Consider the following 72,089-nt stretch of genomic DNA (forward strand, 5'->3'; position numbering starts at 1 on the left):
CGCAATATATGCGTCAAAGTAAACACATCGTAACTTATGGATTTCCCAATGTGATATCCCCCATCTTTCGAACGAAAGCCTTTTATAAACCAAGGCATTCTTGGAACGTTCTTCGAATGTCTTACAAACTGATCTCGCCTTAAATAGTTGTGCCGAGGAATTCTGACCGACTCTAGACAAGATTTCATCAATCATGTCTCCGGGTAGGTCTCTTAAAATATTGGGTTGTCTATCCATTTTGTGTTTTTATACTGTAAAATAGACAAGAGTTAGATTCATAAAAAAAAATACTTATTAATACAAGCAATTTTTACATATATCATAAAGCATAAGCACACTATATTACATATTTTACACCACACGAATACAACTATCTTATTCCGACTCGTTCGTTTCTTCTTGTTCGGTTTTGGTTCGTTTTGTCAAGTTTCTAGGGATATATGATGTTCCCCTAATACGAGCCGTCGTTGTCCACATTGGTTTAGAAAAACCTGGTGGTTTAGAGGTTCCCGGGTCATTGTTACAACTTAAGGACTTCGGGGGTTGACGATACATATAAAGTTCATCGGGGTTGGAATTAGATTTCTCTATTTTTATGCCCTTTCCCTTATTATTTTCTTTTGCCTTTTTAAATTCAGTTGGGGTAATTTCTATAACATCATCGGAATTCTCGTCGGAATCCGATTCATCGGAGAATTGGTAATCCTCCCAATATTTTGCTTCCTTGGCGGAAACACCATTGACCATAATTAACCTTGGTCGGTTGGTTGAGGATTTTCTTTTACTTAACCATTTTATTATTTCCCCCACCGGTTCTATTTCTTCATCCGGTTCCGATTCTTCTTCCGGTTCCGATTCTTCTTCCGGTTCTGACTCTTCTTCCGGTTCCTCTTCGGGAACTTGTGAATCAGTCCACGAATAATTCCAATTTACATTTGACTCTTCATTATTATTAGGTGAGTCAATGGGACTTGTTCTAGAGGTAGACATCTATCACATAATATCAAACGCGTTAAGAGATTAATATATCACATAATATTCACATGTTAAAAATATATAGTTTCCAACAAAATTTGTTAAGCAATCATTTTTTTCAAGTAAACACGGTCGAAGTCCAGACTCACTAATGCATCCTAACAAACTCGATAAGACACACTAATGCAAAATTCTGGTTCTCTAAGACCAACGCTCGGATACCAACTGAAATGTCCCGTTCTTATTGATTAAAAACGTTCCATATTAATTGATTTCGTTGCGAGGTTTTGACCTCTATATGAGACGTTTTTCAAAGACTGCATTCATTTTTAAAACAAACCATAACCTTTATTTCATAGATAAAGGTTTTAAAAAGCTTTACGTAGATTATCAAATAATGATAATCTAAAATATCCTGTTTACACACGACCATTACATAATGGTTTACAATACAAATATGTTACAACAAAATAAGTTTCTTGAATGCAGTTTTTACACAATATCATACAAGCATGGACTCCAAATCTCGTCCTTATTTAAGTATGCGACAACGGAAGCTCTTAATAATCACCTGAGAATAAACATGCTTAAAACGTCAACAAAAATGTTGGTGAGTTATAGGTTTAACCTATATATATATCAAATCATAATAATAGACCACAAGATTTCATATTTCAATACACATCCCATACATAGAGATAAAAATCATTCATATGGTGAACACCTGGTAACCGACATTAACAAGATGCATATATAAGAATATCCCCATCATTCCGGGACACCCTTCGGATATGATATAAATTTCGAAGTACTAAAGCATCCGGTACTTTGGATGGGGCTTGTTGGGCCCGATAGATCTATCTTTAGGATTCGCGTCAATTAGGGTGTCTGTTCCCTAATTCTTAGATTACCAGACTTAATAAAAAGGGGCATATTCGATTTCGATAATTCAACCATAGAATGTAGTTTCACGTACTTGTGTCTATTTTGTAAATCATTTATAAAACCTGCATATATTCTCATCCCAAAAATATTAGATTTTAAAAGTGGGACTATAACTCACTTTCACAGATTTTTACTTCGTCGGGAAGTAAGACTTGGCCACTGGTTGATTCACGAACCTATAACAATATATACATATATATCAAAGTATGTTCAAAATATATTTACAACACTTTTAATATATTTTGATGTTTTAAGTTTATTAAGTCAGCTGTCCTCGTTAGTAACCTACAACTAGTTGTCCACAGTTAGATGTACAGAAATAAATCGATAAATATTATCTTGAATCAATCCACGACCCAGTGTATACGTATCTCAGTATTGATCACAACTCAAACTATATATATTTTGGAATCAACCTCAACCCTGTATAGCTAACTCCAACATTCACATATAGAGTGTCTATGGTTGTTCCGAAATATATATAGATGTGTCGACATGATAGGTCGAAACATTGTATACGTGTCTATGGTATCTCAAGATTACATAATATACAATACAAGTTGATTAAGTTATGGTTGGAATAGATTTGTTACCAATTTTCACGTAGCTAAAATGAGAAAACTTATCCAATCTTGTTTTACCCATAACTTCTTCATTTTAAATCCGTTTTGAGTGAATCAAATTGCTATGGTTTCATATTGAACTCTATTTTATGAATCTAAATAGAAAATGTACAGGTTTATAGTCGGAAAAATAAGTTACAAGTCGTTTTTGTAAAGGTAGTCATTTCAGTCGAAAGAACGACGTCTAGATGACCATTTTAGAAAACATACTTCCACTTTGAGTTTAACCATAATTTTTGGATATAGTTTCATGTTCATAATAAAAATCATTTTCTCAGAATAACAACTTTTAAATCAAAGTTTATCATAGTTTTTAATTAACTAACCCAAAACAGCCCGCGGTGTTACTACGACGACGTAAATCCGGTTTTACGGTGTTTTTCGTGTTTCCGGGTTTTAAATCATTAAGTTAGCATATCATATAGATATAGAACATGTGTTTAGTTGATTTTAAAAGTCAAGTTAGAAGGATTAACTTTTGTTTGCAAACAAGTTTAGAATTAACTAAACTATGTTCTAGTGATTACAAGTTTAAACCTTCGAATAAGATAGCTTTATATATATGAATCGAATGATGTTATGAACATCATTACTACCTTAAGTTCCTTGGATAAACCTACTGGAAAAGAGGAAAATGGATCTAGCTTCAATGGATCCTTGGATGGCTCGAAGTTCTTGAAGCAGAATCATGACACGAAAACAAGTTCAAGTAAGATCATCACTTGAAATAAGATTGTTATAGTTATAGAAATTGAACCAAAGTTTGAATATGATTATTACCTTGTATTAGAATGATAACCTACTGTAAGAAACAAAGATTTCTTGAGGTTGGATGATCACCTTACAAGATTGGAAGTGAGCTAGCAAACTTGAAAGTATTCTTGATTTTATGTAACTAGAACTTGTAGAATATATGAAGAACACTTAGAACTTGAAGATAGAACTTGAGAGAGATCAATTAGATGAAGAAAATTGAAGAATGAAAGTGTTTGTAGGTGTTTTTGGTCGTTGGTGTATGGATTAGATATAAAGGATATGTAATTTTGTTTTCATGTAAATAAGTCATGAATGATTACTCATATTTTTGTAATTTTATGAGATATTTCATGCTAGTTGCCAAATGATGATTCCCACATGTGTTAGGTGACTCACATGGGCTGCTAAGAGCTGATCATTGGAGTGTATATACCAATAGTACATACATCTAAAAGCTGTGTATTGTACGAGTACGAATACGGGTGCATACAAGTAGAATTGTTGATGAAACTGAACGAGGATGTAATTGTAAGCATTTTTGTTAAGTAGAAGTATTTTGATAAGTGTATTGAAGTCTTTCAAAAGTGTATAAATACATATTAAAACACTACATGTATATACATTTTAACTGAGTCGTTAAGTCATCGTTAGTCGTTACATGTAAGTGTTGTTTTGAAACCTTTAGGTTAACGATCTTGTTAAATGTTGTTAACCTAATGTTTATAATATCAAATGAGATTTTAAATTATTATATTATCATGATATTATCATGTATGAATATCTCTTAATATGATATATATACATTAAATGTCTTTACAACGATAATCGTTACATATATGTCTCGTTTAAAAATCATTAAGTTAGTAGTCTTGTTTTTACATATGTAGTTCATTGTTAATATACTTAATGATATGTTTACTTATCATAGTATCATGTTAACTATATATATATCCATATATATGTCATCATATAGTTTTTACAAGTTTTAACGTTCGTGAATCACCGGTCAACTTGGGTGGTCAATTGTCTATATGAAACATATTTCAATTAATCAAGTCTTAACAAGTTTGATTGCTTAACATGTTGGAAACATTTAATCATGTAAATATCAATCTCAATTAATATATATAAACATGGAAAAGTTCAGGTCACTACAATATGTTCATTCATAAAGGGTTCCCGTGCTAATAAAAAAACATATGACAAAAAATGAATTTTTGCGTTTACAATGCTCTAAAACGTATTCTTTTATAGGGTGGATGGGAGCTTACCGCCAAAAAAACTCAATTCTCAATTCTCAATCCATACCAATTCATATTCATATTCATATTACTATTATACCCTAATAAAAATCTTTTCTATAAAAATCTTTTTTATTAAAATCCTTTCTATCAATTATCGACTTTCTAACTCTGTTCTAGCAAATTACCGTAGCTACTTGTGCTTTTAGTCTACGCCTATAGATAAAGTGTCCTTTTATTCTCAATTGCTTATAGTCAATGATGGTCACATCTCATATTATATTATAAATTATAAATTACTCTTATATATAATGAAAAAATGATATTAATCCTATTTATTTATCTATCTATCTTATATACTAAAAAGAAGTGGAAAATATTGTAGTTTGAATAAGAAAAATTACAATCTCAACACTTAGTCATATTTATAACTCCTTCAATCTCAACACTTAGTCATATTTATTATAACGAGAATATTGTAGTTTGAGTAAGCAAAACTACAATCTCAACACTTAGTCATATTTATAATTCTTCTTATTATTATAATTATTATTAATATTAATTATTGTTGCTAATGCTAATATTATATATATGCATAATGCATATATATGTTGTTTTGAGGTTAGTATCATTCTTCAATAAAATGTATGTTCATTCTTATGTTGCCGCTACCAATAATATTAGCCCATGACCCACAACTAAATGACTATAAAAGCACAGTGTCTCGAACGCACCCGCAGCAACGTGCGGGCCATTTCATATCTCGTATATACTAAAAGAGGTGTAGTTTTACGTCGTTTTAACCTTTTCACCCTTTCCAAACGACACAAACAACAAAATTACAAAACTGTCCCTTAAATAATGTTACATTTGTCAACTTTTCAGGGGTAAAAAATGTAAAATTATTATTTTAATAAAAAAACCTTAAAGAAACTCTACCCAAAATTTTAACGGTCCATATCTTCCCGCATGTCAAACGTTAAATTTTTTTTAACACTATCTTTCAACTCGATATAATTTTACGAACACACTTCAACTAACTATACGTGAAACGAGCGCTTTTTAAAAACCGCTAAATATTTCGGACTATCTTTCGTACATATAAATACAAGTATAATAAACAACCCAAATTACGCGATTTTTCTGTCGTTAAAAACGCGCGTGCCATTAGTATACTAGGTACTAATCATGTGTATGAAAACACACCCGCCGCAACGCGTCTTTAATTTTATAAATACAGAACGCTACATTAAATATGAATATTCAATCCAAAATGCCCGCCACATCACAAGGGCGATCCGGATCTAATTTTCACCATCGAAATTAATATATCTACTACAATTGTGAATTATCTACCTCTACTGTAGAGTTATAGTGCACAATTGTGATAAATCTATTAATTTAGATGATAGAAATATAATCATCCATAGCAACTCCAATCTTGATGTCAAAGATTCCACATGTCAGAAGAATAAAATCACAGTTATGTTCTTAGCAAATTGAACTTATATTATTTTTATAATAAGTATAACTAAGAGTAAAATAGGTAATTAAATGTACATGGATCAAAAAATGTTGTGTGATAATCACCTTCCTTCTTCTACGGTATGATATAAGAAAAAATATTTTTAATTTTTGAATAAGAACTAACATTTTTATTATGTGATCGGTTACTTGACCCGACCCGTTAGATATTTAGGACAGAAGTCGGTGTTAAGTAAACCCGCTGAAAAAGCGAAGGTGACGTCCACGAAACGTAAAGTAGATCATTTTCTTATTATTATTCTGTTCTTTCTGGAGAGAAACAATCAATTAATCAAGCAATTAAATCATTAATTAAATAATAAATAAATAAATCAAATCAAAAGAAAACCAAAAAGGGATTAGGGAAAGAGGGAAGAATTGCCATCTGAAATTGCTTCTTCTTTCTCTACTCCCTTTAATATTTCATTCCATTTTCAAACATACATACATACATACTCCAATCAATATCTTGTTGGTGGAATTTCAACTAGGGTTTCAACGATCGATCTGCTTCTCTCCCTTCCTACACGGTGACAGTTATTATCTTTTCTTCATATAATGCCTAATTTATATACATATGCTATCCGCCCATTGAGATTAGTTTGATTTTGCTGAATGAAATTGTTTGATCATGCATCAATCATATCTTTTGCTTTTCAAGATGTTTTGTGATTCCATTTCGGTCAAAGCGTTATAAAGTTTCAATTTTTAGTAACTTATAAGTGCATATGAATAGCTTTAGATCTGTAAGTAAGTTCAAGTCAATTACTTAACTTTATGATCAATACAAGTTAAATTTTTGGGTCGACTATATAAGTCAACGTTTTTAAACATTTTTTTTTTTTTTTTTTCGAATCCCACAAGAGGCTGTTAACATGAATTTTTGGATTACTGGCAACATAACTGTATATTATGATATACTAGTTGATTTAGGGAATGCTGGCTTTGGGTTTATTTTTCATAATAATAACTAGGATATTAGGCATTATATTGAATTTTGAGGAGGTTTTTAGATGTGTATTTTGAAAGTAAGATAGGCTGTAGAAAATATAGTTTGGATGCACTTATGCTGTTGGAAGCTGTATTAAATAAATAAATGAAATAATCAGATGCTTAAGTGTTTGCCATTGTCTGATATCTTAGAAATTATAAATGCCCAAGTGGATACTTGTTCTACAAAAAAGTAGACAGTCAGTAAGTTGTACTATACTGTTTCTGAATTAGGTTTGCATAAGGGGCACATATGTCATAAATGAGATGAGTATGAAACTAAACTTAGAAAATGAGATGTTCAATACTCCAAAGTAGAATTTGTTTTACCCGACTCTAAAAAACTGAAGTCACAATAATCAGATAATTAGTTCAAATTAAAACCAAACACTGCACGAGCTCCTATTTAGGCCTGTTTAAACATTATCGGGAGTGAGGAATTCGTTGACATCTCATCCCATTTTATAAATTTTGGGTACATAGCTACTACTAGCTTTTATATAGTGGCTGTTGATGTGAAGGTTTAGATTGTTACCTTGTGTTCTAGGGGTTATAGTGGAACTTATTAACTTTCTGTTTAATGATAAATATGAACAGGTTTAAGATAAAAATAAAAATAAGAATCAAAGGACTGATGACATCACGAACAATTAGGAGAAGGCTCCATCATGGGGATGTCGGTGGCAAAAACCACGAGCATTTGAAAGGTGTAGATATGGATGACCTAAATGAACCTTTACTTGGTAATAAAAATGATGAATACAAAGCCAAGGAGTTAGAGGTACTTTCATCTCTCCCTTGTTATGTCCTTGCCCTTCATTATAAATAAAATGGATACAATCTTAATTAGCAGCAGTATCTTTTGCTTTGCATGTTAGGTAAAAAGGCTTGAAGATATTTTGTACGACGAACAAAGAAAAGAACGCCTCCACTGGACATTTCTATTCTCTCACATAATTTCAGAATGGGCACAATGGTTAGGTATGCTAATAATAATAAATTAGTTTAACTTGTAAAGCATGTTCATGGTGACTGTATTTCTAGACGGGGGCTACAACTTGTTTTAGACTAAAAATCCATATTATCACTTCCAATTAATTTATATATATTGAAAACCTAAACGCGCGTTTTTGGGGTGTTTGGTATTATTTGCTGACCAAATTCTGTTTTCCTTTTTTCCAGCAAAACTTTTACTGGGATCCGGATCATTTATAGCAAGGATTTTGACTTCTCCTTCAACAAATGGAGGTGGAGCAACAAAGAAGTATCTTCCACCAATACTCACTCCATTACAGGTATACGATGGTGTTAAGATATGTTGACTTTGACATTAGATTAAAAACTAGACAATTCCGAGCACCAAGTATATTATTAGATTTATATTATCAAACAAAATAGACGCTTGTGATATGTTAGCATGAACTGGTGGGGCATCTTTGATTATGCAACCTAACTTGTCCGGATTTTAATCATATAGAAATTTTATGTTTCATTGCCTACTAGGAAGCAAGGCTCAGAAATCTGCAGAAAAGATTGGAGGTCCCTTTTGATGGTTCCTGTTTGGAACATCAAGTAAGCATTCAATATTATATAGTTGTCTCATTTATGTCTTCTCCTTATATTCTTATCTTTAGCTATTTTGCGTTTTAAAGTTAGGATGTTTCTTTTATCTGTGATACATCATCATCATCATCATAATAATATAATCGGAGTAACTTTCTTTTATCTGTGATAATGTAAAAAGGGAGTAACTTTCTTTTCATGCTTTACAATTACAATACAAAAGCAGCAGCAGTTGCATATTATGTATAATAATTAATACAGTAAAGTAATATATAAGTTGGGTGTCAGGATGCACTTAGGGAATTATGGAGGTCAGCTTATCCAAATAGGGAACTTCCAGGACTTAAATCGGAGCTTTGGAAAGAAATGGGTTGGCAAGGAAATGATCCTTCTACAGACTTCAGGTTATTTTATTATTATGTATTATGTATCACTATCATTTTGTCATGCAAATTGGTGTTATTGTTATTAAACATTTTTATGTTATATTTTCATTCAGGGGTGGAGGATTCATATCTCTAGAGAATCTAATCTTCTTTGCCCACACATATCCGGTACATTTCATTTCATGCTATAGATATTATGGAATGTGTTTATAAACTTTGTGTTTTGTTGTCTTTAATATTTTATGAGTGTTGTGGATTATTAAAAAGAAAAAAAAAATAATTATCGTAAGAAGATAGAGGTTAAAGATGAAGATAGTAATTTGGCATATATCCATCATGTGCAATGTGTCTGATGCCTTTTCGACTTGATTTTGGAGTTGAAACATTTCTTTATCTCCATTTGTTGTTTAAGTCTGAAAGTTTTAGGGAAATCCGTAATTTGAATATAAACGAAAGAAGGAGATTTGGTATTTACTTTTAATATGACTCGTAGGAAGCTTTTCAAAACCTTCTAAATAAAAAAGATGGAAATAGAGCTGAATGGGAGTATCCTTTTGCTGTAGCTGGCATCAATATTTCTTTCATGCTCGTGCAAATGTTGGATATTCAGTCAGGTACAAGTACAACTAAATAATCTTTCTATTTCCTGCTGCGTAAGCATTCATGGTTCTTTGTATGTTGTTGTTAAAATATAGGTTTAATTCGCTTTACATTATGATTGTGATGTATCATGATTAGTGGCCAAACATAACATGTGAAGGACTAAAATGAAATACACTTAAGAACTATGGATCCATATTTTGTGTTGAATGACATGAAATGAAAATTGATAAATTAGTCAAAGGTTGACATGGTGTGATCTTTGATATTGACATTAAATTTTGCCTTTCAATTACATTAGTATGAAGAGACAATAAGAATAGTCTGCTAAAATATATATCTTACATGTCTATAATGCATCTTAAGATATTGACATTAAGTTATGGCTTTCAAATATTATTAGTATGTAGAGAGGACAAGAATAATTTAGTAAAATATACTTACTGTATTTGATATATGTTTATTATAATAATGTATAATGATAATGATGATGATGTATGTGTAGGATTACCATCGTCTAGATCAGGATTACGCTTCCTACAGTTCCTTATAAATGATGAGTCGGCTTTTGATGAGCTCTACTGTGTTGCCTTCAAACTTATGGATGCTCATTGGCTTGCAAGACGTGCTTCATATATGGAATTCAATGTGAGCATACATGACTTTTAACCTCCTCCTATTTACTATTTACTAATTACTAATTATTTTATAAATTGGTTGATTTGGCCCGTCTCAATTTTATTGGTTGGTCAAATGGATGAAATCAAAATAATAAGCCAACAAGGAAATGAGTTGAATGGTCTTCATGTCATTCTAAGTGTATAATCGAAGGCACTCAATTCCCAACCCCTACCAAAAACTAAATTAGTACAAAAAAAATAGTAGTTTATGTGATGATGATTATTGATATACTACTGTAATAATTATCCTATCTAAGAGTCGATAATTTGGATTAGTGTTTGTAGGTCAACATGGAGTGACCAGTACAAGTGGTTACCCATCTTGCATGGAGCCTGTTTTGACATGTTACCCAAACAATTGACCTACTATTTTTCCACATATTATAACTATAATGCTCTAGATGCTCTAGATATGATGAGTGCTAAATAAAATAAAGCTGTTAAGATGGTTTTTTTGTAGAAAGTAGCAAAACTAAAATTAGACTTGTAAAATTTTGTTTTATTATGTAGGAGGTTATCAAGTCCTCAAGACTGCAGCTAGAGCGGGAACTTGCGATTGAAGATGTCACATGTGTGAAAGATTTACCAGCATACAATCTTTTGAGATGATATTAACTATATACTATACTTTATGCTAAGATTTTCTTCAAGGTATGCCGGTTATAAATCGTATTTCACATTTGACATTACGTAGGAGGTGGTGAATGATGATGATGATGCTGTAATTGATTGATATTTGATAGAACAGAAATAAGTAAAGGTCCATCTTAATCTGTACAAACCTGAATGTGAATGATATGAATATATAAGACTTGTTCTATATGGCTTTCTTTCTTAGTCATAGTTGTTGAGGGTTAACAATTTCAATCCATATACTTATTTTTAATAATGGGTTAATTAGGGATCTTTAACAGCTACAACTTTATTGACCCAAGTTCAAATCTATGCTAAATCTGTATTTCATATAGTAATTTTTCATCAGCTTTTTACATGAATTACCCTCACTCGGTTTTACACTCGGTTTTTATGTCGAGTCAAACTGGAAGAATTATCAACTACGTCTACTAAGTTAGCATGTTAAGAAAATGATTGACCGTTTGCACATGTGGAAAGAAAAAAAAAAAAACAGGCATGACGACTAGCATCTATTGCAAGTAACCTGAAAAGCTTGTTGCATAAGATTACACACAGTGACACAACACAAGTAATAATAATGCATACGAAATATCGAAAACTACTTTTCTAAAAAAAATAAGGTGCTCCATTAAACAATACACGTATCTAGCTTGTATGGAACTTGATAAACTATGAGGCTCAAACCAAGTACATCATCAACCAAAACATGAAGATAAAACATTATTAAAATACGGTACACAAATGATTAAATTTCAAATCCAACAATGAAGATCCCAAACACTTGTACAAATACCCACCCTAGACTTAATTTGATTGGGTTAGATTTAGAACTGGAATAGCAAATCTGATTCATATCCAAGAGCTTCAAGATGAGCAGCCATGGCTTTGTTCATAGGAGGTGGACCACACCGTAGAATCTGCATGCATGCATGATGGTTGATTTGTTTCTCATTAATTATGTTTTCAGTTTTTTCTCTTACCACTTGAATAAATGAATTTGGAACATGTTTAAATGATGGCATTTCATACCTTAATATCAAAAGCAGGTGCTGGGAATTGTTCTTGGATCATTTCCTTTGATACGAAGCCAACGCCACCAGTCCATCCCTCAGGTGGCTTCAGAAGAACAATAAAACACGCCATTAATTAATTATTAATATATAAATCCACAGTTCACAGTAAATTGCAGGATCTGAAAAGTCTTCTAGATATATATAAATACAAAGCTCAGCGTCAAGTTTTGAATTAGAAATACTATCTTTGAATCTATAAATTTATTGTAGACTCCGCTGTATGAATAACTTATAGTAGTATTATAGTAGTACCGCCTTTATGCACTCATTGCAAAGTGTTTGGGCATTCTTTTAATACTTGTAAAATTAGACCTAAAACAGAAGATGAAGTATCTGCACAAGTGTTAAAAGACGCTTTGAAAATCAACAATGATGGTGAAACAGTTGATTTAAATAACCAGTGTGTTGAGGATGGCTCTAAAGTTGTTGGTAAGAATGGAAGGATATTTCATAAGCTGAATTTTGATAATAATAAAAGTCAATGGCAGTCAACAGAAGCAAAAGGTATCAAGCAAAATGCAGTTAAGAATAATTATGGTATTAAAGACAATATTGCTGTGGAGGAAACAAATTGGAATGTGGAGACCCAGAAAAATCGAAATCATAATGTTTTAAGGAAAAGAGATAAAGGGAAGGGCATTGATGGTGAAGGTAATAATAAGACACATTCCAAAGATAGAATTGAAACAAACAATCCTTTTTATGTATTAGTAGATGATGAGGGTAATGGTGATTGATGTTAGGTTTGATAATACTGCTCCGAAATCAGGGTATTCTACATCTTGTTAGTTTCTTACTTTATATCTAGTATAGGTCCTCGAGTTTCGCTCAAATTAGTGTTTCTCATGTTGTAATCCTCGTTGTATCATTTCCTTATCAATAAAATTATCTTGCTTTTCAAAAAAAAAAAAAAAAAAAAAAAGTATTATAGTAGTACAACATTGTGCACAAGCACAACTATCTAATCCAATCCAATCCAATCCAATCCAATCCAACAATAAAACAAAAGGTAAAAACAAACAGATATCTGTATTGTATGATTACCTGGTTCAATACATAGTAAACTTTGAAGCGACCGGAGTGCTTAGTAGCAAGTCTGTCCAATTCTTCCTGCAAGTCATCCACTGATTAAATTACACATATTTAACCAAAAACAATACCATATTCACCTTCAGATAAATGAACAAATCTAATTAAGAACCTAAATATACGAGTATTTTACGTGCCTTAAGAAGAATGTCTTCAACTGTGACATTAGCATAGATGAGATCTAGCTTAGTCTTGTCCGATTCATCATCTAGAATAGCTCTAGCAACCTAATAAGTTTAAAAGATAAAACTAAATTAAAAAAATATATATTTGATAATACATCCTACATAATTAAGTCATTATCAGCTTATATTGCAACAAGCAAAATTCAGACCAAAAATTTTAAAAATAATAATTCAACACACCTGGAACATTGGAGTGATGCCAGATCCCCCAGCAATCATTCCAAATGCTCTCACATCACCAGGTCGATACTTGAACCGGCCCTACAATTGACAAATCTAAAGGTAAGTTGTCTAACTTTTAAGATAAGTAGTGATTTCAAACCCATTATGAAACAAACATCTATCTATTGAAGTTCAGTTGAAAACTTCATTAGTAGAATAAGCCAAAAAGTAAGTATTAGAACAACAATGATTGACTTTTGCCAACAAAATCATCCATCTATGACTTATGGTTACTTACAGAAGATGAATTGATGTACCACCTACCTTAGGTCCCTTTACAGACAAATAGTCACCTTCCTTCATCTCGCGGAAGTGGTGGGACATACGACCTTGTGGATACATCTATATTTGTGCAGCAAAAGTATACATTCATCATTCGATATGAAGATTAAAAAAAAAAACATGTTTACATTAAACAAATGAAATGTGTAATCAAGAAATTTTGAGATAAGTACCTTAATGACCAACTCAAAATATCCAACATCGGTATCCAGAGTGGTTGGCGTGTAAGGTTTAATAACATCTTCGCCTTGACTATCCTTACCCCTGAACAAAAATAATCAAGTACAAAAAGATGATTGACTGGCTAAGATAACAGACACCCTTTTCCATTGAGATTGATTGAGATACTTGTGAAAAGATACAACAAAAAGATACATTTGATTATTGATGAAAAATTAGATTAGATTCTTTTCATTCTACAAATGCACAAGGTTCACTGTAATCATCATCATATTATCATAAGACATGTCAAATCAAGAGAAATTGACCTTTTGGTATTAAATTTCAAAGTGAAACTTCGGGTGGTAACAAAAAGAGTAAAATATTTAAAATACCGGCAACTAATATGCTGTCCAATTGGAAGTCCCAACACTGAAGTAGGTGTAGGAAGAGCAAATCTGAACTTAGCAACATTATGGCTAAGCTGTGTACGCTTCACAAGCTTGAAATCTCTAAACTTTTCTGAATCTATGCTCCCTAATTAATTATAGACAACATAACACATTAACACTCATGGATTCAGTTTTCTAGTTAACTCACACCCGAATGAAATGAGAATGTTAACATTTTAAGAAACATAAGTAAGTTAGTTATTTATTAATTAATTATACATCAATCAATGTTGGAAAATGGAGAAATTCATTGAATTAAGAATAATATATGGTTGAAGTGAGTCTATGATGAACCTTTAGGTTTCTTGGAGTTTAAAAGGTAGAATGTAACAATGGAAACAGCAAAAACAGCAATAACGATAGGGATCTCATTTTCAACCAAGAAATCCATCCTTCAGCAAATAGCCAAACAACCGTATTACGCTAACAATTTCTGTAATCAATTGTGGCTGAAAAATATATATATATATATATCACCACAACAGAGAAGATGTTAGTATGATAACTACTAGGCATTGTAACAGCTTCAAATTTTCATTATTCTTGAAGAATCATAAATAAAGATATTGTCCAAAATCACTTGCAAAATACACTAGTGAAATGCAATTAATGCTTTATACATGATTGTTCATATCATACCGAAAAACTGCTTATTCAACAATTCACTTTACCTAAATAAAACATCTGTAAATGAATATCAATATTGTGCACATAAATCATGAATTAAAATAACTCTATTTATTGAATTAAGAATGAAAATCATTTAATTAACTTCCTACAGCACTAATATACTAATTAGACTAACATATCAATAGTTTGACAATACTTATACAATTACACTTGTACACGTAAGTAGCATTACCTCAATTTCTTCACCAGTTGTGATCCACAAACCTAAATTCAAACACAAAACAATCATACTATCAATATATATGTTAGGCAACAAATCTGCTAAGACTCGGAATCAGAATGAGAAAAGATAAAAACTGGAAGGAGTGCATGTAATATACGACATTCATACATACCAAATAGGCAGATACTGTATATGATATGAGAATAATATGGTGGAGAAATGAGACAGAAATAATAGGGTCAAAACTGGAGTGTTTAATTTAGGGGATTTAGTATATACGTGTGTATATATAGTTATATACCTACTCGATCAACTAAACTAGCAGCAAATTATTCTCAGTTGTGCAATTGTCGCCCATGGTTTTTGAATTCCTGCCTCATTTTATTTATTATTAGTATTATATTATTATATTATTATTATTATTATTATTATTATTATTAATTATTATTAATTATTATTATATTATATTTTAATTATATAATATTAAATATTATATATTATATAATTATACTATATTTTACGAGTAATATTCAGTTACATCTTTAACTTTACTTAAAAATCAGAATATAAACTCAGTCCTAGGATCAATATAATAAATTATGGATTAAAAATGCGGGACAATCACATATGTAGAAGCTGTTAAGTAAAATTAAGGATTCAAATGATATTTATCTATATTTTACATTATATTATAAATTATAAATTTTTATTCAATAATAAAATAAACTGGCCTTGAAGTGATTACTTGATTATTGCATAATCATTAAAAATCAAATGCATCAGATAAGATGAAATGAATCCATAAGTTTGTTGATAGACACAATAATAACATAACATACTTAATTAATTACACTTACAAGTTGAGATCACATGACCAATCAGTCAATCACTAATATACTTTGGTTGTTTCATGTTATATTAATTAACTCTAATAATAGCTACCGTAAATAAATAAAAACTTGAAATCTCGATTTTAAAGTAGTACTGTATATCATACCTGTAAAATGAAACGAAGTGCTACCCACATTTGACCAAACTTGAATATAGCACGAGTACCACCAACCTTAGTTTTGGATTTATTTGTCAACTGTCTTTGTTTTGTTTTCATTCATATGTTTTTTAGATTACCTACAATCAAGGTTGCAAAATTCGCTATCTGGGGATTAATCGGACAAGACCTTGAAAGGATTAATCGACAATTCGGGGATTAATCGATGATTAATCGGATTGTACTTTATGCATTTAAATATTAAATTTCAAATATTACATATGTGTAAATATATAAGAAAATCATAAACATAAACATAAACTTTAACATAATTGTCTAAATTTGTTAATTTCATTCAAAAACTATAAATTTCTAGTGTAAATTCATGTAAAAATGTTGACCAATTTTGAATTTGGCCGACTTTGATTATTGATAACGATGTTGACACGTCAATTGACGTTGACCGATTAATTAAACGAATTTTGGAAAATCGGAACGGATTACTCATGAAAATGATTAACCGGGAATTAATCGGAGAGTAATCGGGTTTCTTACAACACTGTCTACAATTGGGTTTTATGTAAAAGTATGGCATTATAATATTTTAATACTGCAATGTCTAAGCAAAGCAAAAAATACATGTAATGCAATTTAGTTTATTAATTATTATAAAAATTATTTAAAACTGTGTGGGTTGATAAACTAGTTACATAAATAGATAGATACATAGATAAGTGTTAAAGTAAAAGATTTAAAGGGCTTTCTGTGAAAATACACAAAAGTTGCAGGTAGTTTAGAAATCATTAACAAACCTGCTGCGTTCTTTGGAATGAACTATAATTGAAATGAATTTATAGGCAGCTTCATCATTGTATGTTTCCCTACATGCGTTTGATATAATGAACACTAAAGTAATAAATAAAACTTTTCATAAATCATAGTATTAAGCAACCAAAGGAAACAAGAAGATGGAGCAAGTGAAGGAATCATTCATTATATTATACATCAATCTCCACAAATATGTACAAATCTAACCAGTTGTACGTGAAAAGCCTCGACCATGTACATGTTTATGTTGCAACTACGACTCAGCTGGCCATTAATTAATAAAAAAAGCATACTAATATCAATCTTAGGAAATTTAGTTTACAAGACCTTTTAAATAGGATCGATCAAATCTTGCTACATATTGGACTATGTTGTTGCTGCAGAAGCTTCATTAACAGCCAAAATATATCCAATCTGTGAAATCCCTTTGGAACCTGCGAACAAACTTGTTTGTAAGTTTAGAAATCAATTAAAAAGAAACCATAAATACATCAGGGTGGCAATTTTGACTCATTTATTAGAGAACGGGTTGTTGTGATTATGTTTAATCCTCCTCTAACGAGTGGGTCAGAAAAACAGTTTATTAACAAAGAGGTTGAAAGTCGCCCAAAGAACATTTTTTTCCTTAAAGCCACCCAAATCACTTTATATTTAAATAAATCACACTGATATTGAAATAAAATTGGCATCGTAATCATTGTGACATAAGAGACTGTACGAATGTGTTGACCTACTACTTATTAAAAATCCAAACCCCCTTTCACTTCTTACCCAACCCGTCCAACGCCTGTAATAGACCCGTTAACTGAAAGGTCGACAATATGAGTGTTCCATTTTAATAAAGGGACAACTATTCATGAACCTGGTAGACCGAATGTGACACATACCGTGCTTTGACCAGGGAAAAAAATAAAGTAAATATAAATAAAAAAATTCAAAGTCAAAGTCAAATTAAGGTCCATGCCTGGACAATGTAATGAGCCCATGTGTTCCCGGAACGCGTCTCCATCAATCCGTTTAGAATGGTCAAGTCCAGGCCATGTACACTGCGTTTCAAGTATAATATAACATTTTTCTACATAATAAAGGAACATATTAAAACAGAAATTGGTACGTTAAAAATCAAAAAGAGTTCATGTGAACTGCCCTGTTAAAATGACACAATCTAATTTCCCTTCACTTTATGTTTTACTTAGTGTATGATTAGTGTTGCAGGTTATATTCAAGACTTGTGATGCTGTCTAAGACAAGATCAAGTCGTGTTAAGAAGATGTTGAAGAGCTAAACCCTTTGTGAATCGAGTATAAGTCAAAAGTAGTCAACATACCTAGTATGGGGGCAAAATTGTACTTCTACAACGACGGGACACAATTGGGTTTAGTCATCATTACTACAAGGACCATTTATGTCATTTATCATATTTGATTAAGTATAGGGTCCTTTCTGTCTTTTTTGTAAAGTTGTAAAAGGGTCGGTTGTGTGTTTTTGATATATGCCAGTTTAGGGTTGAGAAAGAATTAACTTTCTCTGATATTACACACACATTCAATATTGTTCTCTCTGTAATCGTTGGTTGAATCCCTTAGTTAGGGTTTCTGGTTTGTTGTTCATTAAGTTGATGAACACAAGTTTGTAAAACTGTTATTGATTCAAGAGTTTTGATTGTTATTGTTTCTGGTTTCGATTGTAGTATACATCTGTGTATACTTGTTGGTGATTGATTTGTTCTTTTGACATGGTATCAGAGCGATTCGCCTGATATAAATCATTGGTTGGGAGTTCCGATCTTGTTACTGTTCGATTTTTTGGGCGATTCGATCATCTGGAAAATTAGGGTTTGAAAATAAACCCTAATCTGTTCGTGTTTTGGGAATCTTGATTGTTCTGGATCTTTTTTCTCTTTCTTCCGCTGCTATTGATAAAGATCTAGGGGAGTATCAAAATTCTCTTTACTTACATGTGATGACCCGAAAATTTTTGACTTATTTAAACCAATTCTCTATACGATTTATTATTTTAACACGTTAAACAAAGTCTGTTAGATTGAGTCTCAAAATTTTAGAACTGTTTCATATATACAATTACCTTTGACTACCCTCGACGATTCATGAACAATTATATGTATGTATATATATATATGTACAAGTAAAAACGACTTTCCTACAGTAAAACCCTATTTGCTACAGTAAAAATTACTTTGCTACAGTAAAACACTATTTGCTACAGTGAAACCGTATTTTGCTATGCTACAGTGAAAACGACTTTGCTACAGTGATTTGCTACAGTAAACACTATTTGCTACAGTACCACTATTTGCTACAGTAAACACTATTGATGTCGACGAACTAGCAAACAAAAACAGAAAAGACGGCCATGCGATCGCATGGCAAAAACACTGAAAATCCATGCGATCGCATGGGCTACAGTAAACACTATTTGATGTCGACAAACTAGCAAACAAAAGGGGTTCAGGCGGCCATGCGATCGCATGGCAAAAGCACTGAAAACCCATGCGATCGCATGGGGACCAAAATCAGGAAACATGCCTATAAAAGGCCAGTTTACTCGACGTATTATTTACATTTTTTTTTCTTTAATCAATATTTATATTATAATTATAATTTTAAATTTAAGTTTAATAATAATAAGGTATATACAAGGGTGTTTTTAATTCGGGTTTCAAACCGCTTTAAGCTAAGGAAGTATTGGGTATTGTTCGGGGTATTGTTCTTGAATCCAAGGCCAACCATACAGTCATCTACCATCATTACGTCTACGCAATTTGTCTACAATATTGAGTCTCAATATTGAACAGTGAGTTATAGTCTCCCTTTTTAAATACTTTAAATATTTTTGGGCTGAGAATACATGCAATTTATTTAAACGCAATAAGACACAAGTACATACTAAACTCTACACTGAGTTAAACCGAAAATCCCTTAGCTTTGGTAACTAGTAGCTGCCAGTACATAGGATATGGACTGGTGGGCGCGAATAATTGTATATGGATCCATAGGGCTTGACATCCCCGTCCGAGCTAGAGCGCTAGCCTTTTAACGGACGTATGTTATTTGAGTTTAAGAAACGTTGGTTTGCGTGTATTAAAACGAATGGGGTAATTATCACTATAGCGCTAAGTTTAGTTACCAGGGTGCTCTGTTACGTAGAATCTATTGATAAACTTTTGATGAAATCTTGTGGTCTATCTTTATATATGTTTATGACTCGAGCAATTAAACCTATAACTCACCAACATTCGTGTTGACTTTTTAGCATGTTTTATTCTCAGGTCCTTAGAATGCTTCCGATGTGATGTGCTTGTTGCCTGCATGGAGTCTCTCATGCTTTGTACAAAGTTTATTGCATTCAAAATAAAACTGCGTTGTGTAATAAATAATTGGACTGTGATGTCAACCTGTAAATTAAAGACTTATGTATTTCGGGGTTTTGCTTATACCTAAGCACTCGCCCACATGTTTATAACTTTCTATGTTTAGAAAGTCACTTATTTTAATGAATGCAATATTTTATCAAAACGTATCATATAGAGGTCAAAACCTCACCGTGGAATCAATGATTAACGTGCCGCGTCAATAACGATTTTGACGGGTCGTTACAGTTGGTATCCGAGCTTGAGGTCATAGGGAACCAAAAATTACATTAGTGTGTTTAACTGGTAATTGTTAGGATGCATTAGTGAGTCTGGACTATGACCATATCTGTTTTTACTGATTTTTGCTTATTATTTGGTCAAAAACATTATATGTGATATATTTATATGCTAACGTAATTATTGTTTCAATTATGTGATAGATGACTTCTTCTAATCCTATCATTTTGTACGACTCGGAATCGGACACTGAATCTATTCTATCCACAACTGAAAAGGGCGTTCCAATACCTATTAAAGAAGAAATTGTGTTAGCCGGGGAATCTCAACTCCCGGTAAACCCAGAGGAGGTTCCAGCTCCACCCAACTCTAGTTTTCCGGAGCCACAGTATCGTTGGCATGGACCCATGATCCCTGGAGTAAACGAGGATCGTCCATTTCTAAACAAATATGGACATTGGTCCAGATATACCGCCGACGGGCGGGTTGTGCCGATTATGCCTGGCAGATTTCGGTTCATGACCACCGGTACATATTCTCGCAGTTCGTCATCATATTCTCCTACACATGACTCAGACAGTTCGTCATCAGACGAGATCAGAAAGGAGGAGGATTTCGCCAATGAAATAAAAGAGATCACTAAGGAGAAATTCCAACTTGCTATAGATAATAAAAACAACCACAATAATAAAAAGTCCTTAATTATTAAAAAGGAACAGGACCATTCGATCCGTAACCACCCTTATTGTATTAAACCCACTGAGGCAACGGGTACCTCAAAACCCCAACCAAAAATAAAATACACTGCCAGAATGTCTGTCGGACCATGTGCACACAAACAATTGGCAGAGAGAACCAAATGGGAAGAAGTTTCTGATAGTTCTGAATAAACGACCTCGCAACCATAAATCTTCCATGCGCTATCCTATTACTTATGTGTGCTACTCTATCTTGTTATGTAGAATAATCATATGTAAAATATCGGTATTGTATGGTATTGTATTATTTTGGTTTATTAATAATAAATGCATGGAATGATTATTTGTATTATTAATACTTATTATTATTATTACATAATAACGTAGTAACTCGCTATAATTTTTCATAGTGGAATATTATTAGGATTTTAGTAGTTAATTCCTTGTACTAGCTATTATGTATGAACTTAACGGGTAGGTAATACCCTAGAAATAATTATAAAATGCTAATAAGAAGAAAAGGCTTTTATAATAATCGGTTCATATTATTAATATGCTACGATTAACTATTGACAACTCATTTTACCTATAATATTCTATATGATTAAATTATATCTGTTGTGTTTATTGAAGAAACATGTCTCAAATGTCGGATGCTGAGTTTGAGCAACTAATCGAGAAACGTGTGAATGAAAGAATTGCTGCAGCCGAGGCAGCAAAAGCAACAGCCGAAGCAGCAGCCGTAAACACAAACTCACGAAATGGATGCTCATACAAAACTTTTCAAGGATGCAAACCACATACGTTTAGTGGAACCGAGGGACCAGTCGGTCTAACCCGATGGTTTGAAAAGATGGAGTCCGTTTTCAAAATCAGTAATTGTGCGAATGGAGACAAGTCAAAATATGCTTCGTGCACGTTGCATGACGGTGCACTTACTTGGTGGAACAATTATGCTAAAGCAGAAGGAATAGATACGGCATATGATATCTCTTGGGAAGAACTGAAAAAGATGCTAATCGAGGAGTACTGTCCTCGAAACGAGATCAGAAAAATGGAATCTGAGTTACGTAATCTGAAGGTTATCGGCGCGAATCTCAATAACTATGAAAAGCGTTTCATGGAACTAGCCTTGTTATGTCCCGAATTGGTGCCAAACGAGAAACAAAAGATAGAAATGTATATTGACGGTTTATCGATCAATATCAAAGGAAATGTTACATCGTCCAAACCGAATACGATGCAGGAAGCCATGACAATGGCACATCAACTCATGGACCAGATCACAGAGAGTTCGATTAAGGCACCAATTACAGAAGTCAAGACAACTGAAGGAAAGAGGAAATGGGAAGACTATAAGGGAAAAAGTACTCAATTGAAGAAACAAGAAACTTTTAAAGGTAAACAAGATGGGGCAACTGCAAGTCCAAACTATAAGGGACCCCATCCGTTCTGCAAAAGATATTACACACATCATGCAGGTTATTGCCAAGTGGTCTGTGATAAGTGCAACAAGAAAGGACATGTGGCGAAAGATTGTTATGTCACTGTTTCTGAAGTAAAGACAAAACCGACCGATGTCAAGAAATGTTTTGGATGCGGGAAGTCTGGTCACTTTATAAATCAATGCCCTGATAAGGAGAAGAACAAAAAACTCGCACGTGGAAGGGCATTTAATGTTAGTACCAGTGAAGCACGTGAGGATCCTAATCTTGTCACGGGTACGTTTACCGTTAATAATCAACTAGCTTCTATTATGTTTGATACGGGTGCTGATAGAAGTTATATGTGTAAAGACTTTAGTTCTAAACTAAAATGTGCATCATTACCTCTAGACGATAAATACACTATTGAATTAGCTAATGGTAAACTGATAAAAGCCGATAAAATTTGCCATGGTTGCGAAATAAATCTCGCTGGTGAAACCTTCGAAATCGATTTGATACCCGTAGAATTAGGAAGTTTTGACGTAATCGTTGGCATGGACTGGATGTCCAAAACAAGAGCAGAAGTTGTTTGCACTGAGAAAGCAATCCGCATCCCTCGTAAGGATGAAACGTCATTAATGATTTATGGGGAGAAGAGCAACTCAAAGCTGAACTTTATCAGCTGTATGAAGGCCCAGAAACTTATAAGAAAAGGTTGTTATGCTATTCTGGCACACATAAAGAAGATCAATACTGAAGAAAGAAGCATTAATGACATGCGATTGTAAGAGAATATCCCGGAGTATTTCCAGAAGAATTACCGGGGCTACCTCCACTCAGATGTGTAGAATTCCAGATTGATCTCATACCAGGAGCTGCACCTGTAGCCCGATCTCCATATAGACTTGCACCTTCAGAAATGCAAGAATTACAAGACCAGTTGCAAGAATTATCGGACCGTGGATTTATTCATCCTAGTTTTTCACCTTGGGGTGCTCCTATTCTGTTCGTCAAGAAGAATGATGGATCTATGAGAATGTGCATAGATTACCGAGAATTAAACAAATTAACGATCAAGAATCGGTACCCATTACCGAGGATTGATGATTTGTTTGATCAATTGCAAGGATCAAGTGTTTATTCTAAGATTGATCTACGCTCCGGATATCATCAGCTGAGAGTGAAGGAAGAAGATGTTCCTAAAACCGCGTTCAGAACCCGTTACGGTCACTATGAGTTTCTAGTCATGCCTTTTGGATTAACTAATGCTCCAGCAGTATTCATGGATCTAATGAATCGCATCTGTAGACCGTATTTAGACAAATTTGTCATTGTTTTTATCGACGACATATTGATTTACTCGAAGAACAAGGAAGAACATGAGCAACACTTAAGACTGGTACTAGAGATACTCAAGAAAGAAGAACTGTACGCAAAATTTTTGAAGTGTGATTTTTGGTTACAAGAAGTACAGTTTTTGGGCCATGTTGTCATTAAACATGGAATTAAAGTTGACCCTGCCAAGATCGAAGCCATTAGTAAATGGGAAACACCGAAGACTCCAACACAAATCCGCCAATTCTTAGGTCTTGCTGGTTACTACCGAAGATTCATTCAAGATTTCTCTAGAATCGCCAAACCCTTAACTGCATTGACTCAAAAGGGAAAGAAGTATGATTGGTCCACGGAACAGGAATCCTCATTCCAGTTATTAAAGAAGAAGTTAACGTCTGCACCCATTTTGTCATTACCAGAAGGAAATGATGATTTCGTGATCTATTGTGACGCTTCGCGCCAAGGTTTAGGATGTGTATTAATGCAACGCACAAAATTTATCGCATATGCCTCACGACAACTAAAAATTCATGAAAAGAACTATACGACGCACGATTTAGAACTTGAAGCAGTAGTTTTTGCACTCAAAATATGGAGACACTATCTATATGGCACCAAGTGTACAGTGTACACCGACCATAAGAGTCTTCAGCATATTTTTGATCAAAAACAACTCAATATGAGGCAACGTCGCTGGGTAGAGTTGTTAAACGATTACGATTGTGAAATCCGTTACCACCCCGGAAAGGCTAATGTTGTAGCTGATGCCCTAAGTCAAAAAGAAAGAGTAAAACCTCTTAGGGTCCGAGCTTTGAATATTACAATTCGTACTGATCTCACAAAGCAAATTCAAGCAGCACAGTTAGAGGCTTTAAAAGAAGAAAATGAAAAAGGCGAAATGAGTAGAGGGTTAGAAAAACAGCTTGAAGTAAAAGCCGATGGAACCCTGTATTTTGCTGATAGGATATGGGTACCAAAACATGGTAATCTAAGGCAACTAGTACTGGATGAAGCACACAAAACGAGGTACTCAATTCACCCAGGAAATGGGAAAATGTACCACGATCTTAAGAAGTTTTATTGGTGGCCTAATATGAAGACAGAAATTGCTACTTATGTAAGCAAATGTTTGACGTGTGCAAAGGTCAAAGCTGAGCACCAAAAGCCGTCAGGATTACTGCAACAACCGAAAATTCCGCAGTGAAAATGGGAAAGAATAACCATGGATTTCATTACGAAATTGCCAAGGACTACAAGTAGTCATGATACTATTTGGGTGATAGTTGATCGTCTAACTAAATCAGCTCACTTTCTACCAATAAAGGAGACAGAAAGTATGGAGAAATTAGCACGCCTATATTTGAAGGAAGTAGTTTCCAGGCATGGTGTACCTATCTCCATCATATCTGATCGCAACACCCGATTCACATCACGTTTCTGGCAGTCATTACAAAAAGCATTGGGAACTCGATTAGATATGAGCACCGCTTATCACCCACAGACAGATGGTCAAAGTGAAAGAACAATACAAATATTGGAAGACATGTTACGGGCATGCGTGATTGACTTTGGAACCAGTTGGGATCGACACTTACCGTTGGCAGAATTTTCATACAATAACAGCTATCATACGAGCATCAACGCAGCGCCATTTTAAGCACTTTACGGTAGAAAGTGCAGATCTCCTATCTGTTGGAATGAAGTAGGAGAAAAACAACTTACTGGACCAGAAATTATTCATGAAACCACCGACAAGATCATTCAAATACAACAGCGATTGAAAACGGCCATGAGTCGCCAAAAGAGTTATGCTGATGTAAGAAGAAAACCGCTAGAATTTCAAGTGGGCGACAAAGTCATGTTAAAAGTGTCACCCTGGAAAGGCGTTGTACGATTTGGTAAACGAGGAAAGTTAAGTCCTAGGTACGTAGGACCCTTTGAAATCACCGAAAGAATTAGAGCAGTTGCTTATCGATTAAAGCTACCGCAAGAACTTAGTAGTGTTCACGACACATTTCACGTGTCAAATTTGAAGAAATGTTTAGCTGAAGAGGATGTCGTAATTCCTCTTGACGAAATACGAATTAATGATAAACTCCATTTTGTCGAAGAACCTGTTGAAATCATGGACCGTGAGGTCAAACAATTAAAATAAAGCAAAATACCGATAGTTAGGGTTTGTTGGAACGCAAGACGAGGACCCGAGTTTACTTGGGAACGTGAAGATCAAATGAAGCAAAAGTATCCACATTTGTTCACTGATATCGCTCATGAAACAGGTACTACTCAAAATTTTGGGACGAAATTTTCTTTAACGGGGAGGTACTGTGATGACCCGAAATTTTTTGACTTATTTAAACCAATTCTCTATACGATTTATTATTTTAACACGTTAAACAAAGTCTGTTAGATTGAGTCTCAAAATTTTAGAACTGTTTCATATATACAATTACCTTTGACTACCCTCGACGATTCATGAACAATTATATGTATGTATATATATATATGTACAAGTAAAAATGACTTTCCTACAGTAAAACCCTATTTGCTACAGTAAAAATTACTTTGCTACAGTAAAACACTATTTGCTACAGTAAAACACTATTTGCTACAGTGAAACCGTATTTTGCTACAGTTCTACAGTGAAAAATGCCTTGCTACAGTGATTTGCTACAGTAAAACACTATTTGCTACAGTAAACCGTATTGTCGCCGAACTAGCAAACAAAAACGGAAAAGACGGCCATGCGATCGCATGGCAAAAACACTGAAAATCCATGCGATCGCATGGGCTACAGTAAACACTATTTGATGTCGACAAACTAGCAAACAAAAGGGGTTCAGGCGGCCATGCGATCGCATGGCAAAAGCACTGAAAACCCATGCGATCGCATGGGGACCAAAATCAGGAAACATGCCTATAAAAGGCCAGTTTACTCGACGTATTATTTACATTTTTTTTTCTTTAATCAATATTTATATTTATATTATAATTATAATTTTAAATTTAAGTTTAATAATAATAAGGTATATACAAGGGTGTTTTTAATTCGGGTTTCAAACCGCTTTAAGCTAAGGAAGTATTGGATATTATTCGGGGTATTGTTCTTGAATCCAAGGCCAACCATACAGTCATCTACCATCATTACGTCTACGCAATTTGCCTACAATATTGAGTCTCAATATTGAACAGTGAGTTATAGTCTCCCTTTTTAAATACTTTAAATATTTTTGGGCTGAGAATACATGCAATTTATTTAAACGCAATAAGACACAAGTACATACTAAATTCTACACCGAGTTAAACCGAAAATCCCTTAGCTTTGGTAACTAGTAGCTGCCAGTACATAGGATATGGACCGGTGGGCGCGAATAATTGTATATGGATCCATAGGGCTTGACATCCCCGTCCGAGCTAGAGCGCTAGCCTTTTAACGGACGTATGTTATTTGAGTTTAAGACACCTTGGTTTGCGTGTATTAAAACGAATGGGGTAATTATCACTATAGCGTTAAGTTTAGTTACCAGGGTGCTCTGTTACGTAGAATCTATTGATAAACTTTTGATGAAATCTTGTGGTCTATCTTTATATATGTTTATGACTCGAGCAATTAAACCTATAACTCACCAACATTCGTGTTGACTTTTTAGCATGTTTTATTCTCAGGTCCTTAGAATGCTTCCGCTATGATGTGCTTGTTGCCTGCATGGAGTCTCTCATGCTTTGTACAAAGTTTATTGCATTCAAAATAAAACTGCGTTGTGTAATAAATAATTGGACTGTGATGTCAACCTGTAAATTAAAGACTTATGTATTTCGGGGTTTTGCTTATACCTAAGCACTCGCCCACATGTTTATAACTTTCTATGTTTAGAAAGTCACTTATTTTAATGAATGCAATATTTTATCAAAACGTATCATATAGAGGTCAAAACCTCACTGTGGAATCAATGATTAACGTGCCGCGTCAATAGCGATTTTGACGGGTCGTTACATTACATACTTTTATATTTTCTGTATAATTAATTGATTCTTGATTTGATCACCATAGCCCAATTCTTGACCTTGATTCATTGAAATCAACGGAAACCTGATCAAGCTTTGGTTTGATCCTTAAAGGATCAATTAATTCTTTTATTGTCATATTGTTTGTTTCTATTTTTTGTTTGTTTAATTTGTTGCTGTTATGGCAAAAGATGATGATGCTCCTGGTAGTAATCCTACACAGATAAGCAAACTGGACTTTAGAGATCCTCTATATCTTCATCCAAGTGATATAAGTAGTACACCTTTGATTAATGTTAAACTTAAGGGAACTGAAAATTATAAATCTTGGGCTTGTGCCATGGAACTTGCTTTGCAAACTAAGAACAAAATTGGTTTTATTAATGGAACTTTAAAAAAGGATGAAGGTAATGAGGTTCTTGCAGTCCAGTGGGATAGATGTAATGCTGTTGTTTTGTCTTGGATTCTTAGTTCTATGACTGAAGAGTTATACAATGGTCAAATTTATTCTAAAATTGCATCAGATGTTTGGAAAGAATTAAAAGAAACATATGATAAAATAGATAGATCTGTGATCTTTAATCTTTATCAAAAGTTGAATTCTATAACACAAGGTGGTAGTTCTGTTTCAGACTATTATCATAATCTTAATTCACTTTGGAAACAATATGACACAATGGTGCAACTTCCTAGTTGTGACCTTACATCATCAAAAGCTTTTAAAGATCACACTAGTTTAATAAAATTAATGCAATTTCTAATGGGTCTTGATGATATTTATCATCCTATTAGAAGTAATATTCTAACTAGAGATCCACTGCCCTCAGTGAACACTGCATTCTCAATTATTTCAAGAGAAGAATCTCACAGAAAATCAAATTTAAATGGAAAAAAGAATGCTGAGTCATCTGCTTTCTACACTAATTCTTTTAAATCTAATACTAATACTCAATATAAAGAATTAAAATGTAGTAAGTGTGGCAGAACTAATCATACTGTTGATAAGTGTTTTGAAGTTATTGGTTATCCTACTAGAACTGGAAATTTAAAATGTACTAAGTGTGGGATGACAAATCATACTGTTGATAAGTGTTTTGAAGTTATTGGTTACCCTAACAATCTAAAGAAAAAAGGATTTGGTACTTCAAATAACTTTAGGGGTAATTCAAGTAAAACTAATAATGAGAATTTTGGGAGCAGTTCCTCTACTCCTATTTCTTTAAGTAATGATCAAATAATGAAGTTGTTAAGCTTACTGGATGATAAAGGTGGTGTCAAACCTGGTGTTTCCAATATGTCAGGTAACTTTGAAAACTTTAATGTCTTTTTTAACACCAACTTTGATATTTTTTACAAAAATAACATGATTAGTGATAACACTGACAACATACATTATGGGTGGATCATTGATTCTGGGGCCAACCAACATATGACTAATTCAACTAAAAATTTTGTGTCTTACACTGATGTGAGTGATTTAAATCTAACTGTGTCACATCCTAATGGTACTAAAGCTAAAGTTAATAAAATTGGGAATTTAAGAATTTCAAATGAAATTGTTTTAAAAGATGTCTTGGTGGTTCCAGATTACTGTGTGAGTTTATTGTCTGTGTTCTGTTTGGTCGGGGATAATAAACTGTTTGTTGGTTTTGATAATGATGCTTGTTGTAATGACCCGTCAAAATGGCTATTGACGCGGCACGTTAATCATTGATTCCACAGTGAGGTTTTGACCTCTATATGATACGTTTTGATAAAATATTGCATTCATTAAAATAAGTGACTTTCTAAACATAGAAAGTTATAAACATGTGGGCGAGTGCTTAGGTATAAGCAAAACCCCGAAATACATAAGTCTTTAATTTATAGGTTGACATCACAGTCCAATTATTTATTACACAACGCAGTTTTATTTTGAATGCAATAAACTTTGTACAAAGCATGAGAGACTCCATGCAGGCAACAAGCACATCACAGCGGAAGCATTCTAAGGACCTGAGAATAAAACATGCTAAAAGGTCAACACGAATGTTGGTGAGTTATAGGTTTAATTGCTCGAGTCATAAACATATATAAAGATAGACCACAAGATTTCATCAAAAGTTTATCAATAGATTATACGTAATAGAGCACCCTGGTAACTAAACTTAACGCTATAGTGATAATTACCCCATTCGTTTTAATACACGCAAACCAACGTGTCTTAAACTCAAATAACATACGTCCGTTAAAAGGCTAGCGCTCTAGCTCGGACGGGGATGTCAAGCCCTATGGATCCATATACAATTATTCGCGCCCACCAGTCCATATCCTATGTACTGGCAGCTACTAGTTACCAAAGCTAAGGGATTTTCGGTTTAACTCAGTGTAGAATTTAGTATGTACTTGTGTCTTATTGCGTTTAAAATAAATTGCATGTATTCTCAGCCCAAAAATATTTAAAGTATTTAAAAAGGGAGACTATAAACTCACAGTTCAATATTGAGACTCAATATTGTAGGCAAATTGCGTAGACGTAATGATGGTAGACGACTGTATGGTTGGTCTTGGATTCAAGAACAATACCCCGAACAATACTCAATATTTCCTTATTTTAAAACGGTTTGAAACCCGAATTAAAAATACCCTCGTATATAGCTTATTATTATTAAACTTAAATTTAAAATTATAATTATAATATAAATATAAATAAATTACAGAAAATATAAATATATATGAGTGAATTTTTCCGTCGAACAAGCTGGTGTATTTATAATACTTTTCCATTTACTGTAGCTCATGCGATCGCATGAGTTTTCAGTGTTTTTGCCATGCGATCGCATGGCCGCCTTTTCCGTTTTTGTTTGCTAGTTCGTCGACATCAAATAATGTTTACTGTAGCAAATAGTGTTTACTGTAGAAATCACTGACACAATCTAATTTTCCTTCACTTTATGTTTTACTTAGTGTCTGATTAGTGTTGCAGGTTATATTCAAGACTTGTGATGCTGTCTAAGACAAGATCAAGTTGTGTTAAGAAGATGTTGAAGAGCTAAACCCTTTGTGAATCGAGTATAAGTCAAAAGTAGTCAACATACCTAGTATGGGGGCAAAATTGTACTTATACAACGACGGGACACAGTTGGGTTTAGTCATCATTACTACAAGGACCATTTATGTCATTTATCATATTTGATTAAGTATAGGGTCCTTTCTGTCTTTTTTGTAAAGTTGTAAAAGGGTCGATTGTGTGTTTTTGATATATACCAGTTTAGGGTTGAGAAAGAATTAACTTTCTCCGATATTACACACACATTCAATATTGTTCTCTCTGTAATCGTTGGTTGAATCTCTTGGGGTTTCTGGTTTGTTGTTCATTAAGTTGATGAACACAAGTTTGTAAAACTATTATTGATTTAAGAGTTTTGATTGTTATTGTTTCTGGTTTCGATTGTAGTAGTATACATCTGTGTATACTTGTTGGTGATTGATTTGTTCTTTTGACACACACACCTGTTTGTCCGTTTTGAACGTCTCTTATAGATGGATCACTTATGATCAGTGTTAAAATAGTAATTACACAATATACATAAATATCTGGATAAAAACAACTTTGAGGTTTGTAAGCATAAAATAAAGACTTGATGAAACATGCAACCTGTTCGACCTACCAATTTGAATAACGCACAACTCTAATTGACCCATTTATATGTAAACGGATCAAAATTGATAAATCATGGTGCTAGATACCATGGGTAGTGAAAATAAAATAAAACATAAAAGATATATATATATATATATATATATATATATATATATATATATATATATATATATATATATATATGTATGTGTGTGTGTGTGTGTGTGTGTGTGTGTGTGTGTGTGTGTGTGTGATGTTTGAGAAGACCAACTTTTGCACTGTCTACAACTCAGTGTGGAATAATGGGCACCAACAAAATAGTCTGCAAGACAGAAATAAAGAAAACTATCAGCCAAAACTGGAGATGAAAAAATGGGAGGTTCGGGCAATGGGTCAAGATGGATTTTGGTCAATCACCAATTAAAATTAATACTCCGTATATCTTATTTACTAAATATCTAAATTACTTAGAATATAATGATTTATTTATAGGGTTCAAGCATAATAATTAATGATCTTTGGGCAACCTTCAGCCCATTTGGGTCATTCCACAAAATTATTTTTATATCGAAGTCTGAATCATCAGAGATAACACACAACCAGAACCGACCTATGCACAAGTATAAAGGTCAAAATTGCCACCTTTTACTCAGAACTGTAGCACCCATACAATAATATGAACAACCAAATATTATCATTTAATCGATAATGAATACCTTGACACGTGCTGCCAACTGAAATAACCATTCATCTGCATGCTGCTAATGGAATGAAAAGATGATAAATCACCTGCTTTTTATTATGTTCAATAGAAACATATTAGTCAACTAATTTTTATTTGATGAATATATCATTTCAAACTCACCTCAGGAGGAACAGACGCACTGTTTAATTCCCCCAATGATTTCAAATCAGCAAATAGCAGGTGACAATTCCCCGTATACGCCACATCACCAATAACTCTGCAGTGGTTGAAATGACGATTTTATATTTTAAGCACCAAAGGTATGTTTATGTCCAACAACTTATTGGTTTTAACAATTTCACATACATATAATGTTTCGAATGAGTAACTACCAAAACATACAACAAAAAAATAAAAAAGAGAAAGAATTACCCATCACCCAACGCATACTGAAAGGTTGACATATAAGCAACTGCTAACTCAACCGCATCTCCACCCAAAGATCCATTATTATTATTATTAATTAATATTATTATTATTATATACTTCATTACAAGAAGATGCTTCTTCTAAGGCTCTGAAGGTAGGCTCAGTAAGTAAATTTTCTATGCAATCTTCAGCTTTCAAGGTTCCAAAATATCCAGCTTCCCACATCAACACCCTATCATTGTAGATGAACGTCGTATTATTATTAGTTGACTAAAAAAGAAAAACATGATGGTGGAACAACACACTGTAAATAACATCAATGGCTAGTTTTTTATTTAGAAAGTTACCAATCAGGCATACAATTAATTAGGTACTTGTCTAGGTATTAACCATGTTGTGGGTGGCTATTAACCTAGATAACCTGTTTCTTTGTTAGCTATATTCCTAATTTTACTAGTTTAAATGCATTTTCCATACAATTCCATATTGATCCAAGTTGAATAATACAAATATGTTATCCTTTTTATTACAAATGAGGAAAAAGGTAGAAGAAAGATTCCATAAATGATGGACCAAAACAAATAACAGAATAAAGTGATTTAAAAGTGGTCCTCAAATAGTTGTCAACCTTCACTTTTGGTCCCTACTCTCTACTAACAAAATTTCAACATTGGCGGTCGCTCTTGTGACGATCATCCTTAATCAACCATCTAGTTAATTCCAAGGTTGCAAAAGACGTGAGACGAGGTCGAGACGGTCGGGTCCTAAAAAGGTCGAGACGTTCGAGACGAGGTCGAGACGGACGTTGACCAAAGTTGACTTTTAAATATATATAAGTATACAAATGTATAATATATGTATACATATTTTAAAGCCAAAATTTTTAATTTGCACTCATAATCGCTATCACCGTTAATTTAATACAAAAAATTTAAACTAAAATACGACAAATTTGACCGATTTTACCGACTTTCTTGCTTCTCTGAATTTTGACCGACTTTGACCGGATTTTTTTCAACTTTGACCTGAATTTTGACCGTTGACTGTCGTATTAGACGGTTTTCTTCGAGACGGAACGCACTAGTCACCAAACCGTCGCAACGGCTCGAGACGGGGTCTTTTGCAACAGTGGTTAATACACACCCATAAACATACCACACGCACGTTACGCGAGAAGAATCAGAAGATGTATATGAAATGTCCCGTTCTTATTGATTAAAAACGTTCCATATTAGTTGATTTCGTTGCGAGGTTTTGACCTCTATATGAGACGTTTTTCAAAGACTGCATTCATTTTTAAACAAACCATAACCTTCATTTCATCAATAAAGGTTTAAAAAGCTTTACGTAGATTATCAAATAATGATAATCTAAAATATCCTGTTTACACGCGACCATTACATAATGGTTTACAATACAAATATGTTACAACAAAATAAGTTTCTTGAATGCAGTTTTTACACAATATCATACAAGCATGGACTCCAAATCTTGTCCTTATTTAAGTATGCGACAGCGGAAGCTCTTAATAATCACCTGAGAATAAACATGCTTAAAACGTCAACAAAAATGTTGGTGAGTTATAGGTTTAACCTATATATATCAAATCGTAACAATAGACCACAAGATTTCATATTTCAATACACATCCCATACATAGAGATAAAAATCATTCATATGGTGAACACCTGGTAACCGACAATAACAAGATGCATATATAAGAATATCCCCATCATTCCGGGACACCCTTCGGATATGATATAAATTTCGAAGTACTAAAGCATCCGGTACTTTGGATGGGGTTTGTTAGGCCCAATAGATCTATCTTTAGGATTCGCGTCAATTAGGGTATCTGTTCCCTAATTCTTAGATTACCAGACTTAATAAAAAGGGGCATATTCGATTTCGATAATTCAACCATAGAATGTAGTTTCACGTACTTGTGTCTATTTTGTAAATCATTTATAAAACCTGCATGTATTCTCATCCCAAAAATATTAGATTTTAAAAGTGGGACTATAACTCACTTTCACAGATTTTTACTTCGTCGGGAAGTAAGACTTGGCCACTAGTTGATTCACGAACCTATAACAATATATACATATATATCAAAGTATGTTCAAAATATATTTACAACACTTTTAATATATTTTGATGTTTTAAGTTTATTAAGTCAGCTGTCCTCGTTAGTAACCTACAACTAGTTGTCCACAGTTAGATGTACAGAAATAAATCGATAAATATTATCTTGAATCAATCCACGACCCAGTGTATACGTATCTCAGTATTGATCACAACTCAAACTATATATATTTTGGAATCAACCTCAACCCTGTATAGCTAACTCCAACATTCACATATAGAGTGTCTATGGTTGTTCCGAAATATATATAGATGTGTCGACATGATAGGTCGAAACATTGTATACGTGTCTATGGTATCTCAAGATTACATAATATATAATACAAGTTGATTAAGTTATGGTTGGAATAGATTTGTTACCAATTTTCACGTAGCTAAAATGAGAAAAATTATCCAATCTTGTTTTACCCATAACTTCTTCATTTTAAATCCGTTTTGAGTGAATCAAATTGCTATGGTTTCATATTGAACTCTATTTTATGAATCTAAACAAAAAAATATAGGTTTCTACTCGGAAAAATAAGTTACAAGTCGTTTTTGTAAAGGTAGTCATTTCAGTCGAAAGAACGACGTCTAGATGACCATTTTAGAAAACATACTTCCACTTTGAGTTTAACCATAATTTTTGGATATAGTTTCATGTTCATAATAAAAATCATTTTCTCAGAATAACAACTTTTAAATCAAAGTTTATCATAGTTTTTAATTAACTAACCCAAAACAGCCCGCGGTGTTACTACGACGGCGTAAATCCGGTTTTACGGTGTTTTTTGTGTTTCCAGGTTTTAAATCATTAAGTTAGCATATCATATAGATATAGAACATGTGTTTAGTTGATTTTAAAAGTCAAGTTAGAAGGATTAACTTTTGTTTGCGAACAAGTTTAGAATTAACTAAACTATGTTCTAGTGATTACAAGTTTAAACCTTCGAATAAGATAGCTTTATATGTATGAATCGAATGATGTTATGAACATCATTACTACCTTAAGTTCCTTGGATGAACCTACTGGAAAAGAGAAAAATGGATCTAGCTTCAATGGATCCTTAGATGGCTCAAAGTTCTTGAAGCAAAATCATGACACGAAAACAAGTTCAAGTAAGATCATCACTTGAAATAAGATTGTTATAGTTATAGAAATTGAACCAAAGTTTGAATATGATTATTACCTTGTATTAGAATGATAACCTACTGTAAGAAACAAAGATTTCTTGAGGTTGGATGATCACCTTACAAGATTGGAAGTGAGCTAGCAAACTTGAAAGTATTCTTGATTTTATGAAACTAGAACTTTTGGAATTTATGAAGAACACTTAGAACTTGAAGATAGAACTTGAGAGAGTTCAATTAGATGAAGAAAATTGAAGAATGAAAGTGTTTGTAGGTGTTTTTGGTCGTTGGTGTATGGATTAGATATAAAGGATATGTAATTTTGTTTTCATGTAAATAAGTCATGAATGATTACTCATATTTTTGTAATCTTATGAGATATTTCATGCTAGTTGCCAAATGATGGTTCCCACATGTGTTAGGTGACTCACATGGGCTGCTAAGAGCTGATCATTGGAGTGTATATACCAATAGTACATACATCTAAAAGCTGTGTATTGTACGAGTACGAATACGGGTGCATACGAGTAGAATTGTTGATGAAACTGAACGAGAATGTAATTGTAATCATTTTTGTTAAGTAGAAGTATTTTGATAAGTGTATTGAAGTATTTCAAAAGTGTATAAATACATATTAAAACACTACATGTATATACATTTTAACTGAGTCGTTAAGTCATCGTTAGTCGTTACATGTAAGTGTTGTTTTGAAACCTTTAGGTTAACGATCTTGTTAAATGTTGTTAACCCAATGTTTATAATATCAAAAGAGATTTTAAATTATTATATTATCATGATATTATGATGTACGAATATCTCTTAATATGATATATATACATTAAATGTCGTTACAACGATAAACGTTACATATATGTCTCGTTTCAAAATCATTAAGTTAGTAGTCTTGTTTTTACATATGTAGTTCATTGTTAATATAATTAATGATATGTTTACTTATCATAATATCATGTTAACTATATATATAACCATATATATGTCATCATATAGTTTTTACAAGTTTTAACGTTCGTGAATCACCGATCAACTTGGGTGGTCAATTGTCTATATGAAACATATTTCAATTAATCAAGTCTTAACAAGTTTGATTGCTTAACATGTTGGAAACATTTAATCATGTAAATATCAATCTCAATTAATATATATAAACATGGAAAAGTTCGGGTCACTACAGTACCTACCCGTTAAATAAATTTCGTCCCGAAATTTTAAGCTGTTGAAGGTGTTGACGAATCTTCTGGAAATAGATGCGGGTATTTCTTCTTCATCTGATCTTCACGCTCCCAGGTGAACTCGGGTCCTCTACGAGCATTCCATCGAACCTTAACAATTGGTATCTTGTTTTGCTTAAGTCTTTTAACCTCACGATCCATTATTTCGACGGGTTCTTCGATGAATTGGAGTTTTTCGTTGATTTGGATTTCATCTAACGGAATAGTGAGATCTTCTTTAGCAAAACATTTCTTCAAATTCGAGACGTGGAATGTGTTATGTACAGCCGCGAGTTGTTGAGGTAACTCAAGTCGGTAAGCTACTGGTCCGACACGATCAATAATCTTGAATGGTCCAATATACCTTGGATTTAATTTCCCTCGTTTACCAAATCGAACAACGCCTTTCCAAGGTGAAACTTTAAGCATGACCATCTCTCCAATTTCAAATTCTATATCTTTTCTTTTAATGTCAGCGTAGCTCTTTTGTCGACTTTGGGCGGTTTTCAACCGTTGTTGAATTTGGATGATCTTCTCGGTAGTTTCTTGTATAATCTCCGGACCCGTAATCTGTCTATCCCCCACCTCACTCCAACAAATCGGAGACCTGCACTTTCTACCATAAAGTGCTTCAAACGGCGCCATCTCAATGCTTGAATGGTAGCTGTTGTTGTAGGAAAATTCTGCTAACGGTAGATGTCGATCCCAACTGTTTCCGAAATCAATAACACATGCTCGTAGCATGTCTTCAAGTGTTTGTATCGTCCTTTCGCTCTGCCCATCAGTTTGTGGATGATAGGCAATACTCATGTCTAGACGAGTTCCTAATGCTTGCTGTAATGTCTGCCAGAATCTTGAAATAAATCTGCCATCCCTATCAGAGATAATAGAGATTGGTATTCCATGTCTGGAGATGACTTCCTTCAAATACAGTCGTGCTAACTTCTCCATCTTGTCATCTTCTCTTATTGGTAGGAAGTGTGCTGATTTGGTGAGACGATCAACTATTACCCAAATAGTATCAAAACCACTTGCAGTCCTTGGCAATTTAGTGATGAAATCCATGGTAATGTTTTCCCATTTCCATTCCGGGATTTCGGGTTGTTGAAGTAGACCTGATGGTTTCTGATGCTCAGCTTTGACCTTAGAACACGTCAAACATTCTCCTACGTATTTAGCAACATCGGCTTTCATACCCGGCCACCAAAAATGTTTCTTGAGATCCTTGTACATCTTCCCCGTTCCAGGATGTATTGAGTATCTGGTTTTATGAGCTTCTCTAAGTACCATTTCTCTCATATCTCCAAATTTTGGTACCCAAATCCTTTCAGCCCTATACCGGGTTCCGTCTTCCCGAATATTAAGATGCTTCTCCGATCCTTTGGGTATTTCATCCTTTAAATTTCCCTCTTTTAAAACTCCTTGTTGCGCCTCCTTTATTTGAGTAGTAATGTTATTATGAATCATTATATTCATAGATTTTACTCGAATGGGTTCTCTATCCTTCCTGCTCAAGGCATCGGCTACCACATTTGCCTTCCCCGGGTGGTAACGAATCTCAAAATCGTAATCATTCAATAATTCAATCCACCTACGCTGCCTCATATTCAGTTGTTTCTGATTAAATATGTGTTGAAGACTTTTGTGGTCGGTATATATAATACTTTTGACCCCATATAAGTAGTGCCTCCAAGTCTTTAATGCAAAAACAACCGCGCCTAATTCCAAATCATGCGTCGTATAATTTTGTTCGTGAATCTTCAATTGTCTAGACGCATAAGCAATCACCTTCGTTCGTTGCATTAATACACAACCGAGACCTTGCTTTGATGCGTCACAATAAATCACAAAATCATCATTCCCTTCAGGCAATGACAATATAGGTGCCGTAGTTAGCTTTTTCTTCAATAACTGAAACGCTTTCTCTTGTTCATCATTCCATTCAAATTTCTTCCCTTTATGCGTTAATGCAGTCAAGGGTTTTGCTATTCTGGAAAAGTCTTGGATGAACCTTCTGTAGTAACCAGCTAGTCCTAAAAACTGGCGTATGTGTTTCGGAGTTTTCGGGGTTTCCCACTTTTCAACAGTTTCTATCTTTGCCGGATCCACCTTAATACCTTCTTTGTTCACTATGTGACCGAGGAATTGAACTTCTTCCAACCAAAATGCACACTTTGAAAACTTAGCGTACAATTCTTCCTTCCTCAATACTTCTAACACCTTTCTCAAATGTTCACCGTGTTCTTGGTCATTCTTTGAGTAAATAAGTATGTCATCAATGAAAACAATGACAAACTTGTCAAGGTATGGTCCACACACTCGGTTCATAAGGTCCATGAACACAGCTGGTGCATTAGTTAAACCAAACGGCATGACCATAAACTCGTAATGACCGTAACGTGTTCTGAAAGCAGTCTTTGGAATATCATCTTCTTTCACCCGCATTTGATGATACCCGGAACGTAAGTCAATCTTTGAATAAACAGACGAGCCTTGTAGTTGATCAAATAAGTCGTCGATTCTCGGTAGTGGGTAGCGGTTCTTGATGGTAAGTTTGTTCAACTCTCGGTAGTCGATACACAACCTGAATGTACCATCTTTCTTCTTGACAAACAAAACAGGAGCTCCCCACGGTGATGTGCTTGGTCGAATGAAACCACGCTCTAAAAGTTCTTGTAATTGGCTTTGCAGTTCTTTCATCTCGCTGGGTGCGAGTCTGTAAGGAGCACGAGCTATTGGTGCAGCTCCTGGTACAAGATCTATTTGAAATTCAACGGATCGATGTGGGGGTAATCCCGGTAATTCTTTCGGAAATACATCGGGAAATTCTTTTGCAATGGGAACATCATTGATGCTCTTTTCTTCAATTTGTACTTTCTCGACGTGTGCTAGAACAGCATAGCAACCTTTTCTTATTAGTTTTTGTGCCTTCAAATTACTAATAAGATGTAGCTTCGTGTTGCCCTTTTCTCCGTACACCATTAAGGGTTTTCCTTTTTCTCGTATAATGCGAATTGCATTTTTGTAACAAACGATCTCCGCTTTCACTTCTTTCAACCAGTCCATACCGATTATCACATCAAAACTCCCTAACTCTACTGGTATCAAATCAATCTTAAATGTTTCGCTAACCAGTTTAATTTCTCGATTCCGACATATATTATCTGCTGAAATTAATTTACCATTTGCTAATTCGAGTAAAAATTTACTATCCAAAGGCGTCAATGGACAACTTAATTTAGCACAAAAATCTCTACTCATATAGCTTCTATCCGCACCCGAATCAAATAAAACGTAAGCAGATTTATTGTCAATAAGAAACGTACCCGTAACAAGCTCCGGGTCTTCCTGTGCCTCTACCGCATTAATATTGAAAACTCTTCCACGGCCTTGTCCATTCGTGTTCTCCTGGTTCGGGCAATTTCTAATAATGTGGCCTGGTTTTCCACATTTATAACAAACTACATTGGCATAACTTGCTCCGACACTACTTGCTCCTCCATTACTCGTTCCGACACCATTTGTTCCTTTCGTTCTATTAACCCCTGGTCCGTAGACCTCACACTTCGCCGCGCTATGACCATTTCTTTTACACTTGTTGCAAAATTTGGTGCAGAACCCCGAGTGATTCTTTTCACACCTTTGGCATAGTTGCTTCTGATTGTTGTTGTTGTTGTTGCGGTTATTATTGTTGTTGGGATGATTGTTGTAGTTGCTGTTGTTGTTGTTGTTGTTGTTGTTGTTGTTGTTGGGCCGTTTGTTGTAGTTACGATTGATGTTGCGATTGTTGGGATAATTGTTGCGATTATTGTTGTAATTGCTGTTGTTGTTGTATTGGTGATTCTTATCACCGTTTTCCTCCCACTTTCTTTTGACTTGCTTCACATTGGCCTCTTCAGCAGTCTGTTCTTTAATTCTTTCTTCAATCTGGTTCACTAGTTTGTGAGCCATTCTACATGCCTGTTGTATTGAGGCGGGCTCGTGTGAACTTATATCTTCTTGGATTCTTTCCGGTAATCCTTTCACAAACGCGTCGATCTTCTCTTCCTCATCTTCGAATGCTCCCGGACACAATAGGCACAATTCTGTGAATCGTCTTTCGTACGTGGTAATATCAAATCCTTGGGTTCGTAACCCTCTAAGTTCTGTCTTGAGCTTATTGACCTCGGTTCTGGGACGGTACTTCTCGTTCATCAAGTGCTTGAATGCTGACCACGGTAGTGCGTACGCATCATCTTGTCCCACTTGCTCTAGATAGGTATTCCACCATGTTAACGCAGAACCTGTGAAGGTATGCGTAGCGTACTTCACTTTGTCCTCTTCAGTACACTTACTTATGGCAAACACCGATTCAACCTTCTCGGTCCACCGTTTCAATCCGATCGGTCCTTCGGTTCCATCAAATTCCAAAGGTTTGCAGGCAGTGAATTCTTTGTAGGTGCATCCTACACGATTTCCTGTACTGCTAGATCCAAGGTTATTGTTGGTATGTAGCACAGCCTGTACTGCGGCTATGTTTGAAGCTAGAAAAGTACGGAATTCCTCTTCATTCATATTCACGGTGTGTCGAGTAGTCGGTGCCATTTCCTTCAAAATAGTTAAATGGAACAAGTTAATCATACAGAATATTAAGAGTAGTTAATAGTATTTCGTAGCATAATATGAACTCATTTATAAAAGCTTTTTCTTCATATTAGCGTTTTATAAGTTTAAATTCGGGTAGTACCTACCCGTTAAGTTCATACTTAGTAGCTAATATACAATTCAACTACTACAATTCTATATGAAAAACTGATTATAATAATATTTCGCGTTCAAACTTTTATACAATATTTTACAAACTTACAATACCGCTTATTTTACATAAAGCATGAAATATAGCACACAATAACTTTGATACAAGATAGTTGTGAAGACAATTCTAGCTAGTACACAAGTCGTTCAGCAAAGGCAATAAAGACACGTAATTCATACGTCCAGAAACAAGTCATGCATTCTGGTTTTACTAGGACTACTTCCCATCCTTGGTCTTGTGCAACATAACCGTTATGGCCGTTGATAAGACAGCGTGTTGTAACGTCATCAAAGGGACGAGGGTTACGTAATGTCCAACAGTCCCGTAATAATCTAAAAACCTCATTTCTTACCCCAATTACCGACTCCGTCACTTGTGGAAACGTTTTGTTTAATAGTTGTAGCCCGATGTTCTTGTTCTCACTTTGGTGAGAAGCGAACATTACTAATCCGTAAGCATAACATGCTTCTTTATGTTGCATGTTAGCCGCTTTTTCTAAATCACGAAGTCCAATATTCGGATATATTGAGTCAAAATAATTTCTTAACCCGTTGCGTAAAATAGCATTTGGGTTCCCCGCAATATATGCGTCAAAGTAAACACATCGTAACTTATGGGTTTCCCAATGTGATATCCCCCATCTTTCAAATGAAAGTCTCTTATAAACCAAGACATTCTTGGAACGTTCTTCGAATGTCTTACAAACTGATCTCGCCTTAAATAGTTGTGCCGAAGAATTCTGGCCGACTCTAGACAAGATTTCATCAATCATGTCTCCGGGTAGGTCTCTTAAAATATTGGGTTGTCTATCCATTTTGTGTTTTTAAACTGTAAAATAGACAAGAGTTAGATTCATAAAAAAAATACTTATTAATACAAGCAATTTTTACATATATCATAAAGCATAAGAACACTATATTCCATATATTACACCACACGAATACAACTATCTTATTCCGACTCGCTCGTTTCTTCTTCTTCGGTTTTGGTTCGTTTTGCCAAGTTTCTAGGGATATATGATGTTCCCCTAATACGAGCCGTCGTTGTCCACATTGGTTTAGAAAAACCTGGTGGTTTAGAGGTTCCCGGGTCATTGTTACAACTTAAGGACTTCGGGGGTTGACGATACATATAAAGTTCATCGGGGTTGGAATTAGATTTCTCTATTTTTATGCCCTTTCCCTTATTATTTTCTTTTGCCTTTTTAAATTCAGTTGGGGTAATTTCTATAACATCATCGGAATTCTCGTCGGAATCCGATTCATCGGAGAATTGGTAATCCTCCCAATATTTTGCTTCCTTGGCGGAAACACCATTGACCATAATTAACTTTGGTCGGTTGGTTGAGGATTTTCTTTTACTTAACCGTTTTATTATTTCCCCCACCGGTTCTATTTCTTCATCCGGTTCCGATTCTTCTTCCGGTTCCGATTCTTCTTCCGGTTCCGACTCTTCTTCCGGTTCCTCTTCGGGAACTTGTGAATCAGTCCACAAATCATTCCAATTTACATTTGACTCTTCATTATTATTAGGTGAGTCAATGAGACTTGTTCTAGAGGTAGACATCTATCACATAATATCAAACACGTTAAGAGATTAATATATCACATAATATTCATATGTTAAAAATATATAGTTTCCAACAAAAATGTTAAGCAATCATTTTTAAAGAAAACACGGTCGAAGTCCAGACTCACTAATGCATCCTAACAAACTCGATAAGACACACTAATGCAAATTTTCTGGTTCTCTAAGACCAACGCTCTGATACCAACTGAAATGTCCCGTTCTTATTGATTAAAAACGTTCCATATTAGTTGATTTCGTTGCGAGGTTTTGACCTCTATATGAGACGTTTTTCAAAGACTGCATTCATTTTTAAACAAACCATAACCTTCATTTCATCAATAAAGGTTTAAAAAGCTTTACGTAGATTATCAAATAATGATAATCTAAAATATCCTGTTTACACGCGACCATTACATAATGGTTTACAATACAAATATGTTACAACAAAATAAGTTTCTTGAATGCAGTTTTTACACAATATCATACAAGCATGGACTCCAAATCTTGTCCTTATTTAAGTATGCGACAGCGGAAGCTCTTAATAATCACCTGAGAATAAACATGCTTAAAACGTCAACAAAAATGTTGGTGAGTTATAGGTTTAACCTATATATATCAAATCGTAACAATAGACCACAAGATTTCATATTTCAATACACATCCCATACATAGAGATAAAAATCATTCATATGGTGAACACCTGGTAACCGACAATAACAAGATGCATATATAAGAATATCCCCATCATTCCGGGACACCCTTCGGATATGATATAAATTTCGAAGTACTAAAGCATCCGGTACTTTGGATGGGGTTTGTTAGGCCCAATAGATCTATCTTTAGGATTCGCGTCAATTAGGGTATCTGTTCCCTAATTCTTAGATTACCAGACTTAATAAAAAGGGGCATATTCGATTTCGATAATTCAACCATAGAATGTAGTTTCACGTACTTGTGTCTATTTTGTAAATCATTTATAAAACCTGCATGTATTCTCATCCCAAAAATATTAGATTTTAAAAGTGGGACTATAACTCACTTTCACAGATTTTTACTTCGTCGGGAAGTAAGACTTGGCCACTAGTTGATTCACGAACCTATAACAATATATACATATATATCAAAGTATGTTCAAAATATATTTACAACACTTTTAATATATTTTGATGTTTTAAGTTTATTAAGTCAGCTGTCCTCGTTAGTAACCTACAACTAGTTGTCCACAGTTAGATGTACAGAAATAAATCGATAAATATTATCTTGAATCAATCCACGACCCAGTGTATGTAACATCCCGCATTTTTCCGTTAAATTATTTTAACGCCCGTCTTTTTCTTTTTAAATAATACCCTTCGTATCTAGATTCGTATCCTTTGTTAAGTAACATTTTAAATATTCTCGTTATCGGAATTTAATATCTCCCGTACTCCCGTGAAATTTAAAATAATTCGTTCGGTTAATTCCCGCACCCGATTCATAGTTGAGGGACTAAACTTGACAAGGGATCAAACCCTTGACTAGGTCAAAGGGTCAAACCCCTTTCACCCATTCATTTCCACCTCCATCTCTCTCTCTTTCTCTCTAGCAAGAACACACACTCAAAAACCAAATCCATTCATTCATCATCTAAATCCGGATTAGGGAGCTAGCAACCAAATAAATTACATATTCGTGATCCTCTCTTCATCCTCTTCATTTTGGTACCAACTTCATCTCATTTGGGTAACTTTCTAAAATCACTAATTTTATGTGTTCTTGAGATTTTTGAGTTATAAAGTTGTTAATTAGTGTCTATGGCTCGAGTCTAGTTTGTGTATGTAATTTGTATGCTCGATCTCGTTGTTTTAGTGTAACTAGCATGAACTTGAATTTTGGTGTGTTGTTCTTGAATTTTGGATGATCATATGTTGTTAGATGTTAAAAGTTCATGTTCTAATTGTGTTCCTAGTATCATTAGCTTCGTTTTGATGTATAGGTTAATTAAGGAAATTCCAAGAACATGATTAGTGATTTTGTGAACTTGGATTAGGGTTTGATAAGCTTTAGATGAACTTTTGATACATCAAATGTTATGAAATATTATAGATAAGAATTTTGTTGCAATGTGTGTATGATTACCTTCGAAACGGCATATCATACATGTAAATTGGTTGCCCGAATCATGAAATGCATATTTGGAACTTGAACCTTGATTATGAATGTTTAAATGCGGTTTTGGGATGTGTAAGTGTTGAATTGCTTGATGAAATGTGTCTAGGTGTTTTCCTCGTCAAATTTCCTTTCCGGTGATATAAAATACATGTTCTAATTGTTTGCGGTTTGTAATTTGGGTTGGTTTGATTGTTGGTTCGTGCACTTAGAGTTGCAGCAAACAGGGTCTGGAAACAAACCAGGACGCCGTCCAGAAAAGCAGGACGCCGTCCCAAACTTAAAAGAGGGACGCCGTCTAGCTCTCTGGGACGCCGTCCCAAACTTAAAAGAGGGACGCCGTCTAGCTCTAAGGGACGCCGTCCCAACCTTGAAAGAGGGACGCCGTCTAGCTTCTCAGGACGCCGTCCCATTGTGCTAAAACTGGCTGTTCACTTGGTCATTTGACATGAAAATGTTTGCTATGCTACGGACCTCCGATTAACATGAAACTTGGCCAACATACTCATATATGATTATATAACTTAGAAAAATTGTCGGATACCCGACCCGACCCCGTTGACTTTGACTTTGACCAAGTTTGACTTTTAATCAAACTTAACCAAATGGTTGTGCAATCGTTCTAACATGCTTTTATACTTGTATCTTGCATGAAACATGACAACTTGATTCACATGCTACATTATTGAGTCGTAACGAGCCATAGGACTAATTGAACATCTTTGACCTATCGTGTTTACCGTTATTGATATAAACCTATTGTTTAGGTCAAGACTAGCTTTGTCTTTGCACACGTTTACTTGTTGAAGTACCTTTATACTCGTGCACTCGAGGTGAGATCATAGTCCCACTTTTACTCTTTTTGAACTTACATTTGGGATGAGAAAACATAAACATTTCTTTACTAAGTGAACACAAGTACAGGAAAACAAACATTCTACATACGAGTTTAGAACAAAATCCTCAATTCGATTATCATTAGTTACACTTGCCGGGTGTAAGCGAGAACTTATGTTGTATGGATCCATATGGGTTTGACAAACCCTCATTCAAACGGTTCGCTACCGTTTACGAATGAAATATATTTTCGAGAAACAGTGTATGTTCTAGCACTAAGTGATGGGGTTCAATGGAAGGAAACGTTAAGCATTGATAATTGGGTGCTCGTGAAACAAACTTTTGGAATGTATTACTATTATTTCATTGATGCAAATCTTGTGGTTCACTTGTACTTACTTACTTAAACCTATGATTTCACCAACGTTTTCGTTGACAGATTTCTATGTTTTTCTCAGGTCATGCACGATATGTGAAACATGCTTCCGCTTACTAATTGATACTTGCATCCGATGTCGAGTATACATGCATTTCATGGAGCGTCTTTTGACTTTACTTTAAACCGTGTCGCCTAGATTTCAATCGTACTTATAACGTTGTAACTTAACTTTTGGTTGAACAATTCTTGTAAACTTTGAAACAATCTTTATTTTGAAATGAAGGCGACATATTTTGGTCAAACGTTATCTTAAAGACTTATAATCAGGTAATGGGACCCACGTAGCCGACGCCGTCACTTGACGATTTGTCGGGGTCGCTACAGTTGGTATCAGAGCCTTGGTTGTAGGGATTTAGAGTTCATTTGTGTCCACCCCGAGTCATAGGGTACATAGGTGAATCTAGACTACAACCGGCATATAGACTGAAGTAGGAATTATTTGACTAATTGTGCATTTATACTCGAACTCTTCTATCATATCTAACTCGTATTCGATCTTGATCTTACGTTGATAAATTTTGTTGATGCGCCACCTTGACTTTATGAAGTAATGTTAAATGCACATGAGAATCAGGGTAATATAATTTCCGGGATTATATTACGGTGATTCACATGGACGTTCCGACATTATGACGTAAAGAATTTAAGGCGAGTCAAGGAAAATTTTCTCTCTATCCTTATTCCATACTGTGGTTAGTATTGTTGAAAATACTAACCAACGATATTCTTGTGTCATGAAGGAACAATGGCTCACCAAGGTCAACACAATACTCCTCTCGAAACTCTAGAACAAGCTCTTCAACGAATGATAACCACCGCCGTGGGTACGGCCGTGGCCGATCACTTTTCTAACCACAACAATCATGGAACCGGTAATTCAATCGAAGGTTGCTCCTACAAGAACTTCATGAAGTACAATCCTCCCACTTTCGATGGAACCGGAGGACCGGTTACTCTCACCCGATGGTTTGAACAAATGGAGACCGTTTTTAACACAAGCGGTTGTCGAGACCAAGATAAGGTCAAGTTTTCCACCCTCACTCTTACCGGTATCGCTCTCTCATGGTGGAACACGTATGTACAATCAGTGGGTATCGATGAAGCCCTTACACTCTCTTGGACCGAATTAAGAGAAAGAATGATCACCGAATACTTCCCGCGCGATGAGGCTCGAAGGCTCGAGCAAGGGCTAAGGAATTTAAAAACGGTCGGGAATGACCTCGGAGCTTATAATCAACGGTTTACCGAACTAGTCTCAATGTGTCCAAATCTCATGACTCCCGAATCTCTAAGAGTCGAACTTTACATGGATGGCCTCCCTAAGAGCATTCAACACGGGGTAATGGCATCCCAACCCACTAACCTACAAGAGGCTTTAACAAAGGCCCACCAAACTTTAGAAACGGTGAATGAAATGGAAGCATCGGTACGAATGGTCGAGAACCACCCGGGTAACAACAAAAGAAAATGGGAAGCCTCGCAACCAAGCAACCACAACAATAACAACATCTCCAAGAAGCCTTTCACCCCCGGCGGCAAGAAGGGGTATGCCGGAACCCTACCTCACTGTAACAAGTGTCGCAAACATCATTTTGGTGAATGTGGCAAACCATTTTGCGTCAAGTGTCAAAGAAGTGGCCATGTGGCCCATGTCTGTAAGGGTACCGTTACCGTCGCTCGAAGGGTGCCCAACGCACACAGGACGGGTGCATGCTTTGAGTGTGGCCAACTGGGTCATTTTAGGAATGTGTGCCCAAAGAAGAAATCAACCCCAACGCACGACATTGAACTTTCAACATCGACACCTAGAATGCCCGAGACGACGATGGGCTAGTCACGGGTACGTTTCTTCACAACAAACCGTATATTTCATACTTATTCGATTCAGTTACCGCTAGACGTTCTACAACCGAGACTTTGACTTGTACTCATTACTTTCCATCTTTTCCCTTAGATACTATTTAGGCGATTTAAGTGACCAACGGAAAATATTGTGTGCCTATAAATTTTATTGGAGGATGTACGTTAAGACTTTTGACTTGACACCTATAGAACTAGGGAGCTCGAAACGTATTCGTTAAAAAAAAAAAAAAAAAAAAAAAAAAAAAAAAAAAAAAAAATTTTTGTTTCCCCATCATCTTGTATAGATTATTGTGAACTGAGTAATTTTCGGTTGGAAAACCGATACCCTCTCCCTCGCATCCATGACCTCATGATTTCTTGCATGAATCCCGTGTGTATTCCAAAACGACCTCCGTTCCGGTTATCATCAATTGGGGGTTAAGTGAGACGATGTCTCCTAAGCTATTTCCGAACTCACAACGTTAGTTGTAAATCTCTCTTAGTACCGTTTGATTTATTTAGGACTCCGTCCGTATTCATGAACCTCCTAAACCACGTATGCAACTTATCTAGACAAATCTGTTATCGTATTTATAGATGACATCTTAACTTATTCAAGTAAAGAAGGGAAACTAACAACATCACCATCTTAAGCTCGAACTTTTGAGAAAAGAGCAACTCCATACCAAATTCTCCGAGTGAGAATTCCTGTTGAACGAAGTCCAACTTTCTAGACCATGATGTTAATGGTCAAGGCATTACAATCAATCTCGAAATCGAGCCACATGTAATCAGGAAACTCTCCCAACTCAGACTTGTATTCGTAAAATCTTAGATCTCGTCTATTGTTACCGAAGATTCATTTTCGACTTTTCTCGTGTCACACGACTTTTAAACTCGTTAACTCACTAAGGAAAACTCTAAACCTCTCCGTGTTCGAACCTTGAGCGTGATTCTTCACACCAACATTTCTAGTTAAAATCGTATAGCAACAGATGGAACTCAAACATGGGAATATTTCTACATGAACGCCGAAAGGCATACTCTCTCGACTCAAAAATCAACATAACTAAAATTCGTTATTTTACACGAAGAATTCGAATACTAAATTGTGGATCCGATCAATCTTCTCGTCATCACGTACCACACTACATACCTCTGTTATTTCACCGTCACCGTCTGATATTACTGGAATTTAAGATAGCACACAATCTAACGATACTTCACTCTTCTTTGACTCAACGCCCTTGTGTTTCTGATAATCGGTCAACTATTATTCAACCCCGAACTGTACAACTACGTGTACTACCTCGTTTCTCTTTCAGACTTCAACTATTGACAACTAGAGGCACGTTATGGCAACCTCGAGATGTAAACTCATCCTATTCTAAGTCCTCATTTCACTCCCATCTTTATCGCTCGCACTTCCGTTTAAGGGAACTCCTTGTAACATTTCTCCATGGATAGAGAAATTCCTCATATTACCTTAGTATTCGCCACGAGGGTGAATAGTCCTAACGAACATTTTTTTTTCGAACCCTAACTGACTTGTTCAAACATATCTTAAGAGATCCTATTCTAACACGGTGTACCATTGCCAATTACCTCGGATCAAAATACTCGTATCGCTTCTAGTTTTGCAAGAAACCTTGGAAACCCACTTGGACATACGTACCGCGTAGCTCCCACAACCGACGAACCGAGCAAACGTACGATTCAATCTTGGAAAGACATGTTACAGACTGGTATTGTCACCTTTAGTAGTTCCTTTTACGATGACAGCTATCACTCGTATATTAACGCAACACTTCCAAAACCCTATATGACCGCTAATGTCATACCCCTGTTCATTTAACCAAAGCATGCGGCAAGCAAATCGCCGAATCTGAACTCCATCAAGAAACAACAATTGAGATCGTTCAAGTCCGAGGAGGGCTCGAGGCAACCCATCGTCGCCAGAAGAGTTATACCAAACTTAGATGAAAACCCCACAAATCCCAGTGTGTAATCGCGTAATATTGAGAAACCGCACCTTGGAAAGGTGAAATCCATTTTAGGAAATCGAGAAAGGCTATATCTGCAATATTGAACCTTTTGAAACCTTGGGGCGTATTGGAACCGCTTCCTACCGTTTAGAACTTCCGATGCAATTAAGTTTCCGTTTACCCTACATTTCGTGTAACAAACTTAGAAACGTGTCCTGCGGAACAGGAACGTGCAATCCTGCTGGATACATCAACTATCAATGACAAACTTCTTTTCATAGGAAAACCAGTTGAAACCGGGGATCGTAAAAACCGAACCTTAATGCAACGTAAAACCCTGACAATCCAAATTCATGAGAACACTCAAGGACGTGCCTTCACTTATTCATAGCATTGACATCTCCGGCCTCGAGTGAGAGGCATCGATTATTACTTCCAACTAAATTTCGGGACGAAATTTCTTTTGAGGTGTGGATAATGTAACATCCTGCATTTTTCCGTTAAATTATTTTAACGCCCGTCTTTTTCTTTTTAAATAATACCCTTCGTATCTAGATTCGTATCCTTTGTTAAGTAACATTTTAAATATTCTCGTTATCGGAATTTAATATCTCCCGTACTCCCGTGAAATTTAAAATAATTCGTTCGGTTAATTCCCGCACCCGATTCATAGTTGAGGGACTAAACTTGACAAGGGATCAAACCCTTGACTAGGTCAAAGGGTCAAACCCCTTTCACCCATTCATTTCCACCTCCATCTCTCTCTCTTTCTCTCTAGCAAGAACACACACTCAAAAACCAAATCCATTCATTCATCATCTAAATCCGGATTAGGGAGCTAGCAACCAAATAAATTACATATTCGTGATCCTCTCTTCATCCTCTTCATTTTGGTACCAACTTCATCTCATTTGGGTAACTTTCTAAAATCACTAATTTTATGTGTTCTTGAGATTTTTGAGTTATAAAGTTGTTAATTAGTGTCTATGGCTCGAGTCTAGTTTGTGTATGTAATTTGTATGCTCGATCTCGTTGTTTTAGTGTAACTAGCATGAACTTGAATTTTGGTGTGTTGTTCTTGAATTTTGGATGATCATATGTTGTTAGATGTTAAAAGTTCATGTTCTAATTGTGTTCCTAGTATCATTAGCTTCGTTTTGATGTATAGGTTAATTAAGGAAATTCCAAGAACATGATTAGTGATTTTGTGAACTTGGATTAGGGTTTGATAAGCTTTAGATGAACTTTTGATACATCAAATGTTATGAAATATTATAGATAAGAATTTTGTTGCAATGTGTGTATGATTACCTTCGAAACGGCATATCATACATGTAAATTGGTTGCCCGAATCATGAAATGCATATTTGGAACTTGAACCTTGATTATGAATGTTTAAATGCGGTTTTGGGATGTGTAAGTGTTGAATTGCTTGATGAAATGTGTCTAGGTGTTTTCCTCGTCAAATTTCCTTTCCGGTGATATAAAATACATGTTCTAATTGTTTGCGGTTTGTAATTTGGGTTGGTTTGATTGTTGGTTCGTGCACTTAGAGTTGCAGCAAACAGGGTCTGGAAACAAACCAGGACGCCGTCCAGAAAAGCAGGACGCCGTCCCAAACTTAAAAGAGGGACGCCGTCTAGCTCTCTGGGACGCCGTCCCAAACTTAAAAGAGGGACGCCGTCTAGCTCTAAGGGACGCCGTCCCAACCTTGAAAGAGGGACGCCGTCTAGCTTCTCAGGACGCCGTCCCATTGTGCTAAAACTGGCTGTTCACTTGGTCATTTGACATGAAAATGTTTGCTATGCTACGGACCTCCGATTAACATGAAACTTGGCCAACATACTCATATATGATTATATAACTTAGAAAAATTGTCGGATACCCGACCCGACCCCGTTGACTTTGACTTTGACCAAGTTTGACTTTTAATCAAACTTAACCAAATGGTTGTGCAATCGTTCTAACATGCTTTTATACTTGTATCTTGCATGAAACATGACAACTTGATTCACATGCTACATTATTGAGTCGTAACGAGCCATAGGACTAATTGAACATCTTTGACCTATCGTGTTTACCGTTATTGATATAAACCTATTGTTTAGGTCAAGACTAGCTTTGTCTTTGCACACGTTTACTTGTTGAAGTACCTTTATACTCGTGCACTCGAGGTGAGATCATAGTCCCACTTTTACTCTTTTTGAACTTACATTTGGGATGAGAAAACATAAACATTTCTTTACTAAGTGAACACAAGTACAGGAAAACAAACATTCTACATACGAGTTTAGAACAAAATCCTCAATTCGATTATCATTAGTTACACTTGCCGGGTGTAAGCGAGAACTTATGTTGTATGGATCCATATGGGTTTGACAAACCCTCATTCAAACGGTTCGCTACCGTTTACGAATGAAATATATTTTCGAGAAACAGTGTATGTTCTAGCACTAAGTGATGGGGTTCAATGGAAGGAAACGTTAAGCATTGATAATTGGGTGCTCGTGAAACAAACTTTTGGAATGTATTACTATTATTTCATTGATGCAAATCTTGTGGTTCACTTGTACTTACTTACTTAAACCTATGATTTCACCAACGTTTTCGTTGACAGATTTCTATGTTTTTCTCAGGTCATGCACGATATGTGAAACATGCTTCCGCTTACTAATTGATACTTGCATCCGATGTCGAGTATACATGCATTTCATGGAGCGTCTTTTGACTTTACTTTAAACCGTGTCGCCTAGATTTCAATCGTACTTATAACGTTGTAACTTAACTTTTGGTTGAACAATTCTTGTAAACTTTGAAACAATCTTTATTTTGAAATGAAGGCGACATATTTTGGTCAAACGTTATCTTAAAGACTTATAATCAGGTAATGGGACCCACGTAGCCGACGCCGTCACTTGACGATTTGTCGGGGTCGCTACAGTGTATACGTATCTCAGTATTGATCACAACTCAAACTATATATATTTTGGAATCAACCTCAACCCTGTATAGCTAACTCCAACATTCACATATAGAGTGTCTATGGTTGTTCCGAAATATATATAGATGTGTCGACATGATAGGTCGAAACATTGTATACGTGTCTATGGTATCTCAAGATTACATAATATATAATACAAGTTGATTAAGTTATGGTTGGAATAGATTTGTTACCAATTTTCACGTAGCTAAAATGAGAAAAATTATCCAATCTTGTTTTACCCATAACTTCTTCATTTTAAATCCGTTTTGAGTGAATCAAATTGCTATGGTTTCATATTGAACTCTATTTTATGAATCTAAACAAAAAAATATAGGTTTCTAGTCGGAAAAATAAGTTACAAGTCGTTTTTGTAAAGGTAGTCATTTCAGTCGAAAGAACGACGTCTAGATGACCATTTTAGAAAACATACTTCCACTTTGAGTTTAACCATAATTTTTGGATATAGTTTCATGTTCATAATAAAAATCATTTTCTCAGAATAACAACTTTTAAATCAAAGTTTATCATAGTTTTTAATTAACTAACCCAAAACAGCCCGCGGTGTTACTACGACGGCGTAAATCCGGTTTTACGGTGTTTTTTGTGTTTCCAGGTTTTAAATCATTAAGTTAGCATATCATATAGATATAGAACATGTGTTTAGTTGATTTTAAAAGTCAAGTTAGAAGGATTAACTTTTGTTTGCGAACAAGTTTAGAATTAACTAAACTATGTTCTAGTGATTACAAGTTTAAACCTTCGAATAAGATAGCTTTATATGTATGAATCGAATGATGTTATGAACATCATTACTACCTTAAGTTCCTTGGATGAACCTACTGGAAAAGAGAAAAATGGATCTAGCTTCAATGGATCCTTAGATGGCTCAAAGTTCTTGAAGCAAAATCATGACACGAAAACAAGTTCAAGTAAGATCATCACTTGAAATAAGATTGTTATAGTTATAGAAATTGAACCAAAGTTTGAATATGATTATTACCTTGTATTAGAATGATAACCTACTGTAAGAAACAAAGATTTCTTGAGGTTGGATGATCACCTTACAAGATTGGAAGTGAGCTAGCAAACTTGAAAGTATTCTTGATTTTATGAAACTAGAACTTTTGGAATTTATGAAGAACACTTAGAACTTGAAGATAGAACTTGAGAGAGTTCAATTAGATGAAGAAAATTGAAGAATGAAAGTGTTTGTAGGTGTTTTTGGTCGTTGGTGTATGGATTAGATATAAAGGATATGTAATTTTGTTTTCATGTAAATAAGTCATGAATGATTACTCATATTTTTGTAATCTTATGAGATATTTCATGCTAGTTGCCAAATGATGGTTCCCACATGTGTTAGGTGACTCACATGGGCTGCTAAGAGCTGATCATTGGAGTGTATATACCAATAGTACATACATCTAAAAGCTGTGTATTGTACGAGTACGAATACGGGTGCATACGAGTAGAATTGTTGATGAAACTGAACGAGAATGTAATTGTAATCATTTTTGTTAAGTAGAAGTATTTTGATAAGTGTATTGAAGTATTTCAAAAGTGTATAAATACATATTAAAACACTACATGTATATACATTTTAACTGAGTCGTTAAGTCATCGTTAGTCGTTACATGTAAGTGTTGTTTTGAAACCTTTAGGTTAACGATCTTGTTAAATGTTGTTAACCCAATGTTTATAATATCAAAAGAGATTTTAAATTATTATATTATCATGATATTATGATGTACGAATATCTCTTAATATGATATATATACATTAAATGTCGTTACAACGATAAACGTTACATATATGTCTCGTTTCAAAATCATTAAGTTAGTAGTCTTGTTTTTACATATGTAGTTCATTGTTAATATAATTAATGATATGTTTACTTATCATAATATCATGTTAACTATATATATAACCATATATATGTCATCATATAGTTTTTACAAGTTTTAACGTTCGTGAATCACCGATCAACTTGGGTGGTCAATTGTCTATATGAAACATATTTCAATTAATCAAGTCTTAACAAGTTTGATTGCTTAACATGTTGGAAACATTTAATCATGTAAATATCAATCTCAATTAATATATATAAACATGGAAAAGTTCGGGTCACTACAGTATAGACATCAAATATCAATGAAAAGTTGAAAAATGTTTACTGGTGGGCATGTCCAAGGTATATATGGACAGGTACATGTTCGGACAGGTTATGTGATTATGTGACGTGCCTTGAAATATAAATCGAAAAGAGAAAGAAAAAAGATAAAATTTTATAATTATAAATAACATAAATTTGAGATCTTACATTTGTCCCAATTTCTCTAGAAACCAAAAAGTTTTTATCAGCTGGAGTACTTTATAAGGACCACTTTTTTAACCCACTCAATATTGTAATCTCATTTCCACCCTAAACTTATATAACTTATATTAAAAGTTAGGGAAGTTTAATGAGACTCGGCTTCTTGGTCAGGTGAATGGTTAGTTTCATTAAAATTAAAATATATAATACAACGCTACTTTGTAATAACATGTAGCTGAAGATTGAAGAAGCAGCTTTCTCAAACATAACCCATAATAACTGAACAAACAAATGGATAGCATAATTAATGATACCGCAACCCGCATACGCACCTCATATGCGTGCGGGCGCTTAATAGTGTGCGTAGGCGTGTGCTTGTGTGCGCTATGCGGTATGCGGATTGTATCTGATTCCTTTGTTCTCGGTACAGCGGTTGCTTAGCTGTCAAGTAAATATCTTTTCCATAATTATATCCGTGATTCGGGGGAGTCAGTTATGGATTAGATTATCATGATCTGGGACGGTTCTACAATTAGGGTTTGCCTATAAATACAAACCCTAATCATCATTCACCACACACGGCATATTACGTAACCATCACATACGATACACATTACGTAAAACAGCATCATTCAGCATCTTTTCAAGGTTAACAGGTTAGTCTTTTGTAAGCTAGTACCTACGACCTTATTTGGGGCCTCTTGATCGACGACCGTTATCGGAGGTGGACTTAATCACTTGGCCACCCCGCCGACATCATCATGTCAGCCAGGGTTATTCACGGTAGCCGGACCGGAGAGCCACGTTCTAAGCTCCTTAGACCCCTTTTTATATATTGAGCAGACATATTAAACCCTACGGTTAAAATATGCATGATCAAGTGGTGCTTTCATTGAGAGTCGAATTAATTCAAGACCGTTTAATTGTTTTTTCTTTTAAGGTTTTGAATTGTATGACTCGTTATTTACAAAATTTTTGAATTTTTTCTTTAACAGTATCATGACTTCCGAGGAATCATCGGAACATACCCAAACAGATATTCAGAACGCACCGTCTGGTAGTCAACAGACACCGGTTATGACTACGGGGGCGGCTATTCAGGCGGGGTACACGATGTACCCTCCACCTATATCCGGCGAACCCTTTCAGAGGTACAAGCCGATATATTCAGACGGGGTTACACCGCCAAGAGCAAACTCACCAGTCACAACCACGCGGTTGGACTTTTCGTCAGTGGATCCAAGGGTCATCTTGGCAGGCAATAGCGGTGGAACAACGGGGCCGCATGTGGTTTGCTGCGGCCAGGTACCTATTTACAGTACCACTGTTTCAATACCTCTGCATACGCAGAGCATTCAGCAGAATTCGTCATTTACACCGTTGCAACCTTGGCAACCACCGCGCCCAGTTTCGCAATTTTTAACTCCTGCGGATGCGCAGGCGTTACTTAATAGTTGGGGGTTTGGTGTCATCCCAGATGCAAACTCTCATTGGGCGCCGATAACAGCACAACAGCAAAGCACAGCGCATACAGTTGGGCTTTTAAGTGTGTATCCTCAGGTTTCGAAGATATCTGCGCCACAGGTTTCACTTCCTTTACAACCACCTGTGTACTCTGCGTCTTCAAGTTATCCCTCTTTTCCAACGCACCAGCCTTGGTTATATCCGCAGACGCAGGGTCAACCTTGGCAAAATGTTCAAGGGCAGGCAAATCTTGCAAGTCAATTCATGCAGGCCGCACCTCCTGATATGGTTCACTTATTTTCACAACCTGACTTTGTTCAGGACATGATGAAGCGTTTCTTTGCAAACTTGAAAGGGGATCCTGTTAAACCACCCTTCGAGCTACCGACTACCTTTGACAAGTTTCCTCCGCATATAGCCGCATACCCGTTTCCATCAGCACCAAAGATACCTAGCACGTTGGGTACTTACAATGGCCTGATCAATCCAGATGATTTTTTACAGCGTTTCGAAGGCGCAATGCGCACTCAAGGCTGGGTGGATCCGGTTGCGTGTCAGATATTTCCTATGACACTACAGGGTATTGCTCGTGAGTGGTTTAATAAGTTGCCGGCGGGTAGTATTGCCGGGTTTATGGATCTGCGGACAAAGTTTTTGCTGCAATATCAGAATCAGAGACCACGCAAGCGCACTCACATTGAATGCCATGACATCGTGCAGAAGTCCAAGGAATCTTTGGGCAAATTTCTCACAAGGTATACTAATGAGTGCCTGCGTATACCAGATCTCAAACCAGAGCAACAGATTTCCGGACTCATACATGGTATAAACTCAGAACGTCATCCAACACTGGTAAGGCGTCTGCGCCATACAGTCCCAACAACTTATGCTGAGGCGCTTAATGAATGCCACGACTATATGCGGAGTGGCGAAGATAATGACATCCCAACAGCTAGCTCACGCAACGAGAGGAAGGACGATGATGATCGTTCGCGCGATCAAAATCGTGGTAACAACTCTCGCGGAAAGTATCCTAGCGGTGGTCCTATCAGGAATGATAAAGGAAAATCAAGTGGCAATTATCGAAACAATAATCAGCGCGTCATCAATAATCAGAACTATGCGCTGCTCAAAAGTTTGTCCAAAACGCCCAAGGAAATTTTGGCAACGGAGCCAGTATGCGCGACCTTCGCGGTTCCAACTCCGCTTACAGAATTTGGCAAGCGGGACAAAACAAAGTATTGTGAATTTCATGACGATTATGGTCACGACACCAATCGGTGTAAAAACTTGATGGAACGGGTTCTGGAAGCGCTTCGCGCGGGCAAATTGGATCATTTAAAACCACCTAAAAAGGATAAGGGAAAGGCCGCAGAAGAGGCTTCGAAGTCTAAGACTTTCGCGTGGCAGAAAGTTGACAAAGCGAAAAATGCCGACTTAACCATTAACATGGTTGACGCAGAGAAAATCAGCCAGCGGAGAAAGTACAATGATCACCAGGATTGGGAGCTTCTCCCAATCACTTTCCCTCCTGTAATGTCAATTGATTATATTAATGAGCCCATTATCATCAAGTGTCGCATCCCTGATTGCGGAATCCAGATTAAGCGCATGCATGTTGACACTGGCAGCGGTGTCGATATTATGTATGAGCATTGTTATCGTTTCCTTCCGGCAGAAGTCAAAGCGCAGTTACGCCAGCCTGATATTACGCTATCAGGGTTTTCCGGAGAAAACTCGTGGCCGCTAGGCCGAATAGAATTAATGATAGAGCTTGCGGATGACAGGAACCCGCAGATGATCAGGCATGAATTGGTCGATTTTTATGTGGTTCGTTCAACTTCATGATATAACGCACTGCTAGGGAGAAACTTCATACGGCGTTTCAACATCATCCCATCGGTAGTGCATGGTTTGATTAAGTTTTCCACAGTAGGAGGCGTTGCCACAGTTGCGTCACATCAAGCAAGCGAGCTGTGTGGCTCTGTCGCGTCTGTAAGCGCTCCTAGCGTAGGAGAGCAACTTGCAAACTGTGCAGTAATAGCAAACCGCTTGCATCCGGATAAGCGAATTAATCAGCGCAGGCTTGTCAGCCGAAACGAAGGGCAAGTTGCATGGAATACTGTCAGCTAACGCAGATATTTTCGCATGGCGCGAGTCAGACATGACCGGGGTTCCGCGGGATATTGCGGAACATAAGTTAAACGTTAATCCATCATTGACACCCGTTAGGCAAAAGAAGCAGCATATGGCCCTAGACCGCAGTGATTGGTTGTGCGCAGAGGTGGACAACCTTGTCAAAGCAAACATTCTGCGGGAAGTGCGTTATCAGACGTGGGTTGCAAATCCCGTGTTGGTAAAAAAGGCTGACGGTAACTGGCGAATGTGCGTTGATTTCAAGGACATTAATAAGGCATGTCCTAAGGACAACTACCCTCTCCCGGAGATAGACTGGAAGGTAGAATCACTATCGGGATTTAGGTACAAGTGTTTTTTGGACGCATACAAGGGTTATCACCAAATCTTAATGGCTGCGGAAGATGAGGACAAGACTGCTTTTCATACGCCGCAGGGTATTTATTGTTACACGAAGATGCCTTTCGGTTTAAAGAATGCGGGCGCGACCTATCAGCGTGTAATTGACGCAGCATTCAAGCACCAAATCGGTAGAAATCTTGAAGCGTACGTCGACGACTTGGTAATTAAAAGTAACACCGAAGAAGACATGCTCGCGGACATCCTGGAAACGTTTGCATCTCTGCGCATGATCAACATGAAGCTTAACCCGCTTAAATGTAGTTTTGGGGAAGAGGAAGGCAAGTTTTTAGGTCATGTGGTGACAGCGCGGGGTATCAAGTGTGACAACCCGGAAATTTCCAATCAAATTTAAACTTTATCTTTATATTATTCCGACACAATAAGCAAAGTTTGTTAAGTTAAATCTCAAGAATTTTAAATTGTGTTCATACATTCATTATAACCTCGAACAAATTCAGACGATTCACGAACCGTTATATATAAATAAATATGTATATATATGTATATATATATTATAACTTGAGAATATTAATAAAGTATTAAACGTATAATACTTTACATGATCGTATTTGTTTCAATATGTTTATCGATGGAATTAGAAGATAATATCAAATTGTTGATTTATCAGATTCATTATGATATGATTACGGGTCTATGTTATGAGGTCCACTGTGATTTAAGAAATCTATTCTTTTTGACAACATTCGGAAAATGGTAAAGTGATTTATAAGTAAGAACGTGAAGTGTAAATAACTTAGATGTTGGATATCGACAAGTTAAGTAACTCGACATTTTTCATTAAGATGATTTCATACGTTTATTTAACCTTTGAACTTTATCCCATGCTTCACCAACAAACTGTAATTTAAAAACTTGAAACCTATTATGAATATATATGATTCTATTTATTTAAAACATTTTATGATATAATGATTTCCATTATTTTAACCTTTAAACAAAATGATTCTTAAAAATATATTTGGTTTTGGAAAACAAAATTATTATATTTATTTGATTTAGTTTCAAACGTACAAAAACGTTTTCAGTTTAAAAAGAACTTTATTATTAAAATGTATATAACTTTTATAAATATCTAGAACCACTTTTGACAACTCATTACTTAACCAGTATGATAAGGATAACGATATTTATATTTTATTTTATTAAATATATATAATGATTTAAATTAATATTATATATATTTATACGCGTATTATACGTACATAGTTTTATACTTTTACTATACTTAAACTTTACCTTTACTTTATTTTTACTTTACTTTAACTTTAATAATTCACTTTAATAATTCATACTTTAATAATTCACTTTAATAATTCATACTTTAATAATTCACTTTAATAATTCATACTTTAATAATTCACTTTAATAATTCATACTTTAATAATTCACTTTAATAATTCAAAGATCTATTATAAATAGAATTCAATAGGTTTTATTATTTCATAGAAACTTGAAAATATTTTTCTCTAAACTCTCTCAATCGATTTACATATATATATTTACTCCTTATTATTTCAAGATATTATTAGTATACATAAAATATTACGTCAGAGTGCTGTCCGAGTGATTTCGAAATTGTTTTTCGAGTGGGATTGGATTAAGAAAATTATGGGTTATAGCTATGGAGGTGATTGGTATGGTTCATGGGTATGCTCGTGAGGTCAATATAGTGTTTATCATCTCCGTTGCGTCTACGTACCTTTCCTGCAATATTGAATCTCAATATTGATACGTGAGTACTCATAATTTAACTTTTACATACTAATAGTGTATCCCTGACTAGTGCTCGAGTATATAGGATTATGCATGTTTGTACTTTTGATATTGCCTTTAGTTAGGTTATGTTGAATCCTGAATTAGTTATATATGCGACTGAGATAAGGTATAAGATATGCATGTCGTTGGAAAGCTAGCGAAAAATTAAGAACTTTTCATTTAGATATCGAATGATTTCGGATTTGAAGTTATAGTTCATCGAATTTTTGTATTATTATTAAAAATGATTATTATTATCGTCGTTATTATCGTCGTTCTAGTTTTATCTTATTATTATTATTATTATTATTATCTTTATCAATAAAAGGATTTATCATTAAAAATTGTTATTTTTTTTATTATTACTATCGTTATTATCGTTAAAGTTATAATTAGTATTATTATTATTATCCAATTATTATTATTATTATTATTATTATTATTATTATTATTATTATTATTATTATTATTATTATTATTATTATTATTATTATTATTATTATTGTTATTATTAGTATTATTATTATTATCATTATTAATATATATATCATTATTTAAAAATGGTTATTGTTATTGTTATTATTATTATTACTATATTATCATTAAGATAATTATTAGTATTATCGTTAATAATGTTATAGTAACTATCATTATTAATTTTAGTGTAATTAAAACAAATATTTGTAACACCTAATTATTTTGATTACTATTATTATCATTATTATGAACACGATATAAAAGACGATTAAAAGCTATTAAACGAAACGATTAGGAAATAATGGGTAAGAGTATCATGATGAAATTAAAATATTATAAGATATTGATTTAGATAAAATTATCGTTCTTATTATTTTTATCATTACTATTATTATTAAAATTATCGTTAGTATTAAAACTATCATTTTAACAAAAATTATCATTTTAATAGAAATGTCATTGTTACTATAAAATATCATTATTATTATTATTTTAAATAGAATTATTATTTTAAAGATAATATTAAAAATTATCGTAAATATTAAAGTTATCATAATTAGAATTATCGTTTTATCATAATGTCATCTTAGTAATTATAAATATTGATATTTTTATAATAATAATTATTATTACAAAATAATACAACTTTTACTTACTATCATTATAGATATTATTTTATCAAATAAATATTTGATACAAACATATTTTACTACGTGTAATAACTTACTTTAATAATACGTATCATATTATCTTTATAATATTAAATGAACCCTATAAATTTTATTACTTAATATATATAAAAGTATATTTTATTATATAAATATAATATAAAATTTTATTTATTAATAAATAAATTATATTATTTACTCTAATAAATCTTTTAAAAATATTTAAAAATATAAAACGACGATATTTAAACTATATATTAATCATGTATAAATTTTTGGAAATTATTTTGAGTCAAATTTACTTTTGTTGACTTTTGCATACTAGTCTCGAGCATTAGGATTGTGGTACACTATGACTTGACCTAATTTGTTAGACAAATATTGACCAACACATAAATATATATAATTAATTTAGGTTCGTGAATCCGAGGCCAACCTTGTACTTGTTCAATGACGTTATATGTATTTTTACTACGAAATACAGTATGGTGAGTTTCATTTGCCTTTTTACCCTTTATATTTTTGGGACTGAGAATACATGCGCTTTTATAAATGTTTGACGAAATAGACACAAGTAATTGAAACTACATTCTATGGTTGAATTATCGGAATCGAATATGCCCCTTTTTATTAAAGTCTGGTAATCTAAGAATTAGGGAACAGACACCCTAATTGACGCGAATCCTAAAGATAGATCTATTGGGCCTAACAAACCCCATCCAAAGTACCGGATGCTTTAGTACTTCGAAATTATATCATGTCCGAAGGAGGATCCCGGAATGATAGGGGATATTCTTATATGTATCTAGTTAATGTCGGTTACCAGGTGTTCACCATATGAATGATTATTTTTTGTCTCTATGCATGGGACGTTGATAATGCTAAAAACGAACATATATTTCATAGCATTATTCCTCAAGAAAGACAAGCTTTTAGTTGCAATTGTTCTATTTACAAGAGATATTCGTTTAAATAATAAAAAGTGAAGACAAAAGACAGATTCGACGAATTGAAGACGCAAACGACCAAAAAGCTCAAAAGAATAAAAGACAATCAAAGAGGTTCCAATTATTGATAAGAAACGTCTCGAAATCACAAGAGTACAAGATTCAAAACGCAAAGTACAAAATATAAAATTGTACGCAAGGACGTTCGAAAATTCGGAACCGGGACCAGAGTCAACTCTTAACGCTCGACGCAACGGACTAAAAATTACAAGTTAACTATGCATATAAATATAATATAATATATAATTAATTATATTAATTATATATATATTATATATATATTATAAACCGTCGGTAAACAAAGAGCCAAACTCCTCTGAGCTGTAAAAGTAACCTCCGCGACTCGCGGAGTTTGAAGAGGTTTTCACCGCGAGTCGCGGAGCCCCAAAATTCGACTTTTCCTATAAAAGCAACCGAATTCTGATCGCAATTCATAATCTTTTTCTCTCTTCTCTCATATATACGTAAAAAATATATATATAATTTATATTTTAATTTTAATTTTAATTATAATTCTAATAATAAGGGTATGTTAGCGAATGTTGTAAGGGTGTAAGTCGAAATTCTGTCCGTGTAACGCTACGCTATTTTTAATCATTGTAAGTTATGTTCAACCTTTTTACATTAATGTCTCGTAGCTAAGTTATTATTATGCTTATTTAAAATGAAGTAATCATGATGTTGGACTAATTACTAAAATTGGGTAATTGGGCTTTGTACCATAATTGGGGTTTGGACAAAAGAACGACACTTGTGGAAATTAGACTATGGGCTATTAATGGGCTTTATATTTGTTTAACTAAATGATAGTTTGTTAATGTTAATATAAAGATTTATAATTGGGCGTCCTTATAAATTACCATATACACTCGATCGGACACGATGGGCGGGGTATTTATATGTACGAATAATCGTTCATTTAACCGGACACGGGAATGGATTAATAGCCACTAGAATAATTAAAACAGGGGTGAAATTACATTCAAGGGTAATTGGTGTAATTGTTAACAAAGTAGTAAAACCTTGGTTTACACGCAGTCGATAACCTGGTGTATTCATTAAACAAAGTATTAAAACCTTGTTACAATTCGAATCCCCAATTAGTTGGAATATTTAACTTCGGGTATAAGAATAATTCGATGAGGACACTCGCACTTTATATTTATGACTGATGGACTGTTATGGACAAAAACCAGACGGACATATTAAATAATCCAGGACAAAGGACAATTAACCCATGGGCATAAAACTAAAATCAACACGTCAAACATCATGATTACGGAAGTTTAAATAAGCATAATTCTTTTATTTCATATTTAATTTCCTTTATTTTATATTTAATTGCACTTCTAATTATCTCATTTTTATTGTTATTATATTTAATTGCATTTTTAATTATCGTACTTTTTAATTATCGCAAGTTTATTTTATCGCACTTTTATTATTTGCAATTTCATTATCGTTATTTACTTTACGCTTTAAATTAAGTCTTTTATTTATTTAATATTTTACATTAGGTTTTAACTGCGACTAAAGTTTTAAAATCGACAAACCGGTCATTAAACGGTAAAACCCCCCCTTTATAATAATAATATTACTTATATATGTATTTGTATTTTTATAAAAGTAAACTAATATAGCGTTAAGCTTTGTTTAAAGATTTCTAGTAAAAAGATTTTTGTAAAAATACGTTTTAATTATTCAAAAATATAAAAGGAAAAACAAAAATATAAGTATTTTTAAGATTTTGTTAAATATTTAAGTTTTATAAAGTTTCTTTATTTTTATTTTATAAAAACATAAGTTTTATTTATACACATATTTTTTTTTATAAACAGAAAAAAAAAAACAGAAAATAGAAATAAAAAAAAAAATAAATAAATAAAGAAAAAACGCGTCGAATTTGAAACCTGTCAGCTGAAATTTGAAACCCCGCGACTCGCGGGGTTTGAAGCATTAAATACCGCAAGTCGCGGAGATTCTCTGACACGCGACAAAAAAAAGCCCTAATTCAGCATTAATTACGGGTATTAATTAATTATTATTATTATTTAACCCTAATAATTATTATTATTATTATTAGTTTTATTTTAACTTTTACTTTTTAATTAATTTGTATTTTTAGTTTAATTAATTTATTTAAATTGTAAAATTAGTAGTTTTATTAAATAAATAATATAAAAATAATATTTTTATAAAAATTGTAATTTTTACAACTTTTTGTATATTTTTATATTTTGTCCCTTTTTAATCGTTGTAGCATAACTTTTGTATTTTTAGCTCATATTTAATTTTAAACTTAGTTTTTGCTATAGTTATTTTTACTCCTAGATTTTTAGGCTTTGCCGTAGAATTCCTTAAGTGCTTTTTCTTTAGACTAAGATTTAGGTGCTTTAGAATTTTGCGACGCCTTTTTAAGTTTTAGTTTCTTTTTAAGTTATTTCCATTTGGGATTTAGTTTTTCTTGTAAGCTTTAATATTTTTAGACACCTTTTACTATGTATCAATTATCATTCCAATTAGTAATTTCAATTTGCGATTATAATTTTAAGTTAGTTGTAGTAATAAGGTTAGGTTAGTCAACTATTTTTAAGTTTTGATAAGTTTCTTTTATTTTTTTTTTTCGTCACTTTTTTTTCAACCATTTTTTTCTTTTTCTACCTTTTGCGACGAACTCTTTTTCTTTCTTATTTCTCGCTATTCTAGTTTTAGGACATAGATTTTTATTCTACTTCTTATCTAAATTTCTTAAAATTACGAAAATTTATTTTAAGTGGTTAAATTAATAGACATCAAAATTTTCTGGTTCGTAGTAATAGTTGGATTTGTACGTGGACCGGGTTATTGGAGCCAAACAGTCCTCAATTATATTGAGACCAAACGAATCCTGCCCCTCTGCTGCATCTTTTGGCTATTCGAAACGTGGGCAAAATCAGAAAAGTCTATTAATTGGATAACTTATTATAATTTTTCTTTCCTTTTTAAAACTAATAGGATATTCAGTGAATGCACCGAGCAAGACGTTCATCACCTTTTGTACGTTCACCACCTGTAACTAGATCAAGACATTTAGCAAATATAACCGCCGTTGATTTTTCTTTAGAATCGTCATCCAGTCGACCAAGTACTTCAGTTCAAATTTCCGATAATCCATTTTTTGAACCCAACATCACAATTGAGAATCCGGAAAATATTCAGGAATGGTTCGTAGATCCTGAACCACTAAACTTTCCTCCGGAACCACTAATCATTCAAACAGAGATTGTTGAGGAACGAACCATTAAATCAGAATCATCTAGTGATACCGATTCAACAAATTCAATTATGGAGAATCTGGAACCTTTAAGTATGGAAGACCGAATGAGAGCTAAACGCACTGGCCAAGGTCACGCAATTACTCATCCAGACATTAATGCGCCAGATTATGAAATCAAAGGACAAATTCTACACATGGTGACTAATCAATGCCAATTTAGTGGTGCGCCGAAGGAAGATCCAAATGAACATCTACGTACCTTTAATAGGATCTGCACACTATTTAAAATCCGAGAAGTGGAGGATGAACAGATATATCTCATGTTATTTCCCTGGACTTTAAAGGGAGAAGCCAAAGATTGGTTGGAATCGTTACCTGAAGGGGCGATCGATACATGGGACGTTTTAGTTGACAAATTTCTTAAACAATTCTTTCCTGCATCTAAAGCCGTAAGACTTCAAGCAGAAATTGTTACGTTTACACAGAAACCAAATGAAACTCTATATGAGGCGTGGACAAGATATGGAAAGTTATTAAGAGGATGTCCGCAACATGGTTTAGACACCTGTCAAATAGTACAAATATTCTACCAAGGATGCGACATCACTACAAGAAAAGACATAGATATAGCAGCTGGTGGTTCTATTATGAAGAAAACCGAAACTGATGCTTACAAAATTATTGATAACACTGCTTCCCACTCACATGAGTGGCACCAAGAAAAAGATATCGTTAGATCATCTAAAGCAGCTAGAGCCGATTCTAGCCATGACTTAGATTCCATTTCCGCAAAGATAGATGCTGTGGAGAGACGAATGGAAAAGATGACTAAGGATATTCACTCAATACGAATTAGTTGTGAGCAGTGTGGAGGACCACATTTGACAAAAGATTGTCTCAGTATTGAATTAACAATGGAACAAAGAGAGAATATTTCATACATAAACCAAAGGCCTGGAAATAATTATCAGAATAATTATCAACCGCCAAGACCGATTTACAATCAAAACCAGAATTATAACCGAAATATTCCATACAACAACCAACAAGGTCCTAGCAATCAACAAGTATCCAATAATACTTACAATCAGCAAAGACCTAATTTTCAAAACAAACCACCACAACAAACCGATGATAAAAAGCCGAATTTAGAAGATATGATGACGAAGCTAGTTGAAACTCAAACGCAGTTTTTCACATCTCAAAAACAAACTAATGAACAAAATGCTCAAGCATTTAGAAATCAACAAGCTTCTATTCAAAATCTGGAACAAGAAGTAAGTAACCTAGCAAGATTAATAGGTGAAAGAAAACCGGAAAGTTTACCAAGCGATACAAATGCTAACCCCCGGAATGAAACAGCTAAAGCTATTACCACAAGAAGTGGTACAACACTTAAACCACCTGAAATACCTGTAACTTCTGATGAAACTATTCCTACTCCACAAGAACCACAACCTGATCAAGATAAGGAAAAAGAACCGGTAGTTGAAAAAGTTAATGAAGATAACACAGTTAAGGATAAAACTTATGTTAAACCATACCAACCACCACTTCCTTACCCGAGTAAAATGAAGAAAGAAAAACTTGAAGCCGAGCAATCTAAATTCTTGGATATGTTTAAACAGATAAATGTAAATCTTCCTTTCATTGATGTGATTTCAGGAATGCCAAGATATGCTAAATTCTTGAAAGATCTAATCTCAAATAGAAAGAAAATGGAAGAACTCTCGGCTGTTACTATGAATGCTAATTGTTCAGCAGTGCTGTTGAATAAGATACCAGAAAAACTATCTGATCCAGGAAGTTTCACAATTCCATGTTTTCTGGGTAGTCTTAGTTCAATAGAAGCATTGGCAGACTTAGGTGCTAGTATAAATCTAATGCCGTATTCACTATACGCTAAACTAGACCTTGGAGAATTGAAACCAACAAGAATAAGCATACAACTAGCCGATAGATCAATAAAATATCCTAGAGGGATAATGGAGAACATGCTAGTTAAAGTTGGTACTTTAGTATTTCCAGTAGATTTTGTTGTTTTGGACATGGAAGAAGATTCTCAAGTTCCTCTCATATTAGGAAGACCATTCTTAAACACGGCTAAAGCAATGATAGACATGTTCGGTAAGAAACTGACCCTAAGTATAGAGGATGAGAGTGTTACCTTTTCAGTTGATAGAGCAATGCAACAACCACAATCTGCAGATGATACCTGTTATTATATTCAAACTATAGATGCACATGCAGAATTATTAGAAGAATTTCCAGAATTACAAGGAACAGGAGAATGTTCTTTAGGAGAAGGTAATGAACCAATTGATGAAGCTGAAATGTTAGCTACACTTATAGCTAATGGATATGAACCAACAACAGAAGAAATTCAAATGCTAAAAGAAGAAGACAGATATCGATATAAATCATCGATAGAAGAACCTCCGAAATTAGAGTTAAAGCCACTTCCAAACCATTTGGAATACGCTTATTTACATGGTGAATCTGAATTACCTGTAATAATATCATCTTCTCTTACTGAAAATGAGAAATCACAACTCATTTTTGTGTTGAAAGCTCATAAACCAGCCATTGCATGGAAGATTCATGATATTAAAGGAATAAGTCCTTCGTATTGCACACATAAAATCCTTATGGAAGAAGGTCATAAAACGTATGTGCAACGCCAACGAAGACTAAATCCTAATATGCAAGATGTAGTTAAGAAAGAGATTATTAAACTGCTAGATGCAGGTTTGATATATCCAATTTCTGATAGTCCATGGGTAAGCCCAGTTCAATGCGTACCTAAGAAGGGTGGCATGACTGTCATTACAAATGAGAAAAATGAGCTTATTCCTACTAGGACTGTAACAGGATGGCGTGTATGTATTGATTATAGAAAATTAAATGACGCCACCAGAAAAGATCACTTTCCCTTACCTTTCATAGATCAAATGTTGGAAAGATTAGCCGGAAATAGTTACTATTGTTTTCTAGATGGATTTTCCGGATATTTTCAAATTCCAATAGCACCCGAGGACCAAGAGAAAACCACATTCACGTGCCCTTATGGTACTTTTGCTTACAAACGCATGCCATTTGGACTTTGCAACGCCCCTGCAACCTTTCAAAGGTGTATGATGGCGATTTTTCACGACATGATAGAAGAATGCATGGAAGTATTCATGGATGACTTTTCAGTCTTCGGTGATACATTTAAATCATGTCTAGTTAATCTGGAACGAATGCTAATTAGATGCGAAAAATCAAATCTAGTACTTAATTGGGAGAAATGCCATTTCATGGTTAAAGAAGGCATCGTTCTTGGACATAAAATTTCAAAAGAAGGAATTGAAGTGGATAGAGCTAAAGTAGATGTAATTGCTAAACTTCCACATCCCACCAATGTTAGAGGAGTTAGGAATTTTCTAGGGCATGCCGGTTTTTACCGACGTTTCATAAAAGATTTTTCTAAAATTGCCACTCCTATGAATAAACTCCTAGAAAAGGATGCGCCATTCATCTTTTCAGATGAGTGTATCAAATCTTTTAATATTCTTAAAGAGAAACTCACTAATGCGCCGATCATGATAACACCAAATTGGAATCTACCATTTGAACTAATGTGCGATGCAAGTGATTTTGCAATGGGAGCCGTTTTAGGACAAAGGATTGAAAAACGATTTCAACCTATATATTATGCTAGTAAGACGTTACAAGGAGCACAAACAAACTATACAACTACTGAAAAAGAACTCCTTGCTATTGTCTTTGCTTTTGACAAATTTCGATCATATCTCGTTCTAGCAAAAACGGTGGTCTATACCGACCATTCTGCTCTTAGATACCTATTTTCAAAACAAGATGCTAAACCAAGATTAATCCGTTGGATCTTACTCTTACAAGAGTTTGATATTGAAATCCGAGATAAAAGAGGAGCAGAAAATCTCGCCGCTGATCATCTTTCTCGTCTTGAAAATCCCGAATTAGAAGTTCTAAATGAATCAGCCATACAAGACAACTTTCCTGATGAATATCTATTGAAGATAGATTATAAAGAAATCCCATGGTTTGCAGACTATGCAAACTACTTAGTTTGTGGATTCCTTGAAAAAGGATTATCGTACCAAAGACGAAAGAAATTCTTCAGTGATATAAAACACTATTTTTGGGAAGATCCACATCTGTTTAAAAGTTGTCCCGATGGAATAATACGCCGATGTGTATTTGGAGATGAAGCTAGTAAAATTTTAAACCATTGTCACACAGGACCAACAGGAGGGCATTATGGGCCTCAACTAACAGCAAGAAAAGTTTATGAAGCTGGATTCTATTGGCCTACAATTTACAAAGACGCACACCTTCTTTGCAAATCCTGTGATGCATGTCAAAGGGCCGGAAAAATAAGTCAACGTGATGAAATGCCACAAAATGTCATCCAAGTATGTGAAGTATTTGACATTTGGGGTATTGACTTTATGGGTCCATTTCCAAAATCTAATAATAATCTATATATACTCGTAGCCATTGATTATGTATCTAAATGGGCGGAAGCACAAGCTCTCCCAACTAACGATGCACGAGTTGTAGTCAACTTTTTAAAACGTCTTTTTGCAAGGTTTGGAACACCGAAAGCTTTAATAAGTGATCGGG

The 72,089-nt window shown here is 34.5% G+C and overlaps 3 protein-coding genes and 1 long non-coding RNA gene across 5 annotated transcripts; 2 read left to right on the forward strand and 2 right to left on the reverse strand.

Moving 5' to 3' along the window:
* The first annotated feature begins 6,387 nt into the window (after positions 1-6,387).
* LOC139876708 (uncharacterized) lies at positions 6,388-11,103 on the forward strand. 2 transcript variants are annotated; one of them, XM_071864087.1, is made up of 10 exons: positions 6,388-6,600; positions 7,652-7,835; positions 7,933-8,035; positions 8,237-8,349; positions 8,558-8,626; positions 8,906-9,021; positions 9,117-9,171; positions 9,497-9,617; positions 10,109-10,251; positions 10,794-11,103. In XM_071864087.1, the coding sequence occupies exons 2-10, from the start codon at positions 7,689-7,691 to the stop codon at positions 10,890-10,892; spliced, it is 966 nt and encodes a 321-aa protein (XP_071720188.1). In that variant the 5' UTR covers positions 6,388-6,600; positions 7,652-7,688; the 3' UTR covers positions 10,893-11,103. The 2 variants fall into 2 exon arrangements, with proteins under 2 accessions (XP_071720188.1, XP_071720187.1); XM_071864086.1 differs by having other exon boundaries at positions 6,388-6,594.
* A 448-nt stretch (positions 11,104-11,551) lies between these two features.
* LOC139877103 (NADH--cytochrome b5 reductase 1-like) lies at positions 11,552-15,482 on the reverse strand. Its single transcript, XM_071864517.1, has 11 exons — positions 15,407-15,482; positions 15,244-15,275; positions 14,676-14,830; positions 14,325-14,466; positions 13,944-14,034; positions 13,753-13,830; positions 13,447-13,527; positions 13,219-13,308; positions 13,037-13,102; positions 11,949-12,035; positions 11,552-11,836 (listed from the first exon to the last, which is right to left on the reverse strand). The coding sequence occupies exons 3-11, from the start codon at positions 14,770-14,772 to the stop codon at positions 11,744-11,746; spliced, it is 825 nt and encodes a 274-aa protein (XP_071720618.1). The 5' UTR covers positions 14,773-14,830; positions 15,244-15,275; positions 15,407-15,482; the 3' UTR covers positions 11,552-11,743.
* A 12,824-nt stretch (positions 15,483-28,306) lies between these two features.
* Positions 28,307-31,120, forward strand: LOC139877206 (uncharacterized). Its single transcript, XM_071864617.1, has 2 exons — positions 28,307-29,719; positions 31,091-31,120. The coding sequence occupies exons 1-2, from the start codon at positions 28,307-28,309 to the stop codon at positions 31,118-31,120; spliced, it is 1,443 nt and encodes a 480-aa protein (XP_071720718.1).
* Positions 31,121-32,612: 1,492 nt separating this feature from the next.
* Positions 32,613-33,346, reverse strand: LOC139876698 (uncharacterized). The gene is made up of 3 exons (XR_011768252.1): positions 33,222-33,346; positions 32,865-33,093; positions 32,613-32,709 (listed from the first exon to the last, which is right to left on the reverse strand). It is a non-coding gene; the product is annotated as an uncharacterized lncRNA (long non-coding RNA).
* Between the last annotated feature and the right edge of the window lie 38,743 nt (positions 33,347-72,089).

This window comes from Rutidosis leptorrhynchoides, chromosome 11, assembly GCF_046630445.1.
Source record: "Rutidosis leptorrhynchoides isolate AG116_Rl617_1_P2 chromosome 11, CSIRO_AGI_Rlap_v1, whole genome shotgun sequence".
NCBI lineage: Eukaryota > Viridiplantae > Streptophyta > Magnoliopsida > Asterales > Asteraceae > Rutidosis > Rutidosis leptorrhynchoides.

Excerpts from the sequence above, each read along its gene's own strand:
- LOC139877206 (XM_071864617.1), top strand. The coding sequence starts at position 28,307 with ATGGCAAAAGATGATGATGCTCCTGGTAGTAATCCTACACAGATAAGC. Across the intron at positions 29,720-31,090 it reads TGGTGGTTCCAGATTACTGT|GTTATATTCAAGACTTGTGA; the intron begins GTGAGTTTATTG and ends TTAGTGTTGCAG.
- LOC139877103 (XM_071864517.1), bottom strand. The coding sequence starts at position 14,772 with ATGGATTTCTTGGTTGAAAATGAGATCCCTATCGTTATTGCTGTTTTT. Across the intron at positions 14,467-14,675 it reads AAACTCCAAGAAACCTAAAG|GGAGCATAGATTCAGAAAAG; the intron begins GTTCATCATAGA and ends ATAATTAATTAG. Across the intron at positions 11,837-11,948 it reads CACCTGCTTTTGATATTAAG|ATTCTACGGTGTGGTCCACC; the intron begins GTATGAAATGCC and ends GCATGCATGCAG.
- LOC139876708 (XM_071864087.1), top strand. The coding sequence starts at position 7,689 with ATGACATCACGAACAATTAGGAGAAGGCTCCATCATGGGGATGTCGGT. Across the intron at positions 7,836-7,932 it reads ACAAAGCCAAGGAGTTAGAG|GTAAAAAGGCTTGAAGATAT; the intron begins GTACTTTCATCT and ends TTTGCATGTTAG. Across the intron at positions 9,172-9,496 it reads TCTTTGCCCACACATATCCG|GAAGCTTTTCAAAACCTTCT; the intron begins GTACATTTCATT and ends TATGACTCGTAG.